Here is a 57485-nt window from a genome sequence, read left to right as displayed (position 1 = left end):
CTTGTTTATATATATGTGTGGGATCCCACGGGAGCCCACCACGCTGCGGGGTCTGACTACTATATGGGGACCAAAATACTGGACCCCCTAACATAAATTCTCACATTTTTAGGGTGTTGAGGGGTTTTAAGGTTAAGTTTGAAAAGGCTGGATACCTATGGCCAGAAGGTGACAGCCCAAAAGTACTAAAAAGTAGATGCCTGGGATCTGATAGATTTTTCTCTGCTTCATTTCAAGATCTAGATGTGTAAATGTCTTCTAGGCTGGTCACATCAAGGCTTGCTGTTTGCTGGCAGTAGTTGCAATTTTCCCTATGAGTTCTTTTGTGCTTCTGTTGCATTACCAAACCAGCAGGTGATGCAAAAGGTTAAAACGCTCTCAACAAAAGCACTGTAAAACAATATATAAAACTATATATGTATGACCATGGAGACGACAATGTTAGCATCCACACTGATGAATGATAACATTCTGTAAACACTGCCGCCGAGCACGCACTGCGCTCTCCAGCTGTGTCGACAGCTTAGGAAAATGGATATTAATGACCTGTTACTGCTGTGTGTTGTACAAAGAAAGAAACAGAAAACCAGAGGGATACGGTTTCAGGAAATTCCTCAGAGATAAGAGGAGTTAGGAGAATCCAACACTCAGACAGACAAGACAGTCCACATCATTTATCCTGGTGGTCCTCAAAGGGGACATCAATAAAGACAAAACAAACTTCACACACAGTATGTCTCAGGTATAATATACATAACCAAGACTGAGTTATTAAACTAGATCATCTAAGCGTTTCCTAAATTCCATCACTTAGCAAAAGAGGTCGGCTGCTTTTAGAAACCAATATTGCACTGCTGCAACATTATTTTGTCAAAAAATGTCCCCACATTCAATCTAACTGATGGCCCTGGAAATTAATGTCATTCTATGTAATGTCCCCAGAAGTGATAAAAACAAGTAGCGTATGTGTGGTGAAAGGTAAGATACCTTTCACCACACACACACACGGTACCTGAGTGCAGGTTGCCGTAGAAACATCAGATTGAGGCAGAGCTCATGGCCACGATGGAGATGATCAACCGGCCTCATTTATAGCAGCTCTCGGACTGTGCTTGCAGCATCAAGGTTGGTTTACACACAATCACATACACACACGACTACATTAAAGCGAGGTCAATTATCAGCAGCATTGATTACTGAGCGGGTGGTCAGTAAAACCTTGGTTTTGTCTTTGATTTTGGAGTTCGGTGCTTGCATGCTTCGTAACCTAATGACAGTGCTTACCTTACCTTGCGAAAAAAGCTTGAGATGATGACAGGTATCAGTTATTGATGTAGGTATGTGATGTTTGTATTAATATGGTGCTTTTTGAGACATCCACAAGACCTTTAACCACCTGGTTGAGAAACATTAAACTAAACAGTCAGTTAATGAACAGCCTTTCTCTAAACAACAATGAAAATTATGACAGTAATTTTGTTTGAACACTGCTCAAGTAAACCCAGCAGGAGGTGTGTGCCTTCTGCATAAATTCATACTGATTTGACAAATTGGAGTTGGTGCACTGTTTTCCACACAGGGAATTGAAACACAGGCTCGAGCACAGTGGCAACACAAAGCTGACAGAGAGATGACTGAGATGAGCTCTAGAGAATGGAGGGATCTTCAAGTTAAGCAACAGGATTTCAGTGGCACTCCAGGAAGCGTTGTCGCCTAGCAGTGCCCATAGGTCTCCTGATTGAACATCTGCCCTATCAATTCAGCAGTCAGAGCAGTAGCTATTTGTAGCTCAGAGGCACCTTTGGCAATAAATCTCCCGACGCGGATAAAAAGGGAGACACATGTACGTGTATCACACTGCACTCACTGCTTCAGTCCAACGTTCTTGTTGGCTGGACTGGAGCTTTACCTCGCACACATTTGTGGACACACGAATACATATTTTTGAAATAGAGAAACTCAGGTCCCAGAGCGACGAGAGCTTTTTTATTTATTTTGATGTGAGATGACAGCCGGAAGCCCCTTTAGGGTTGCAATACATGGACATCAATTTCAGGCATTGTGGATTTACATGGGCAGTATTTCCTGCAACATGGTCGTACAAAGATCTAAATTACTATCATTATTACAAGGTGCAACTATAACATGAAAAAATTATATTGGTTGCAGAATTATGCAAAAGGTTTTACACTGGCATTAAGATCATCATGCTATACACAATGTGGAGTTGCCAGCTCAGAATAAAATGAAGGCACTGTTCATTTTGGTAAACCAAGGATACGTTAAATCTGTACGTTTCATACGTATCATATCAAAGTTTCTACAATAAGTATCACATTCTCATTACAGGTATGTGAGGAGGAGGGGGTGGTGGTGGCATGAAACCATGGCAAATTTCATGACCACTTCGAGACTGAGACTGTTCTCTTCCTGTTTCATCTGACAATCCCAGGTGATTTAAGTGACAGTCGGGTCATTTTACAGACATGTTTGAGGCGACGATACTGCATGTTTTTAACAGAACGTTGGGACAATTTTCTGCCCTGTTTGTGGTGTCAAAACCAGGTATTTTTAACGAGATGCCAGGACATTTTCCAGCTGAGTTTATGGTGACAAAACTGAATATTTTTAACAGGATGTTAAACCTACCTGCCTTCCAATTTCAGACCACACTAGAAGACGCCGACCAATCAGTCCAGTCCAGTCAGTCTATTGATCAATCACTCAATCAATCTATAAACTGTTTATGTCATTTATCACTGCTCACATCTCTGACTTTGTGCAACCATTCAATGAATGACGTAAAACCAAAATGGAAATTAGATCTGATTATTATTACGGTAAGTTGCTGGTTTTCTGACAAATTACCATTAGTCTCTGCTTATCTCGTGTTTGAATGATAAAAGTAAAAGAAAAAGGGGTATTATTGTCTCTTTGGGTGCCATGAACATCAATTTCCACATAGTTGTCTGGTGCTTTTTATTTGTTCTAACCTCTGCCCCAAACCAGCCCACAGAGGACAACCAATTACAGGGCTTTTATTTTCACACCACACAAGTATGACCCAGACATGTCGATTTCCTCACAGCCCCTGGATATACGTAGATGCTGCTGCTGTGAGTCGATCAATACTCATCCTCACCTGTGTAATATCCATATCCCTTGAAGTGTGGTCTCAGTACATTCATATAACTGTTACCTAAAGGATTGATAAAACACCCCTCTCCATAGCACCTTATTGTTTTCTGTCTCTGCATCGCTCTCACCTCTCCTAATTGCTTTTCACGTTTTTATCACACCCTCAACTCCATCTATTAGCTCTCCTTCTCTCCCTCTCTTCTCCTCTCTCTCCCATTCTTCTTTGTCTCACGCCTGCACCGATTTTCCTTTTCCCTCCCTGCTTCTTCTCCCTTCCATTTTTCCGTCTATTCTCCCTACCAATGCCTTTTCTTTGTGCTTCCTTCTTCTCCTTTCCTTTCCCTTTCTGACATCCATCTTTTACTTCCCAATCTCTGACCACCCCTCCCCCTCCTTCGCACTGTTCTGACATTATGAGAAATACCAATAAGGACTGGTGCAGTGTGCAGGAGGAGTGTGTGCTCCCAAAACTCCATAAGTGTGTCAGCCAGTGCTACTTCATACGCTCCAGCAGCACCACTGAGCTGGACTGCACCGCACAGAGAATCAGTGACTTCATTGCCGACCCCAGCCTACTCATGCAATACACAAGTGTGGGTATGTGTAGGCGACATTTTGAAAAATGGAAATCCAGAATAAATCAAATTTTGGCATCAAAATGTCTGACAGTGGGAGCCAAAGACAAAGGCTTTTGTTAGTTGGAACAATAGTTTGCACTTGGATAGTGAGTAATATGTGGGTGATGTAGACATTTAGTGTTGGTAACACTTTATATAAAAGTCCTTGTGTAAGCACTAGTAAATAGGTAATAAGGTTCAAAGTGATTTATAATATTCAATTTGTCATTCTACAACAGTGTTGCATGACAAAATTAAAGTTTACAGTTATTTAGATATGCATACATACATAAACACAGTGCATTTTTAAAATTTGCTTCTGGGTCAACATAGATAGCAGCAATAGGATGGTGATTATAATATGGTTGCCATCTTCACATTAAAGTTTGACATCAGGTTAACACTGACCAACAACTTTGATTGTGTGCGAGCATCAACAAGTCAACACGTCTCCACCTCTCCTCGTCCTGCTGTAGTTATGTCATAAGTAATACTTTTTCAGCAATGAAACAAAAAAGAGATTCAAAAAATTGCGAAATTTGAACAGTTGCATGTACCGCAGTTGCTATAAATGCTTTTATGAACATATATAAGTAAGATACAAGGCTTTTGCTAAAACTCTTGAGCATTTATAAACCTGACAAGTCACTCATAAGTGCTTATAATTGTCTTAAAATCTAACCATAAACGTGTTTAAGATGCTATTAACATATACACAGTCTTATTAACATAATAATTCTAGAATCTTAAAAAGATTTCTAAGGCCGTTATTGCCTCTTATATAATGCTTGTTACAAGGACCTAAATATAAAGTTTTACCCTGATGGTTGAATATTTTAGGGTTAGGGTTAGGGTTTGTGTTCAGTTTTCTATTTCTCTCTTGTCACAACACTTTGTTGGTCTGGTTAGATTCAGGCACAAAAACACTTAGTTAGGGTTAGGTAGGTAAACATTATGGATTGACTTAAAATACTTGTTTTGTTGCCACAAACACGTCTGGAAATCGCCCCAAGGTGTCCTTAAAATATCCAGTGGTTTCAAATTTAAATATGCAGTTATGATTCAAACTGTGGTCAGCTTGACAGGTTTGTTGCCTGTAACTCCACCACTATCTCCTCCACATCCTGATATGAAAATAAACATGTAATGTGGATATGATATTACACTTTTTAAATTTTTTTTTTTTTTACAAATGTCAGTATGGCACGTAGCCTATGACATACACGTATGGACGTACTGTATCGTTTAACTGCTAACAAGTTATCATAGCCATGGATTTGTGACCCCTTTGTCTTAACTTTCATTGCATACATTTCAATAACAATTACAGCTGATTTAATTTAACTGTTCCTGAGAACAGATTTATCATTAACAACTGCTAGAGATTTCACAATCCATCCCATAACATTAGCCACTTCATGGAGTTTAAATACTTAACCACTCTTTCAGGGTTTTATATTAGGTAATTTCACAGCAGTGTGTTGATATCCTGCACTGACTAAACTGGTCGCATGCACCGTATGTGTGTGTCTATTGATAAGCGCTTGAGAGAGGGAGTGAATTCGTAGGTGTGCTGAAAATAGTTTTTCTCTCTCTCCTGTTTATACATTGAAGATGTTCTATAATCCAGTGCTGTGCAGTAATTTCCACTAACAATATGCAGGTCTCCTTTATGTCAGTCCACCCATTTCATCATTGCAGACAAAGTGTCAGACTGCCCCAGACTAGACGCCCATTAAGTAATAAAAGCTTCTGTCATGAAGAGCAGCCATTATTCTGTGGCTGCTTTCTTATGGTCTGTGTTAGTCTGGCATGCCTCCTGAAGACTGTTTGCTTTTATATGTAAGTCCTCATACACAACGCTGACAGCAGGCACCATTATGCACACACTGGACTTTCTCAGTTTTGTCTTTTAATGGCCTTTGTTGTAGTATCTTTTTGTGTGTCCTTTGTTTTCTTTGAAGCAAAGTTCCTTGTGACAAAGCACTTTGTGACAAGTGCCCTGTAAATAAATGTGACTTGATTTGACCACCCAGACATATAATATGATGGGGAGGGATAAAAATACTTCTTACAGCATGGCCACACCAGTGGTCAGGGAGACAGACAGGAGAAGAGAGGCTCTGAGACAGCACTATGCAGGTTGACTGAAATTTAATTGGAACACTCATGACTTAAATGAGATCTCGTGTCAAGAGGGTACACAGGAAATGTGGAGGCGGAGCACTTGTTTTTATTTTAACTGTTATCCGAGTAAAACGGATATGACTCTAATGAAGATGGCTTCATGTGTGAATTGTGTAACCGTGAATTCTTAAGCTCAACCAGTGTTTATTTAACATATTTTCAGATGCAGTATATACCATTTCCAGCTTTTTCTGCTCCTCCCTGTTACACAGTTTTGATGAGCTTCTACTGGGATTACAGCAGTACAAACATGCACTTGTATTTGTATGATTTTGATTTACAGATTCTGAAATAACTCAAATCAAACACCAGTCAAACTGCCAGTATCAGTGGAAAATAATCAGTCAGAAAAATCTGTAATCTGTATATATGTAAATTAATGCAAAATAAATTGTCCTTGTGTCTAAAGCATATGTGATGCTATATAGTGTGTGGGGGTTGCACAGAGCACCGAAAGAGTTAAGATAAGGTAGTGTGTGTCAAAGAGACAGAGAAGTGTTTAAGACATCAATGAATATTTTAAGAGCGAGCGGGAGCTGTGGGAGGGATGGGTGAACTGAAAGGGAGTTGGGCTGCCGAGAGACGGAGAGATAATTTAATAGACGAGCAGAGCAAATGTGTTGGAGGAGAGACAGAAAAGCTGGAGGGATGGGAGATGAATGAATGGTGGACTAATCTGGACTAAGGGATGAAGAGAGGAACCGACGTTAATTTAATAAGATGGATGAATGGACAAATAGATGCATTGTGTAATACTCAGAAATATCCCTAAACCTGGACAGGCTTGTGACAAACATTAAGTGTGTGTGTGTGTGTGTATGTGTAGTTCCCCAGATGAAACTCAATGGTTTAGAAAAAGCACTATAAAGCAGGACACTTGTAGAAAAACGTTTTTACACTGATGAGTTCTGGAGAGGTAAACCATGAAAGAAGATACAAGGATGGAAAACAAATAAGCTCATTAAATATTGCATGCACAGACAAGTTCAGCCTCCAGTCACTTATTTCTGTGAGGCAAACCCCTCCAGTCTGCAGATTAGGGGTTCATTTTTGCCCCAATGTCACATAAGAGCAACGCCTGAGCTGAGAAAGAGTGGAATTTGGACAAAGCAGAGGGGCACTCAAGGGCACAGATGACCAGAGAGGCCCTAGTGGGGTGACTGGAGGCCATCTGTAGGGCAACTGGGCTGACCCAAGAAGCATTTAGGAGCACTTGAGATCCCAAGGGGCGCTTGGTTCAGTTAGATTCCTCTCTGGTGTGGAATTGGAGAACAAAGTAAAATGGAAAGAAGCAGTTAGTGAGATATTCAATCAGCTCATTTAAACACAAATTCAAGGCAAGGCCTTCAAAAGGCAATAAGAACCCCAAAAATAGTTGAGCTGTTGGCTGCTCTGGTGGCAACTACAATCTTCTTCAGGTAGTATCAAGGTGGAACAGCCAAACAACATGAAGCACAGAAGTGTCCTGATAGAGCACAAATGTAGTGAAGACAGCTCCGTGCATGCCACTGGCTAAGATGACACTGTGGACAGATACTGGAATAATTTGCCTGTTGCATAGCAATTTACTCCTTTCAATGGTATGTACTTCATAAGCCGAAAGAGGTTTTTGTAATATATGGCCAGATTTTTTGTTAAAATTTTAGTTTGTTCATTTAAAAACGATCAAACACATGTAGAATGTGAAGAAACAACAATGTTGATGTCATGTGAAGGATGTCTATGTACTTCGTTGTTGACCTCACTCAGTCTTGGAGGCTGTGTTCAGTCCCAGTTCTGTGTCCAGCCATGTTCACTCAGTCTACCAAATCCAGCTAAGTTGTGCCGCATCACCTGTTGCAACTCTTTCTGTGATCTGAGGTCTGAGTCTAGATGCACTCTAGGGCCACTGGCTCCACAAGCAATGAACTAATTAGCTAATGGTAGCTAGCTAAAGCCAAGGATAGCTAACAAAGAGCAGCAGCTGTCAGTTACTCGGGTGATATGCTGCCCTTACAGTTTTGGAGCTACCTTAAAATTCTGGCTGTATTATACAAATTGAACCTTTTAGATATATGTTTTATAGCCTAAGGATTTAATTTTAGGTGCACCATTATTTGAAATGCTACCATTTGGTTTCCTCATCTGCCAGAACAGCGCTAAGGTTCATTGCTATGCCGATGATTATCCACTGTATCTGTTAAATGTAAATCATGCTTTATAAGGGTAATTAACGACGGACAGATGCCGGCAGTGATTTAAAACCAGACTGAGGCTTTTCAGAGATGAGTTCCACTTGTCTCCATCCACATTACTTTCTGCTATAGTTCAGCTTCACTTTAAATTACAGATAATACACACTTTAATTCCAGCTTTTTGAGGGCCTAATTATTGCCAATCTTCGCACACTAGGACACAGCTTTCACCTGCATATGTACTTAAAACCAGTAGGAAATACTTAACCAATTGTCCAACACAGTACCTAAGCAGTTTGGAATCTTGGTGAAGGGGCCATTACATGGAAAGTACAGTTCATTTTTATAAAGTAATGCTATTTCACATTTTGTGATGACAAAAATGAGAAATGAAATATAACTAATGCAGGTGCTTCCATATAGATGGACTGAATGATACAATTAAGCAATTAGCCTTCTATTATGCTCTCCGACATGTATAAAAATGTGAAGCAGGCCCAGTTGACAAAAGGAAAAGCTCTGAAAGACTTTGAAAGAGAGTTCATTATGGGACATGGATGGCAGGAGCTTCAGTCACAAAGAAAAGAATATAGAAAATATATCAGAAAATAGGTTTGGAAACTTTGGTTGAAAGCACAAATTCAATGACCCTGATGCTTGTGCATTAGTGCGGTATGTAAGGAAAAGGAGAAGATAAACTCTCATGTGACTATGAATGCCAATGAAGGACGTGATCAGTTTGTGTCAGCAACAACAGACTGACAACCACATAGAGAGACTGTCATAGTGGGGTTGCAGTGCATAAATCCCTCATTAAACAACAAATCCTCCAAATTACATTTAGATTTAGATTTATTGTCCCAGAGCGAGATTTGTTTTCACAGTCAGTACAACACAGAAACATACAGATGTAGAGAATATACAAAATCTTGCTCACAACAGTGTCAGCGAGGCAGATGGTTCAGAACTGTTACGACAGAGGGAACAAAACTCTTGCTGAAGTGAACTCTTCTCCATTTGATGGTCCTCTGACCAGATGATAGTAACAACATACTAAGTTGTTTGTCCATGCACTCCAGAATGGCACAGAATAATTTCTGTTCTGCCCCTGTGAGCAGGATGATATTTGTCTGTGCCTTCTAAAAACCAGATCTGTTTCATGATGTGACACCACTATGGATAAGTTCAGGGGAAGATCGTGGTTTGTGTTAAAATAACTACATTGTTAAAGTTAGAGAGATAAAGATAATGCTTTGAGTTGAAATGATTTGTCAAGATTTGGTAACTGTTGTCATCATGGTCACAAGATTTGGGGACCTTCGTCATCATGGTCACAAGATATGGGGACATTCATCATCATGGTTGCCAAATTTGGGGATCTTCGTCATCATGGTCGCAAGATTTGGGAATCTTCGTCATCATGGTCCAAAGATTTAGTAACCTTTGTCATCATGGTTGCAAGATTTGAGGACCGTCATCATCATGATCCCAAGATTTGGGGACCTACGTTATCATGGTTGCAAAAATGGGGGACCTTCGTCATCATGGTCGCAAAAGGAACAGAAGATTGTGGTTAGGAGATTGACTTTGGTCATGCTTAAAAAAACAAACATTGCAGATTGTCGTCGAAATGGGAAGCACACAGCAATCTCCAGTGCAGTCTGATGTTTTGTTAACCCATCTATCCACCCCAACCCCCGTGTGTACATGGATTTTCTTGCTTGATAATAACATCACTATTACTATTACTATTACTATTACTATTTTTTTATTTGCTGCCATAATAATGTGGCCACTAGAGGGATTTCTCACTTGAACATAAGCATAGGTCATTGAAGCGTTTTTTTCCCACCCAATTATTTCTCAAGACTCTTTGAACCTCTTTGCCCCTCCAAATAAACCTTAGAGGTCTATTTTGCTCCTTAAAATATAAATTTAATATAATATTTTATCCAAGCTCGACCTTTGGGCAACACTTCTCATCATGTTAACTTCAGCTGGGTAATACTTCCAACAAACTGACAAGATGTGATACATCTCCAGATGTGTGTAAGTTGCTACAGCCCTCACATTCACAGCGAGGCAGTTTTCGGATTTCATTGATAACTTCTTTGGGTTGTACGGGCCTAACCTCTAGCTACGATTCTAACCTTTTAATCCGATCTGAGCCCGAAGACAGCCTCAGATACTCACGCGGGGTGAATTTTTGGCAGTCTCACTTAAAAAGAACGAGTGGCAGGGCTTTTGCTGTGATAGGAGCCCTGTGGCTTTGTAAAGCTTAGACTATAAGTCAATGTCATCCTTCCAAATCACCCCTCAAACGCCATCAGCACAGACAAAGCCTTTCCACAAATTGACTTGCATGTTTTATTTTTGCCTTATTAAAAAAAGATACAAGCGGGGAAAGGAAAGAGGAGAGAGGTAGAGAGAGAGAGGGAGGGCAGACACAGGAGACGTGAGTAGAGGGCATCACAGAGGAATAAGCAAATGAGTGCACGGGCAGACGTGGAGGCAGACAGGCAGGGAGACAAAGAGATGGATGGGTGGATGGAAGATTGTTGAGGAGAGGAATAGAAAGTTCTGAATGCTGCTGCGGCAGGCTGTGCTGACGTGAGGAGTGTTCCCAAACACAGTTTAGTAGCGACTGCAGACCCACTGCATTACCATACTCGCACGAACACACACACACACGCACACAAAAGCGGTGCCTGAGGGAGAAAGCTGCTCGCAGGCAGAGCTGAATAGAATGGCAACAGAATCTCCTGTTCTGGTCCTGAAGAGGTCACTGTGTACTCCAGCACCATTCGTTAGACGTGTTAAGGTGTGTGTGTGTGTGTTTGCTACAGGTCTGTGTGAGCATGCATTGTGTGTTTTCCTGTGTGCATGTGTGTTTTGTTTTTTTACCCTCTACAGGTGTGTGTGTGTGTGTGCACCAGTGTGCTTTGTGTAATGGTGTGCACTTCTCTCTCTCTCTCTGTGTGTGTGTGTGTGTGTGTGTGTGTGTGTGTGTTTCCCTTGCACAGGTCGGTCCTCTCCTCTCCTCTCTTCCATTCTCCTCTCCTCCATTCTCCCCTGTTCTCTCCAGCCTCACGGAGCTAGGTGCGTATCATTGGATCAGTAGCGGCTGCCTGCCACACTGTCCAATCGCATCTAGGGAGAGAAAGAGAGACTCGGGGAGAGAGAAGAGAGAGAGAGAGAGAGAGAGAGAGAGAGAGAGAGCGAGCGATGGGGGAGGGAGGAGAAAGAAAGGAAGAGAGGGAGAGAGGGAGATTGATCATTTGAGCGTCCTGGGCCTCGCGTTGCTTGGAGAAATTTTTTTCCACTACTATCCAAAACGTCTCTTTCTTTTCCATTCCCACCTTTCTCGGACTGAAGGCTGTTTTTTTTCTCTCTCTCTATTTTTTGGGTTATTCTCACCCAGGAGACGTGCCATCGCCACCACCACCACTACCACCACCAGCAGCAGCAGCAGCAGCAGCAGAGGAATATCTCCCCATATCCCATCCCGGGCACGTCGGATAAGCTGCAGCAGCGAAAACACGAGGCGAATATTGCGGTGGACGGGAACGGGAACATGCTCCGTGGGATTTCACACCTCTCGTCCCGGCTGGGTACGGTACATCCTTACATTTTGTCATTTGATGATTTTTTTTTTTTTTTTTTACTGCAGCGAGGATGCAGGTTGAGGCTTTTTGCATATGTGTGTGTGTGTGTGTGTGTGTGTGTGTGTGTTTTGCCGTAGTCAGCTCTAGTGCCGATAGAGATTTAAACACCCCCCCATACACACACACACTTTCTTCTCCTTTTTGCTGTTTTTTATTTTTTATAATTAAGAATTCAGGCAGCGCTTCTTCTTCTTCTTCTTCTTCTTCTTCTTTTCTTCTTCTTCTTTCTTTCTTTCTTCTTTCTCTTCTTCTTCTCTCTGTATAAAAACACACAAGGGGAGGGTGGCAGGCGGGTTTGCCTTGATAAATGGAGCGTTATTCATCAGCGTGTGTGATCACCACTGGAATGTTAACTAGCACCTTGGACAGCCGACACCAATACAATCTAACATGGGAGGAGCGATAGTACTGATCGCTTCTGCACTCTAATATCTTTGTCGCTTTGGACGTGCGCCCTAGGATGTGCGGAAATTGATGTCGCTCCCCCTCGGTGCGCGCGCGGGTGCGTGCTCGCGCGTGCGCGTGTGTATGTATGTGTTAATATTCTGCCCTAAAGGCCCTCAGAGAGAGAGAGAGAGAGAGAGAGAGAGAGAGAGAGAGATAGCAGTGTCGGCTGGGGAGCAGCTGTGTGTGTATGTGTGTGAGCATCAAGAAAGTGTGTGTGTGTGCATTTATTTTTTTTTTTTTGTTTGGAAAACGTAAAGAAGGTGTGCATGCAACAAAGTGTGTGTGTGTGTGTGTGTGTGTGTGTCACAGGCTTCCTACCTTATGCTACATGCAGGTCAGGAGCCCCACGGTGCATTCAGGGTTTAATTAAGCGTGTGACGTGACTCTCTACCTCCCCCCTCCTCATCCTCCTCAACCGGGTCCTGTGATCTGTGAAGCAGTGTGTAGTGAGGATGTGACATATGTCTGCGGCTCATACCGGATACACACACTCTCTCGCTCACACACACACACACACACACACACACACACACACACACACACACAGACGCACACAAGCCATTCCTGTGTGACACAGCAGCCCTGACACCGAGTTAAGCTGAGCGGACAACATCTCGTTTGCCCTATCTATCCCTCGCATATCTATTTTTAACGTGAACAGCAGCGAGGTGGCACAGCCTATTCTTCTGATGTGATGTGTAAGCATGCTCTGAGTGTGTGTGTGTGACATTTTATTTATTTTACACTGATTATTCTAATGAAGACTAATTAAATCCCTCTGCGCTTCTCTTTCCATGTCTCTGCCTCTCTTTTCCCTTTTCCAGGAGGCACTTTGGGCTTGTTATGGGGGTGACCGGAAGGAGAGAGTGACAGAGGAACAGTGATGCTACTGTTTACATAACGAGAGACTCACACACACACACACACACACACACACACACACACATACACACACGGATACACATACACACACGTATACGCGCACACATGCTCCAATTGCCAGTCCAGGCCATACACACTGGCTTAAACACTTCCACACATACATACACACACAGACACGTATTCAAGGGACTCTCGGACTGAGTCACCACACACTCAGAGGCACAGAATCACTGACTCACACGCAGGACCAAACACACACAAGAGGAAAAGGTTGTTCGGACTGTGTGTTTGGTGTGCTATGGGCCAAGCTGAGCAGCAGCTGTGTGTGAGTGTTGGATACCTCTGAAGGGTCAACGCAACTGTAACCCTCGCCCTCCCCCAATCCTTTCCTCGTCCCCTCTCATCCCTCGTCTCCCAGCTACCCCTAAACACACCATCATGTCCGAGCAAAGGACCAGGAGAACTCCCTCTCCCTCGCCTCCTCTCCCATCCTTTTCTGCCATCCTCTCCCTCTGCCTCTCCCTCTCTCTCTGCCCGGCTTCGTCATCGGGGCAGCAGACTGTGCCTGTCATCTCCACTGCGCAGGGCCGTATCCGTGGTATCTTGACGCCGCTGCCCTCCGACCTCCTGGGGCCCGTCATCCAGTACCTGGGAGTACCATACGCGAGGCCTCCCACGGGGGACCGACGATTCCAGCCGCCCGAGCCTCCCCTACCCTGGCCGGGAATACGTAATGTGACACAGTTTGCTCCGGTGTGCCCGCAGTCGCTGGATGAGAGGAGCATGCTGGGAGATATGATGCCGTCTTGGCTCACAGCCAACCTGGATATAGCGGCGACGTACCTCACTCACCAGAGCGAGGATTGTCTCTATCTCAATATCTACGTCCCCACTGAGGAGGGTGAGTGAACCCAAATACTTCCTAGCTTCAAATAGTGTTATGGGGACCTTATTTACCTATGAAAACAACTTGTTTATTCACTTTAATATTTCTGAGTTTGTATTATTACCTCATTAATATTGTAAATATGAAAATTCTGAGTTTGAGTTTCTTCTCCAAAACTACATAGTGTCCCTTTATTGCTAAACAACACATCAGTTTTCTCATACTGTCCAGTGCTGCAGCTCTGTAATCTCTGCTTTAGCTCCTGTCTCTTTAAGCCCCCCCCCCCCCCCTTTAATACCCAGTCTGCTGTGATTGGTCAGCTCACACATGCCTGAGCCAGCACCGCTCACAACAACAGAGCAGTTGTGCTATCCCAATTCTTATGTGCCAGACGAGCTGCTTGCCATATATTATGCAAATATGTGACATGGTGATGTAGCGTGATGGCACAAAGTCATGGAATTAAAGGCGGGACTGACGAGGCGTTTCAGGAGCAGTGTTTTGTGTTGGCGAGAGGATTTTCGGTTGGTGCGGACTTTGAGCTTTTTAACTTTTTAAGATATTTTATATGCACAAGAACCTTTAAAACACTGAAATAAAATAAAAAACTAAAAAGCATAATAGGTCTCCTTTAAGGTTCATTTGGGCAGCAATAAAGTGGCACTTACTAACCAGAGATGACCACCAGAAGATTTTGAGAGCACTTTGTCTCCGGCTAATGATTAAAACATGCAAGTGTCCTGTCAGGGCACAGACATGCCCTTGTCAAATAGACAAAAAAAGTGTTTTTTTAAAAAGTTGACCCCCCTCCAACCAGCTCCATCCATCCCCTCCTTGTGCACGCCGCTGGTTGAAGCGACACTTAAAATGCAGACACCTGCGTCAGTGGCCGAGGGGTTGACGCCTTGACTTGTGGAGGAAAGTGGGAAGGACACAGACTCACTCATGCATACATATTGGTTCATACACATGCATGTCACCCCGCATACACACAAGCACACACACATACACTATTGCAAGCGTGAACACTTCGACAGCCTCATTTTATATCCACCCGCTAGGGAGATACGAAGCATAGAGAAGCAAGGCCGCCACAGACTTTCTCTGCTTTTGTATGTATTGAGCCAGCAAGTGATTAAAGGCTGAGATACATACAAATGGACAGGTGGACACACACACACACACACACACACGCACACACGCTTGCTCACACACAATGGAGGCAGAAGGACGGTGGGTGGATCTGTGCATACACACATGCACAAAAATGATTATTTGTAGCACACTGGCATCTATCTATCCATCCATCTATTCTGTATGCTTCTTTTCTTCTCTTTCCCAGACATCCATGAGGAGGGGGGTCAGCGGCCGGTGATGGTCTACGTCCACGGGGGCTCGTACACAGAAGGCACCGGTAACATGATGGATGGCAGTGTGCTGGCAAGCTATGGCAACGTCATCGTCATAACCCTCAACTACCGCCTAGGAGTACTGGGTAAAATAATCTGTCTTCTATATCTGTGTAATTTGCTCAACACTTGGTACTTCATGGTTTTATGAGTATATATAGTGTCCTCAAACCTCTGAATTTTATACTTTGATCATATTTCATCCTTTTCTGCAATGCAGATACATTCAGTGTATCTCGACAACCATAGAACATACTGATAGATGCCGGGCTTGGATGCCTGTTAGGTAGACTTTATTAGAAACCCCCAAACATGTGCACGCAGGAGGCGTTCTGTGAAACAATCCACAATTTAAAATGGCTCTTTTTAAGTGCTTCACCACCACGCTCCACCCTTTGAGCAAGAACAATAGCAGTGCAATTACTGCCAAGGTGCTCTGGGTATTCTGATAATATCGCTGCAGTATCACACACCTACTGTTTTTGTAATTTGCCTTACGTTGGGGGGCTAAGCTAAAGGGTGACGAATGGATAATAGTTGGAAATGTACACATCTGTATGAGTTGGGAATGCAGCAGGAATGCGAAAAAGAATAGTTTGATGAAAGCTGTTGCAGCAAAGATAAGGTGGTGCGGGATAATGTTTTCCTCAGTGCTGTTATTTTAATTCGGTTTAATTTTTCTTTTGCTTTGGCATTGTCAGATTTTTATCGGGTATTGTGTATTTATAAGTAAAGAGCGATAAAACGTTAGAGCATTGATGCAATCTACTCTTTTTTTTCTTCACGTTTACCATCTGGATTGTTTAATCCTTCACCGAGCTATAAAATGTGTAAACCATGAGCAAGTTGTTTTTAGACAGAGTGCTTCTTTTTTTGTTGTTGGTTTTTTTTTCTTTTTCGGAGTGGAAACATGTTCAGTATGGGTGTCCCTAGTGGAAATAAACCCCCTGAAGCCATTTTTTTCCACACTAGCATTGACTCAAATCTGATCCTTTTTTACCTCCATGACTCTCTGACTCACTGCGCTCTGAACGGGGAAAATCTGATTCCCTGTGGATTTTCTAATTTTAGACAGCTATGCAAAGCTCACAGGCTGAATAAATAGAATATCTTAGAATCCCGGCGTTTTGTAGCTGTAATTATAAATATTGCAAGGCCTGTGCGGGGCAACAGGAGGGTTAAAACGTACATTAAAGGCAGCATTTATTGTGCAACACTGAGGGCACGAGGATTGAGAGGTTTGCTCGAGCACAGTATGGCTTCATATTAAATTAAGTCAGATGCACGAGCTGCGTATCATACCATTGGCTGGGTTAAATCATGCCCTCGCTCTCATTAGGAGTTGCCCACAATTTAATAATTCATATGAAGGAATTAATTAAATCTGCCAGCAGGTTAATAAAACATACACTATGCTTCTTTATAATTAGTTGTGTGATTTGGTCTATTCAGCAAAATGATTTAACCCACATACCATTTTCACTTTAATCTTCTTAGTTATGTGGATTTATGTTACAGAAAGTGAATGATGTCTGTGACTAAGGCTTTTGATAAAATGTATATGAAATTAATAACTATGATGGGACAATTCTGAAGGAGTGATTCTTGGTTGCTCTCTCTTTAAATTATTCAATACAGCAATTGTGTTTGCTATCTTTTTGTGCCGTTTTAGCACATTTTGCAGATCATGTGTGCACACTCAAAGCGTGTTAATAGTGCATGAGACATGTTTCTGCTCCAGAGGGAAGGTTTCTTCTGTTTTCTGCTTTAATTAGAGAGAAGATTGGACTCCACTCCTCTCCATTTTAAAAAGACCGTTTTTGAAAATCAAATAAAAAGGTTAAAACATTCAACCAAAAAAAAAAAAAAAAGATTATTGATCGGAGTTTGAGATTTGTGTCGTTTTTTTTCCTCCTGTTTTTTAAAAGCTTTGGAGGCTTTCATTAGATATTGATTTTAAAGGAAGGCATAAATCTGCATTTGCTTAGTGGGCGAAACAACTGTTTAATTCTGACCTTGGGGACAAGATGCTACGGCTGTAATCACCATATCGAGCTAAACAAAGCCAATCCTGCTTGCTTCTTTTTTGTCCTCATCTCCATCTTCTGTGTTTACACCACCTCCAATACGATCACCACCACCACCACCACCATCATCCATCATCCACCATCTCGAGTCGCAGTGTCATCTTCCACTTCTTCCTCCTTCTCACCATTGTCATCATAAGTTGGATGCATGAGGTGAGCCAATATATGCAAAGTGTCCAATCATGCACGGAATAATTTTTTAGAAATCTTACTGAAATCATCTGGAACTGGGGTGTGCTTTTACGAACTTGTTTGAATTGAAACATCGATCAAAATCTTACTGTGAAAGGAGATTATGAAGTCATTCTGAAGCTAATATAATTTCCTTTCCATGTCCATTTTACATGAGAGAAATTTCTGAGAAATTGCAAAAAAAGAAATAATGAAATGTATTATGTCTTAACGTCGCCCTTCCTGCTAATTATACTCTTATATGTTGAGGTTCACAGAAATGAGCCTCTGCAGTAATGAGATATACTGTAGTGGAGTGAGTCCATTAGGATCCTTTGTGTTTACTTAACAACGTCAGCAGTAAAGGGACTGAGGGATGCGTTTGTAACTGCATGCGTGTGTAGGTTTATGTCCAATGAATATGGATGTACCTTGCTGATTTGATCGCATTTTCAAGGAGTTGTGGGGGAGGGACATCAGTTTTCATTAGTTTTCTCTTTAAATCATCCAACATGAACGTACATCCAATCACCTTCCTGTGTGTTTGTACATTGTGAGCATTGTGAGATGAGGAGGTTCTTCAAAAAGCCCTCTTCAAAAAAAACAACTCTTTTGATCGACTCATTTTTACAGCTCAATTCTCCACAGAGCATTTTATTAGGTTGTCTACCGCTCGTAATAACATCCCTCTTTCTGTCCGCCTGCAGGATTTCTCAGCACAGGTGACCAGGCGGCGAAAGGGAACTACGGCCTGCTGGATCAGATCCAGGCGCTGCGCTGGGTGAAGGAGAACATCGCAGCCTTCGGAGGAGACCCGGGCAGGGTCACCGTGTTTGGATCTGGGGCCGGAGCCTCCTGTGTCAGCCTGCTCACCTTGTCTCACTACTCCGAGGGTGAGGATGAACAGAAAGGCTGCTTTTTGTTTCATGTGGGAAGTTTTTAAAGATACACATAGAGAGCAGGCAGAGCGGCAGTTTGGCACCCATGATGGTTGGTAAGTAGGTGGGTGGTGTGAAAGCCATGACATTTAAGGTTATGAAACTTTTCAAAGTCTCCAGTGGACCGATAAAGCTTTCACTTACTGCTATAAACGCCTGAATAAGCCTTCTGAATAATACAGCCTGTGACTCATATAGCTAAGAGCTGTATTATTTAAAATTTTTAACCCTTACCTACGTGAACCTGCTGCTCTAAACATGACCTGTCATCCTCGTGAATAATGTATGTCTGCGAGATCAGTTGGAAATTCATGTTCTGCATCTGTTTATGTGTGCAAATGCATTGTGTAAGAGTCCAAGTGTGCAGCCATATGGTTGTGCGTTCATGCATGCGTGTGTGGGTGCATGTGCATCCATAAATGTATACATGTGTGCGCCTCAGTACGCACGCTTTATTCACACATACTTATATTCATGTGTGTCTCAGACCTGTTCCACAGAGCCATCATCCAGAGCGGCAGCGCCTTAGCCAGTTGGGCCGTCAACTACCAGCCCAGCAAGTACGCCCGGCAGCTCGGTGAGAGGGTGGGCTGCGGCATCGATGACAGCACCCAACTGGTCGCCTGCCTCCAGGGCCGGAGTTACCGCGAACTTGTGGAGCAGAACATAACGCCGGCCAAGTATCACACGGCTTTTGCCCCGGTGATTGATGGTGATGTTATACCAGATGACCCCCAGATTCTGATGGAGCAGGGAGAGTTTCTGAACTACGACGTGATGCTTGGGGTTAACCAGGGCGAGGGCGTGAAGTTTGTGGAGGGCATTGTGGACTCAGAGGACGGTGTCACGGCTGAGGACTTTGACTTTGCTGTGTCAGACTTTGTGGATAGCTTATACGGATACCCAGAAGGCCGAGATACGCTGAGAGAGAGCATAAGGTGAGCAAGTCTGTAAATATCTTAATTTCTCTAAGGTGTTTGACATTTTGGGAAATTTACTTATTCACTTTTTTGCCAGGAGTACTCTTATCTTAGCTTAGCTTAAAGCCTGGAAGCAGGGGGAAACATCTCGCGTGGCTCTGTCCAAAGGTAACAAAATCCACCTGACATCCTCAAATCAAAGACAACAAGCAGAGGCTTGGCAAGAAGTAGTCAGAAAACGTCCTGCAAAACCACAAAATTCCATTTTTATATTCGTTTTTTTTGATTAATCAATTAGTGAGCTAAAATGTTGGTGGTGAATGGATTTTCTAACTTTGGCTAGTTTTCCCCCCATGTTTTCTGTATTTACGCTATTAAACAAACCCTCTGCTGTCGGTGGTTTCGGTTACAAGCACATAATCTGAAAAACATTAGATTTTTTTTCTAGGATGGCAAAGGAATGACCCACCCTACTCTGCCTCTGATTGGCCAATGCTCCTTGCTTTGTTGGTTGGGTTAGAGGTGAGGAGAGATTTAGGGCGAGTCACACCTTTGCCATCCTAGGAAAATAAATCTTGCATGCAAAAAGAAAAGTGGCATGTAGCTATTGGCAAGAAGCGATTAAGCGTATTTCTTAATATGTCAAACTGTTCCCTCAAATTATGTTTAAATATACACATGAATACTTTTGACTTTGAGTTGTGTTTGTAAGTACACTGTAAAATCTGACAGAGTGACTTTACTAAAAATAATTGAGGAAACCGATTACCTCAAAATTACCAAGAATAATGTACTAATAATTCTGAGTTGTTAAAAGTTTTTAGCTCGTACAACTTAAATGTAATAGTTTTCTTTACTTGGTGATTCTGAGGTAAAAGAAAAGTCAACTTTAAAATATACAGTGTATGCATACACAGTATAAAGTGTAATACCTTTATGAAAAGAAGTTTCTTAAAGATTTGTCAATAAATAACTGACAATCCTAGTTGATTAACTGATTGAGTAACTTTTAAATGTCTACGCCGAAGGTTCATGTACACGGACTGGGCCGACCGCGACAACGCAGAAACCCGGCGGAAGACTCTGGTCGCGCTGTTCACAGACCACCAATGGGTGGCGCCAGCGATCGCCACAGCCGACCTCCACGCTCAGTATGGATCCCCAACCTATTTCTACTCTTTCTACCACCACTGCCAGAGTGACGCCACGCCGCCCTGGGCTGACTCCGCACATGGTGACGAGGTAAGATGACGGGCCGGCTTGGGTACTTAACTCGGGGAAAACGTAGGTGACTTTAGAAATATTTACACAATGAATCAGGAGCTCCTCAAACTGCTGCTCCATATTGACTTAATAAGTCAGATCAAGCAATCCTCTACAGCATGAGATATATGAAATGTTAGTGGTATTTATTTTAAGGCAGATTTTATTTTGCAGCTGTCGTGTCTGTATATGTACTGCGATGATTACTCTAGTTAATCACAGTAATCATTTTTTTGGTATTTACTCCTTTGATTTCCGTTTAATTTTTAATAGCTACACCAGTTACGTTCATTGCTCTGCATATTTGTGTGTGTGCATGTATTTGTACATGTGGGGGTGGATTTCAGTCCAGAAGATGAATTTACTGACCTGAGTTTAGGTTCACTGTTGTTACGCATGAATCAGTTTCTGTCTTCACCAGGAGTGATTCAGTTATGGTTCCGGTTACTGTCAAGAAAATGAATGTAATCTGTTGGCAGAACAGTAAGCTTTCATAAAGTGTGTGTGTGTGTGTAGGTGCCCTACGTGTTCGGGGTGCCCATGGTGGGACCCACTGATCTGTTCAACTGTAACTTCTCCAAGAACGACGTGATGCTGAGTGCTGTAGTCATGACTTACTGGACCAACTTTGCCAAGACCGGGTAAGCTATTAAACTGTACACTGATGTGAGACGCTGATTTCAGCTGGAAAATCCCACAGAGAACGTTTTTTTTTCCTTTTTTGTCTGAATATACTTTATAAAGAAAACAAATAAAGCAGAGCTTCAGCATGATTCACTTCTCTTTATTTCTGCTTCCTTAGACGCAGAAATGTGTTTCTAATGTCTGCTATTAATACCTAATCCTCACCCACATAGAGAATGCGTCATGATAGTGAATGAAAACAAGTCACATAATCATGTTTTAAAATGTAAAGAATATGCACAGCGGTAGTCATTCTTCATCCTTTTGTGTTTGAGTCTCTGCAGAGACGTGGTTTTGGCAGCACAGCGTGCTTTTGCTCTAGCTGTGGGCAGCTTGCTCAAGATTTTACAGGAACAAACCTCCTCCAAGCTCCAAATAAGACAGCCAAGACTCAAGTCTTTGGTGCCGTCCAGATAAACAGCAAGTACTTGATGAGTTTTCTTTATGTTTAATTTGTTGGACTGATTGATAGTAAACATGGGCGTGCATGGACTGTAATTATCTGGCACGGTTCACACAGAGAGAGGAGGACAATCAAACAAACAGAATTACAAGGATAAGATAATTATTAGTAAATAGCATTAAAGTGGAAGAAGACAGCTTTTCAACCCCAGCCCCCAGCTGTATTACAGTTGTTGAAAAGACAGCGTTCGCAACATGGCTACCGCTAGCAGCCTGGCTACTGTGTGAAGCAAATAAACCCCCTGAAGACTCACGATTTGACCTAGAAACCCTGATCTCAGTGCTGTTGAAAGGCAGAGTTAAACACCTGGTTGTGTTAATAAGTAGGCAGGCTTTGTTTCTTACTGACCCCGTAGGAAGAATGTTTTGAACCGTGTCGTGTCCCAGATGGTAAGAGGAAACACATATCAGTGTGGGAGCGGACTTTGACACAACACCAGAGTGATGAGAGATCGAGTGAATGCCTGTCCGTTCACTCTGGTTTTATCTTGATTTTTATCCCTCTTCGTCTTCTTTGTCTCCTCCATCAGCGGGGTTCTTTGTCTTTTGCAGAGTAGAGTTTCCAGTTATTCCAGTTGTTCCACTGTTACCTGTGGATAGTGACCGGGGAAAAAAATGCCTCTTCTTGTTTTTGTTGTGCTAGACATGCTACCTTTGTGCTGTAATATGACCTTAATTTTTCTGGGGAAAATCCAGCATGCTAGCAGACCATAGTGCAAATGAGGCTTCTAGGGAACCAACCTAGATGCATTTGCTGGACAGGATCTAGGTTTAGGTTGTGTCTCAAATCACCCCCTTGTTCACTTGTCCCTACTCACTGCCTAGAGTCTTCTATAGAGGACTACATATAACACTGTCAGAAATAGGGGCATTTCTCTTCCCCAAGGTACAATCTGCACTAATGTACCCCCAGGGCTAAATATTAGACCTAAAGGTAACTATGTGTACCTTTTGAGGGCCAAAAAGGTGATGCACCAGCGTGATGCATGATGGTATATAATGGTTGGTCAGTGACTATCAGGTCTTGCAAATAACTGACGAAAATATTTAAAAAATGATATATTGATATTTTGTTAATAAGAAATGAGTGGCAGTAGTGCGCCATAATGCTGGTAAATAGCACACTGTGTAGCTGCTACTCATGCTACCACGACTGAATCATGTCATAAGCAAAACCAGCACCCGGAAAGAGTTAACTCAATAGAGTTTTTTGGATACCGTTAAAAAAAAACAGGTTGGTTAAAGAAACTCCCTCCACCTCCCTACTCTCATGTTATGAGTGTTATTCATTAAATGAAGAAGAAGAGACAGAACACACAAAAAACAAAGTTAAAGATGAATTTGACTAACAGCATTTAATAATAATATCATTATCCTGATTTCTTTTGGACATGAAAATCACCCAGTGAAAATCTGATATTGTGACAGCCCTATTTTAAACCCTTCATAACTGCTTAACTATGATTTAAGCTTTCCAGATCTGAGCTCTGCATCAAATTGTGCTCAGATACCAGCCACATAACTACGCCTGTTTTTTTTCATCCAGATCCATCAATTATTCCCTGAGAAATTAACGAAAATGTCTGAAAACACCCAATCTCAAAATGTTAAAGAAAGAGAGAAAAAATTCCTGAGTCCGTCCTTTTAATGAGGTCCACTCCGGGCAGTGACCAGAGTTTTTTAGGTAATCCGTTCAGTAGTTTTTGTGTGATCCTGCTCACAAACAAACAAATGGACACAGGCGAAATCATAACCTCCTTGGTAGAAAAAAGTGTTTTTGTAGAGGAAGTTGAAACTGAGTGAAGCTGAGATTTTATGATGCATCGGAGGAAAAACACTGGAGTGTTAGCGCAACAAAAATAATGAGCTCACAGACGAAGAATCTGGTATTATAATGTCTTTTCCCTCAAAAGGTCTCTGATGTCTGTCGAGAAGACAGTACTTTAGATACAACCATAAAAGCAGCACTGCAGACTAATTTAGGCAGAGGGTGCACACGGGTTCTCCGTCATGTCAAAATCTTGACAGGGCTTTTCTTCTTCTTTGGACCTTGGCTGGGAAAGTTAAAGAACCTCCTGCTCTTGGAAAAGTCCTTGAGGGCAGCCAAGGTAATGTCCTGAAAGAAGAATGAGAGATCGGCCACTGTTTGATAAATCTTCTCTCCTGCTGCATCCACATTCAGTCATTTCTGGTGCCATGACATGAAAAGCTTATTCGATATGTTCAGTCGAAATTAAAATGATCTGCCAGGATCTTCAAACGCTTCCATAGATGCATTTTATTTAATTGAAAGTGAAATGAAAACTACAGTGGTTGTAGTCACACATTAAAACTTAAAAAACCTGACAATCCACACTGATAAGAGTACCTTTTATCTGCCCACTCTGACATGATATACAAGATAAAAGTAATTGTTGAGGATGGACCCTCTTTCGGCTGTGCTCGAAGTGAGTAATTACCAGTAATTAATCCAATCGAGGCTCACTCCACTGAGACCTCCTCAGATTTACACAGACATCTGCAGTCTAGACCTTGATCTAAATCACCACAGAGCCTCGCTATCTCACAACATGCAGAATTAGGACGCTGTTCTCACGTAATTTGACTGCGGCTTTAAAGGAAACCTGTCCGAAACGCATCAAGTTAGCCGTTTCAAGCTCTCTGTTGTCATTAGCTGCGGAGCAAAATAACCAAAAGAGGCTTGAGAAGATTTCAGCGTGCACTTCAATTATCAGCGGGGAAGTTTCTCTGAAGGAACGTTTCACCCGATTGAGAGCGTCTCCGATGGTGATGGAACTCTGCGACAGCTCAATTTAACAGGGCGGGTATGATGCTCCCTGATGTATATTTTGTAAGCCTCTGCGTGGGTGTATAAATCTTCAGCCCGTCTGTGTGTTTGTGCGCCTGTAGGTCTTTTTTTTTCTTTTTTTTTATGCTAGCTGCCTTTGTGTGCTGTTCATAAGGTGTAGATTGACAAGTGAGCACATAGCGTGTCACCGGCAAGTCTGTGAAGATGTGCTGCTGTTTCATTTGCGTCACATTCACTGCCGACACGAATAAGTCGGTAAATCAACAAATCAACGCCTGTCTGTCTGCATGTGTCAAACGGGTGATTTTCACTATGCCGCATGCACATTTTCATCTCTGGTGAAAAAAAACCTGCCATTTTTGTGTTCGTTACAGGGTTTGAAATGTGCATTGACTGAAAGGGTTCATAAGAGGACTATGATTTACAACTAAACCACCTTTGAGCTTTTGCACACAGGAAAATAAACTTGTTTTTCTTTGTACAAATATTTTTCGCCACTGGTTTGCCTTGTGTTACTGTTATATTGATTAGGAAGATGTGTGCCAGCGCTGGTGAAACTGTTGGCCAGCACTCACACTACAGGAGGACGGTAGCCAGCTGAGAAAAAGTCTTCAGCAGCTCTGTCAGGAGTCTCTGACATTTGAAATAACTGAAAAGCGTGAAATACTGGTATTTATACTTAAAGTACCATTATGTAACTTGTTCACCCAACAATAACAGCTTCAAAATCATGTTGATGGTACAGTGTCTTGTGATAGGGTGAATGGTGTCACTTGTTTCTGCACTATGTAACTTCAGTGAGAGGGTAGGATCACAGCGTTACATAAATGTTTACTTCAACACACACGTGACGGGTTCGACAAATTGTTACACACCTGAGACTCTAATTCTGTGACTTTGTATCGCGCTACATCACCATATCATACATTTGTATATTTTTTGGAATAGAAGAATTGATTTAGCACAGCTGCTCTGTTGTTGTTAGCAGTGCTGGGTCGGGCGTGTGTGAGCTGACCAATCAGAGGAGACTGGGTGTTCAGGAGGGGGGGCCTTAAAGAGACAGGAGCTAAAACAGAGTGTCTCAGAATATGTATTCGGGGGAATACAGCGCTGCAGTTCTAGATAGTATAAGAAAACCAATGTGTTTTTTAACCCAAAATAAAATTATGAACCTGAAAATGAGCATATGTCTCCTCTAACCTGGTTTCTATCTGTCAAGATTCTTATATTTTATAGATAGTTCTCCTTCCTTACATGTATCTCTTGGCATATGATTACAGCTATTTGTAGAACAAAGAGCTCAGAGGAGATGAAGACAAATGGCTTGCCTGACACAAATGATTGATGCCTCCTTTTTGTTGTCAATGAATTATAAAACAATTCCAAATAACTTACATAACAACCACACACAACCCATCTAGATGCAAATAAATAACTCATTGTGTTTCACTCTTTCCAGTGACCCAAACCAGCCGGTCCCTCAAGACACCAAGTTCATCCACACTAAACCAAACCGCTTTGAAGAAGTGGCCTGGTCCAAGTACACCCCGAAAGAGCAGCTGTACCTCCACATTGGCCTGAAGCCTCGTGTCAGAGACCACTACCGTGCCACCAAAATCTCCTTCTGGCTCCAGCTGGTCCCTCACTTGCATCATGTCAACGAGCTCCTCCAATCGGTGTCCTCCTTCACCCACAGTCCCTCTCCACAGGACGACACTCCTTACTCATACACTAAGCGTCTGGCCAAAGGTTGGCCGCCCAGCAGCACGCGTCATCCAGGTTCCCAAGGAGGTACTCCACAGCCGCCAGAGTCCGCTCTGGGCCAAGGTGGAGAGGAAAACGGGGTTCGCGTCCCTAATGAGGACTACTCCACTGAGCTCTCGGTGACGATCGCAGTGGGAGCGTCACTGTTGTTTCTTAACATCCTGGCATTCGCTGCTCTACTGTACAAGAAAGATAAGAGGCGTCTGGAGCATCGCCGGCCACGTCCGCTTCCACCCCCGAGACGAGACATCACACCTGCGGATGTAGCTGCCCACCTGCAGGGGGAGGGACTGATGTCATTACAGGTGAGTCATGTTGCTTCTAAAGCCATACATTGAAAATGATTACGCATATTGTTAATAATGCCAGTTGAGGTTGTGTGTGTGTGTGTGACTGTCTGAATGAGTGCCTTCTCTTGCCAGCGGAGAAGCTGCCAGCAGAGCACTTCTGCAGAACACAGCCTGTCATCAGCAGACATTATCAGTGGGAGAGTGTGTGTACTTGCGTGTGTGTGTGCGTATCCGTGAGTGTTTTTTTTTTATGCATGTGCATGTGTGAGCTGTGTCCAATTGCGTGAATTGCTTCCAATTGCCTCCAATTCATCCTCTGACTGTTTGGCCTCTCTCGCGCTCCGTTAGTTGTGCTGAAATCTCTCACACTGAGTGCTAAATGTCAGGTCTTTTTTTTATAGCTGACAAATCCTGTTAATTGGCAATTGAACCACAGCACTGTAGCTGCACATAGCATCTGCTTTTGTTAATTGTGTTTTATTCATTTGAAATGTAATTTCTTTTCATGCGGTGTCTTGTGCTGTTTTGCACCCCAGTGGTAGATCTGATGTGACAGGCGAAAATCATGCATAGCGTTTTTGTTTCAGCATAATGATTGTCACAGACTGTATCCTTGTGTTATGCAGAATTCTCACCAGGAAAAGCACATAATAGCCAAGCAGTGGATGAGATTAAAATCAGTCTAATCCAGACGGAAGTTTCTGATGATGAGTAATAGCAGGGATGTGGTTTGAACTTGAGCTGAACTCTGTATTTGGTTTGTGCTCTAGCTGTTGTCAGGCTGGCTCGGAAACGAATCTGATCGGTAATAACACTCAATTTACTCCCAAAATTAAGACTCTAACATCATTTCACTAACTTTAATATGGGTGGTGATTTTAAAATGGTTGTTCATCAGGCTAACACTCAGATAGGGTGGTTGTCCCTTAAAGGAGACATAATTTTTCTCCTTATGTATATTTATTATATTATTTTCAGGCTCATAATTTTATTTTGGGTTACTACTAGAATAGGTTAACATGCTTAAGTGCTCAAAAGTTTCCTTGTCCAGTGCTGAAGTGCTGTATCCCCCCTCTGTCTGAAATACTCTGTTTTAGCGCCTGTCTCTTTAAGGCCCCCCCTCCTGAATACCCAGTCTGCTCTGATTGGTCAGCTCACACACACCTGAGCCAGCCCCGCTAACAACAACAGAGCAGCTGTGCTAAACCAATTCTTACGTGCCAAACTAGCCACTAGGCATAACTCATGACAATTTTTGACGTGGTGATGTGGTGTGATGTCACAAAGTCAAGGCGAGACTACTGACGAGGCGTTTCAGGGGCAGTGTTTTCTGTGGGAGAGAGGAGCTTATGTTGATGTCGACTTTCAAGATCTGACAAATGATTTTCAGACACAGTGTGAATTGAAATAGTCGCCACTACATGTTGGACTGGATGATAATTATTTAGTCTAATTATGTATCGATTTTCAGTGGATTTCATATCGTGAATAAATGATAACTCCCCCTAAATTATCTAGAATTGATTTATCTAGAAAGTCTGATTAAATGCATAACAGTTACACAGTTTATATTACTGAACCTCAGTTTGACTATTTTTATACATGATGATGCATACATTTGAAAGGATCTTAACAATATTATTATTGATTTTGTCCATATGGCCCAGGCATTATTAGACCTGAAATGATTAGTTGATTGATTGGATTGGATTACAAAATACAAATAATTAGCCACACCTAACTTCTCCTGGATACAGCTTGTTTTCCAGCAGCATTATGCTATGATGTGAAATGCCCCACCCCGCAAGTTGACAGGAGTGGTCCCTTTGGTTTGTGATGTATAAAATCCTGGTTGTCTGAATCTGTCATTAGTATGCTGCAGCTCTGAAGTAGAAATGCTTAGCCATGGCGTTAAATGCTTCATTTGCTCATGATATGTCTTATATTATATAAAAATACAGTTTGAAGAGGTTAACAAGGTTAAAAAGTTGATTTTCATTGGAGGGGATCTTTAATAAAGGATACAGTTGGTAGATTAATGAATAATGAAAACACTCCCTATGGGGCAGCTCTAGATTTGACAATTTGGTGATGAGCCTGATTTTCAGTTTCTTTCCTCTCCTGTCTTTGTGTCCCCGCTGCTTTAACTTCTCTCATCTACTTTCCCCCTCATCCACTCATCCAACCTTCTCAGGTGAAGCAGCTGGAGTGTGATGCCGCATCAGCAGACGAGAGGAACAACGCTCACCACCATCACACTCTGGACACGCTGGACGCCCTGGACGGCTTGGACACGCAGGACATCTACAGCACGCTGGACACCGTGCGCCTCACCTGCCCGCCTGACTACACCCTCACCTTGCGCCGCTCGCCTGATGACGTCCCCCTCATGACCTCTCTGACCCCGGGGTCGCTGCCTGTGACCCCCGGGTCGCACCCTGTTACCCCAGCGACGCCGATGACCCCCATGACGCCTGGATCGGTGGTGGGGATGAGGATGGGGCATCCGCACCAGGGATACACACACCACAGCCCATATAGTAATACACACTTGCCACACACACACATCTCCACGCACACACACTCCACCACGCGTGTATAACCGCTGCAAGATACTTGCGCATACTGGGACATAATTACAACATACACACATACACACACACACACACACACACACACACACACACACACACACACACACACACACACACAGACACATAAAACAAAAGACTTAAATACCTCTACTAATTACCCTGCAGGATTGTTACAGATGGAGTGACAGAGAGACATTTTCAGTAACAGGAAGAAGAGGCAGACAGCTGTGTGTTGCATGTCGGGGACCTGAAGACAAACCGGATCCCAGAAGATGCAGTTCTATGCATCAATCGCTCGTAACCTGGAACAAGACGAGCCAAGACATCCATCAAACGTCTCAAAAACCTGCTTTGGATATTAAATCTTCTGCTTTTTCTACACCTGAGGAGGAAGAGGAGGAGTGCTGTGGCGAAAGGGTCAGTTATGGATCGCTTTACATCTCCTACTGTACCTGTGCTGCACGGGGAACTGAGCAGAGCCGATGTAGATGCAGAACTGAGCTAAGAAGTACCACACACAGACAGACTGCTGATGTCAACTTGAACAACCTGTGAAATGTGAATGTAGCATTTTTTTTTCCATTAAAAGATCAAAGGCCCTATCTGCCAAGGATCAACCTAAGCTGAGGAGAAAATAACAAAATTTCAGCGAGAGATGGATGTAAAAACAGACAGAGAGGAAGGAGGGATTAAACAAAAAAACATAAGCTGAAGGAAAAGTTTGTCAGATGGTGGGATGGAGATTAAGATTTTATTGTGAGGGATTTAACAGCTGTGAGTGCGAGAGAGACAAAGTGAGATGGAGTGATACGGAAGACAAAGTGTGCCAAGAGACAGAAATTAGCTTCAGAAGAAGAGAGGGGCCTCCGAAGTGTTGTCAGACCGACTGAAGAATCACTCTAACCAGCTATGTGTTCAACTCTTGTAAATAGAATGGAAAGATACAGATGATATATTATGATTTATAGCATTTACCTGCTCTTGCATTAAAACATGACTTATTTAACCACATTATTGCTTTCATTTCAGATATTACTATATTATTGTATAGATGTCCTGAAGCAAAGGCTGGTTGTCTTTCTATCTCACCCACTGTAGTATGTACACAGTACCTTTATTTAAAAGGCTATATTTGCTATGCACAGTCATTTCAATAATTCTTAGCGATGTAAACATCTAGATACTTGTTTAGTAGTTGAAGTATAGGACATTCTTCACACCATCCTGTCTATTTGTTTGACCATCAGATGACGAGCTAGTACTGTGTAGATAATGCATTATCGGTTTGATGATTGAGCACCAGCCAAAAACCATGACCCCTTGAGCCTAATCCCTTCCCCGCTCTCCTTCCCTCCTTGCTCCTAAAATTCTTTTTAAAGGCCTTACACTTAATTTCCCAATAAACTTAATTAACATCTAGGCAGGCAGACAGGTGGTGATGATTCAGGGGGGTCACAGTGTGTCCCGGAAAGTCAAGAATGCTTTTTTGTATTCGTTTGACCTTTAAGTTTCACACCTTACCAGGGGCGCCAGTATTTAAGAGCCCCTGCTTGAACTACCTAACGCTGACTGAAACCTTGTCCCCCTTAAAGGCACCGATCAGAAGAATTAGGCCATTGCATTTAATAAATAATGCCATTTCCCTTTCTCAGAAATTAAGATTTTTTGAAGCTTTAGATAGCTCCAAAGTCTCTATGAAAACATGGATCTGTCACTTACATTTTCAAGCCTGGAGTTCGGTTTATCACCTGCCACCACGACCCAGTAGTCAGAATAAAAGTTGGCAACGTATGTTTCTCTTTCTATTTTGAAACTTAACATTTCTTTATGTTGCAAATTTATGTTTCTTTAGGCAAAATTTTCAAATTTATCTTGCGACAATGCTTATGATCAGTTTAGGTTTAGGCACAAAAACGTCTACCTGTTTTGGTCTCCCCAAACACTACTGGAGATGTTGAAATATCGAGTTTTTGTCGCTACAAACAAGTTCGGAAATTGTCCTGAGGTCTAAAAAATGTCCAGTGGTGTCATCAAACCAATGTTGAAAAAAACAAAAAACAACCTGTGGTTTCATACTTACAGATGTTGAAACACAACTGAACTGTGGTCACTGGCTTGCCAGCCTTCTTGCCTGTAACTCCAGTACCATCTCCTCCACCTCCTGATATGAAGGTCAAGCCATAAACATGTAATGTGAACATGCTACGACATGTTTTGTAGTTATGTCAGTATTGCACGTAGCCTATTACACGTTCAAATGTGAATAAATGCCAACATCCTATCCTGGCGACTGGGCTGGCCACCATGTTTTCAGTTGTTTGGAGTCAAATTTGGTTAATTAGGTGGCGCTAATGAGGGATGATCACATCGTTTGTGTGCTACTTTGACTTGGCATCGATGGCAATCGCACCTCAAAACATACCGCCTTTTAAACCTTAATATTCTCTTAATGGACCATTCTTCTTTCCAAATTGACACCAAGTAATGCTTTGGAAGATTCGAAATCAATGATTAAAAACCTCGACCAATACTTGTGGAAATGCTGATTGACTTTATTTCAGAGGGAAGTTGGAGGGTTTTCCGCTGACTTCACAGTAAGCGCTCGAGGGCGGTGGTGGTTGCTGCCATGTGTCATCGTAATAAGATTCGCAGCATTCATAAAATCAATTTCGACCAATTCATACTGACAATTCATGTGGCAGAGATGTGGCACTGTCATGGCAGCCAGTAAAAAATGACAAATGGTCAACTGTGTCCAGCCATAAAGATAGCCCATTATATAAGCCAACGAGACAACCAACCCCAAACTCCCATAACTTGAGCCTAACCAGTAACTCATCCTCGATATTGTAACTTTCCTTTTTTATCCTCTCTCCTCCACCCCCGTCCTGTCTCCCCCCCTCCCCCCCAGCCTCGTCTGTGCGACTACATGCAGCTTTGTCACAGTGAGGCCTATTTAACCTCCTCTCATCCTAAGTAACTTCTTCATGAGAGATTTTAGTTAATTGTCAACAGAATACATGAAAAATGAAAGCTGAAGACATTTGTGGATGGCAAGCAAAGAAACTTTTACAAAAATGATATAAAAAACATTTAACGGATGTGTTTGATTGACTGAATATTTTCTTTTCATCTGGGTTTATTGACTCAGCGGATGGCTGGATTGTGTCAAGCATAAAACATTTCTGCTGCATTTTTGAAAAATAAAAATATCAGTATTTTACAATTTATGAGCATTTTAAATGTCTTGTATGTCTTAATTCAGAATATTTACGGTGGTGTTCACAGAAATTTAGAGGGCATGTAGGAGGCTTTGCTATGTTTTGAACTCAGCAGTGGTTCCTTGCCACAGAGTTTACCAAACGACACACAGTACACATGTTCTTTGATTTGTTTTTTGCTTGGTCATGGGGCTGTTTTTCTTGAAAAGCATAAACGTCCAACCAAGTATTATGGATAGTTTGACATTTTTGACATTTATTTTCTTTCTTTCCGAGAGGCGGACGAGAAGAAACCTCTCTCACATCTGTACGCTGAATTTCAAGCTATAGTCAGGAGATTGTGGGCTTACTTTGTGATAAAACGCAGGAAAAGGCTAAAGTATGAAGACAACGACAGCAGACAGGACTTGCTGAGGACCGAAGGGATAGTTCAGCATTTTGGGAAATACCCTTAAAGATGTTCTTGCTCAGAATTAGATGAGAAGATTGACACCACTCTCATGTCTGCTCAGTAAATATGACATTGGAGATGGCAGGTAGCTAGTTAGCCCCCCCTTAGCTTCCACTTTAAGGTAAGCTAATCAGCAGCTGGCTCCATCTTTGTATTTAGCTTACGAACATGAGAGGAGTACCGATCTACTCAGCGAGAAAGTGAATAGGCCACAACATGTAAAATTCCTTTTCAATTTCACAAAAGCAATGCACAAATACTTCTATAAACTATGGATTATCTTTAGCTTTGCTCTATAGTGCATATGTTGTCCAATTACCGAAGCCACTACTGCAGCAAAATAGGGAGATATCTCTATAAATCATCATGGAGCCAGCAGCCCCTGCCAGCTGGCCAAGGAGACCCTGTGAGATGTGAAAGAAGCAAATTCATGGCTGACTTCCAGACCAGATTGATGTCTCCTACACTGTGTCCCCGCTCTAATCCCATTAACTCGATATAAGTGCAGTTAATTTGATTTATGGCAGGCAACACATTAGAAAGCAGGAGTTCAAGTCATGACCAGGTGTTTTTTTGTTTGCCGTCAACATGTGCAGGAAGCGACCTGAGTAGCCAGTTGCTCAGAACTGAAAAATCACTGCAACTTCGCCATTTCAATTTGAGAACCACTACTTTTTGTATTATCAAAAATCACTGGCTTGGCTTTTTCTTGAACAGGTTGATTGAGGTTATCTCAGAAGGATATTTTTTGACTTTTAAACATCAGAGGTGGAGAAATCTTTCTGCTAAGTGCAGCCCAGAAAAGATGTGTACCAAGATGTGTCCAGATGGTGCAGACTGGAACATTTTCACAGATACCTGACTAATATTTAAAACCTGAATGTGAAGCATCTGGAGACTATTTCAAGGTATTTGGCTGTGTTTGATAACTGCTAAATCTCGCTAATTTAATTCCTGTCAGGTATAAATACCACACATGGAAGTGTTTTAATACAGTTTTTATCCAAATGCAGATCTTCAGTGGAGAGTTGAGTGTCCTACCTGTGATATCCTGTTAACAGTCGGTGAGCGTGTGCTAATTATTGGATACAAAGAGCGTTGTGACAACTTGTTTGTCTTGTTCTGTCGGCTACATGTCGCTAAGTGGAGGTAAAATTAGCTTGATGGACAAACACAGCGGGAAGTCGTGACACATTCTGAGAGGGATGTGTTACTCACTTGCTTTAACAAAACTGAAAATATGTAGCTTATTGTTCAAGTGCTATTTTGCTCATTCTACTAGATTAAGCTGTGTTAAGCTAAATAAACTAAATTAAGTGAAATAAGCTATTTGTAGGAAGTCTGCTTAGAAACAAGGGAAAGGTTCACATCATATTTAGTTTCCAAGACAGTGGTTAGCGCTAACAAGTCTATTAAGCCATGCTAGCATCTCTGTATGACTGTATTTAAGCACAGTGAGTTAAATGCTAACATCACTCACACATCAACATGTTGACAGGCTTACAGCGACAACGCTAGCATGCTAATGTTTTAAAGGTGCAGGGTCTACCATGTTCATGGCTTAGTTTAGCGTGTTAGCATACTAACGCCTAATGAAACACAAAGTACAGTAAGCTAGTAAATCATATTTTGTTCATCTTTTGTTTTATTAGTTTTAGAAAAAAAACGTTTATACCTGTACAAATATACAGATTTTAAAATAAAAAAAATACACAATGTAACTATGTTATACACAACATTACCCACAATAGGCTACAGGTAGCGCTTGCATATTCATATTCACATACCTTGGCATAACTTGGCATGTACGCACTGCGAAAAAGAAACAAACACCTGCACATACAAGCACTTGAATCATGCGCACACACAGAGCGCGGGGGAGCGCACGTGCCCACACATGCACAGTCAAACTCCACTTTCTCTGGCAAGAGAGTCAACAGCTAGAAGAGCTAAGACTCTGACACAACGTTGGTACTAGGTTAGAATAATAAGGGGGCTCTAGAGTTATTACCTTTCATCCCGCGCAGACCATGAATGTCTGTGCAAAATTTCATCCAAATCCCTCCACAGTGAAGAACCGACAGACCAGCGCATTGCCACGCTACTAGTGTCGCTAAAATTAACATTAACAAGATACTTCTTGCTTCTGATTCGAGCGAATTATCCCTGCTTAGTGTTGCATCTCCCAGTCTGAAAGACCGTGACAACAATGTCAACTGCTTTCTTCTTTCCAGGGGGAATCGAGGGAACGAGCGGGGAGGGCGGGAGGGAGATAAAGCTAACGAAAAAAAGAGGGGTTGAGCGAGGAAATATTGAAAGAGGAGTGGAAGTGCAGGATGCCTGATGAATGATAATGGGACATGGAGAGGAGGAGTGAACGAGATAATGTAAAGGAGAATACATAAAGGATGCATGGAAGGAGGAGAGGAGAGGATGGGGGACAGATAAGGGGAGCTCATTAGGGAATGGGACACAGCCTGCCTGGGTTGTTTACTGGCTGGCAGGTTCCTTGTATTTAATCACTCCTTCCAAGACGCACACACACACAAACACACACACACCGTTGCATCTTTGCATGTCTGCTGGTACTGACACACACTGTGCACATGTTCATGCATGCTCGCTTCTCTCGATACTTGTATCCGCACACACCAACACACGCACACACACTACTGCATGCCTCTCAGCAACTTGAGTCACTGAATCATTTTCTCTGTGGCCTTCATCACTCTCTTTCCCTCTCACTATTACACTACCGTCCTCTTATCTCTTCACGCTTCCTTTCGCCTCCCTCTCATCCTCCTCTCCTTTTGCTGTTTTTTTTTTTTGCTTTATTTATTTATCTTTCTTTCTTTCTCTTCTCACTATCACAATTTTGCGGCCCATTCCTTCGTCACCCTCCCTCCCTCTCCACTGTCTGCATAGGTTCCCTCTTATCTAACAACCTTGAGATGATCTTCACAGCGTCATTGCAGCCGAGCATGTGAGGTCACAGCGTCTCCGGTCCCCCTTCTCCTCGTTTCTCATCTGCCTGCGCCTCGCTTGTTCCCGTCCTCTCCACTGCACTTTACTACTCTTATTTTTTGGCTCCCCTCCTTCCTTTTCGAATCTGCCCTCTTCCTCCTCCTTGACTCTCTCTCGCTCCCTCTCTTTCATCTCACACTCCATTTCTCTGCTCCTCTCCTCACATCTATCTCTCCTCTCTCCTCTCCTACTTCCTCCCTTGCTCTTTCCATCCCTGTTTTCTTCGCTCTCTCCTCGTCTAAAAAGCCGTGAAAAGAGGTGATACGATGTTCCCTTGTCGTGTGTGTGTGTGTGTGTGCACGCCTGTTTTCGCACGTGTCTGGGTATTTCAGTGTGGGTGTGTTGTTGTGGGGATGTTACACGCCTAACTGTCTTTCAGGCAGCCGAGAGCCCCGCAGTGTTTTTGCTCTCTAATTAATTAAGCGTGGGATGCTTTAGTCTGTTTATTGCTTGCCTGTCTCACTTGCTTCTTCGTCTGTTGACCATCTGTCTCTCTCTCCCTCACCTCTACCTGTTTATCCGTCTGCTGCATCTATCTGTTCCTCTTTCTCGCCTGTCTAACCCCATTTTATCTTTATGTCTGCCAGTCTCTCTCTCTCTCTCTCTCTCTCTCTCTCCCTCTGATTGTATGCCCCGTCAGGCTCAGCTCTGTGGGAGAATTTCTACATAATTCAGCCTCCTCGGATGCCCGCTGCTTTTCCATAAAGGAGCGTAAACAACAGCAGTAGCGCAGTCGGTCCAGCTGAGGTCAGCATTGTTCCTGATTATAAGAGCAGGAAAAGCATGCCTTGAGGGGAGAGTTTAGGGCAAAGTTCCACTTTTTAAAAGCTCTAATCTGCTGTTTTCGTTTATTTTAGTGCATGATTATTATGGGATTACAGAGGCGCTGCTCCGCGGAGGATGGGGGAGTTATTTTTCGATCTATGTGGGCTGTTTCTTTACAAATCAGCTTGTTCACCCTTACAGGGGAATCATACAACACATTTTAGTGAGCCTTGACTTCCTCTGCTTTGTGTGTAATACGCCTCCAGTGGTGCACAAAGGATCAGATCCATTTTTGGAATAGCAAAAATACATGTTTTGTGAAGCATCTGCTGGGAGAAGTAAGAGAGAGAGAATTATAGGAACGATTACAACTACTACTACTAATAATTTTTATTCAAAATCTGGAGAAAGAAGATGCATATGAACACAGTGGTGATTAAAAGTCTGTTGGGGCCCTGGGTAAACAATACCAAGGGGGCCCCACCAACCAGCATTCATCACCGTTATATTAAAGATGCAATATCTAAGAATTCTGGTTAGAAACATTCAAGACTTAACTAAAATTAACACTTCCCTGTAGCTCTGAGCTCCCAGCCCAGACAGCTAGCTTCAAGGCTAACCAAGCTAACTAAGCTAAACAGCTAACGGCAGCAGTTAGCAGTTACTCTGGCGATATGCTGTTTGTTGTGAGTATGAATTCAAGAAGTGGCCAATTCTTGCATGTTGCGCCTTTAATCTCACACCAACAAAACATTTACATATCCAAACATTTTTAATTTCAAATGTTCAGATTTTAGATTTTTTGAATATAAATAACATTAAAAACTAGAACAACAAAAACCAAGGTCAATAACTGAATCACTTTAAGGATGCAATGCAGGTTCAATGGGACTGACATGGTGGGGCCCCCTTGGGGAGGTTTCCTACTGAGATGGCATTGCAAATTGTCTATTGATTTTTCAAGGGGGAAGGGTTTTCGATCACTACAGGTGCCACTTTTTGAGACATTTCTCCAAGGTAAAGTTTCTTTTCCCCCCTGATTTTCCCATTCTTCTAGAAGGGGGTTTTGAGATGCACTGTTTAGTGCCTTTATGGGACGTTTAAAGGGATTTATTATTGCAAAATGTGCCAATATGAATGGCCACCTGGGGTCCCTTTTCCCTAAATTTTTTTTTGTGTCTGTTTTGCCTCTCCTACAGGTGCACCTTTGTATAAATATTTTTATATTTATAACCATAAAATGCTTACTGCAAATTAGTGTTGCTAAAAATGTTACCACACTGTTCTTTGAGATATAAAATACTTCTACTTCTACTTCTACCTCGCTATTCTGTCCTTTCTTAAGGGATGGAGGAGAATGTGTGCACCATTCCCAGGCTTTCCTGCTGTGTGTACCATTCACATGGACCATCCCTGTCTGCTGTGTGTGTGTGCACTGCCCTCAAGTAGAGAGAGAGAGTGCTATAGACTGATGAAAACAGAGAGAGAGAGAGAGTGTGTGTTTTTGTTGGCCTGTGATATCGCTCAGACAGGAAGGAAGTTTGGCTTTTTAGCATCGTCTTTCCTCACTGCAAAAACTCTCTTACCAAACACACGCACACACTCAGCGTAGGTCCACTACGAGGGTGTGAACTGTCTGTGATTCTGTGAGGATAAATCAGATCACCTCACACCCTGCGGCCTTGCTGGTTCTGCTTTTGCAAGCAGAAAACTAAACTTATTTCTGTTTACTCTCAGTCAGTTGAATTCCTCACAAGATGTTGCCCCTAAATAGCCTAGAAACCAGCCCTAATTGGTGACCTCCTGTGTCACATTCAAGCCCACTGCGCTGTGAGTTTGTCTGGCTGCTTGTGTTTGTTTAAGATCGCTGTGCATCCCCACCGGGCCTCATTTATTAATTTTTCAGTATGTTTGCTACATTAGAAGGAGCTGAGTTACTGGGTGTAGTGAATTAATGCAGAAAATATCTCATTGTTATCGTTCATTTTATTGCTTATTTCATTTTTTTCCTGCCAGGTTTTGCTGCCTCAGCTATGGGATGTGTGAGTATCTCTGCACAAGTGTGTGTTCTTCCTCATCCTCTCAGCCACACTGGTGGTGTTTGGCCAAGTTGTTGCAACATTTCTAACAAGACATATTTTGTGTCTTGTTTGCTCTGCATTTTAAGGGATCAAGGTAGTTCAATCTAGGCACATTCTTTGTGAGAATAGCTTTGTGATAAGCGCAATCGTGGATAAGCTTCACTCGACTCTACTCACCTTGGCATTTTGTAAATCGTAGTCAGCTGTTGCCAGATCACCTCCTGCATTTAACACATTCAGAGCTCAGAATTAACCTGCACTGTAGGTTGTCTATTATTTTACAGCCAGTTGTTTACCAGTGTTTTCTATGTGATTCTTTACCAGAATAGAGCTTAAACCATCGAATCAATGACGAGTTTGCCCTCCTGTTTTTATATTCTGTGGTGTCATGTTCGGGCATGTGTCTCAAGTCATTTGGTCCAAGTCACAAGTTCTTCTCTTCATGGGCAAAAGTCACAGGTCGTGTCAAGTCAAATTAAGTCAAGTGCTAAGTTAAGGCAAGTCAAGTCTCAAGGCCAAATTTTCCCAGACTTGAGCCAGTTCTGCTTTATTCGGTTGGCTCTTGGCTGACATGTGGCGATGTTATGGCCTGCTTGTGGCTCAGATCTGGCAAACAGGAGTGGACCGCCAAAGTGGCATCATTTCACTCGGTATGTGGGCCGGATGAACATGTCATCAAAAAAGTTACTTGACTCAAGTCTGCCTCACAATGACTCGAATCCACATCTCTGGTCTCATTCGACATCACAAACATGCAGCAAAACAGGGAACAGTAGAAAGTAGCACGGAGGCAAGAGGAGGAAAATGTTACGGCGATTACTTTTTATATCTTTTACTACAGTTTGTCTTTCAAACTCAACACTGACCGCTTGAACCGAGACATATGGAAAAGCATTTGCACACATCATAGAATAATGCCATAAAGAGGCAAAAATGATCATGTCCACCCGGAATATTTCCTGCATTGCTGATCAGAGTGGTGCAGAGTCATTTGACCTGATTGTACCATTTCCCACTGAAGAAAACCAGATTTTAGTGTGTGTTAGTGGGGTTTCTGTCCAGAGTGAAATGGGTATTTTTGATACAGCTCTTGATACAAATACTCAATGGCTTGCTCCTGTCTGACTGGACAATCAGAGTCAGTCCCTACCTACCTCCGAGACTGTAAATAAGAAATTTAAAAAGCTGTCTTGATGCATTGCTTTGTAATATTTTAATTTTGGTGTCCTGCAAAAAATGTTCGACTACCTGCCTCTAAACCACTTTCTCACTCTTGCAGTGCTGTTACTCACCTCTTGCTCACCGGAGCTGTTTTTGTCACCTACTCAGCAGCAGCATTCACTCATTATCCATCCGGGATGTGGAGCTGCTCTGGCCTCAGAGCTTTCACTGACACCACTCTTTTAGACAAATGGCTCTGCTTATTCAGTCTGGTCATGTAGAGACAGATGAGACAAACAGAATCACTTAGCCAGCCGGCCAGGTACTTTACCGTGTGTGTGCTGATTCACTCGACAGATGCACAGCCACAGTCCGCTGAGACTCATGTATTCCTAATTTTATCCGTCCTGCTCCAGACCTGCGCACAGGCGTCTACATCGTCGTGCTCGTAGCTGTGTGCGCGTAACCCTTCAGCTTTTCTTTTTTTGGTTGCCCATGCGTGCTCGTGTGTGTTTCTCTGTTCGTGTTGTGTGTGTGTTAGTGTTATGTAAAGTACACCCAGGTGTCTCTTCGAGCTGTGATGTAACTGTAAGGTTAAAGGCTCACAGCTGGGAGGGGTAGATAGCTACCTGGATGTGTATGTGTGCGACAGGGAGTGTGTGCAAATTCTCTCAACATTCTCTACATTCTGGATGTGCTCCTAGATAAGCTGATAATAACTGAACAGGATTCCCCTTTGACCTTGAGACGGTGCAAAGTTTTCTCAGTAAGACCAAAAAAACCCCTGAACTGCTTGAACTGGAGGCCTTAAGTATTCCTGACAGTGTTCACACCACGCTGTCTGATCACAGGCACATCTGCAAAAAGACCCCAAAACCAAAAGAGGGTTCGGACTCCCTGCATTAGGTAAACACGTTTATTTAAATAGCTTTTCAAGAGCAGAATATTGCAAATGTGCCTTACAGAGTGGATTAACCTAAGACGTTTCTATGTTGCAGTCAAGATAAGAACTGATTAAATTCTCTTCTAATTAACCTCTTTAATCCACTCCCACTGGTCCGTACAAACTCATGTTGCACAACCAATAATCTTTCAAACCCCCATAACTTTATTTTATTTACATTTTTAAAATGTCTAAATATCCCATCCCCGCCACCAGAATATAACCTTAGCAGTAAACGTTTCTGTAAACCACAGATACATTTGTACCAGACGTGGCATATCACACATATGCCAATTAGCAGTTTGAGACTCACTACTGGATATTTTTAAGGACACCTGGGCACATTTCCATATGTTTTTGTGCTTTTGTTGGACCATCTTCATCCGTGATCGTGGTGACCAAACCAGATATTTTAAGTCAAACCATGATGTTTTCAAAACCCTAACCAAGTGTTTTTTAAAACCTTAACAGAGCACAAGCACAGAGTTGTGACAAGCAGGAAATAGAAAATGCATGCGATTCGTTTTTGGATTATAATTTCTGCAAAACAAAACGTGGCATTTTTCAGTTTTCACGTGCGACCTAGAATTTTTGACAAGTTTCAAAAATGTGAAAAGAAAACATGTGAACTGCACATATTTAGAAGCTATTTTCACCTGTTCACCAAGTTACATTTTCACATGTGAATTACATGCATTCATGCTCAAGCGCCTTTTTTTGTAAACAGAATAGGCACATTAAATTTGCTTCTTCACATGTGAATTCCACATATTCACGTGCAAGATTTTCAAATGTATTCAAGCCAAGTGATTGGCTTTCATCACATCGGAATGAAATTTACGTTTTCCACATGTGAATGACATACACTTGCACTTGAGTCACGTCGGTGGTGCAGCCTCAAAAACATGGAGTTTAGTATTTGAACATGTGCAAACATCCTACCGCTCCAATGACCAACGGGAAGTAGCTAATAAACATGAAAGGAAACTGGATATTATGGGCTTAAATGTGTGCCATTGCTTCCTTTCTCATCGTCTTTAGCTGAGGTTTTGCACAACCTCGTGATGTTTTCAATTAAGGTCAACGGTGGGTGGAAAATGAAAAGAGCACATAATTTGTTTTCGGCTAATGAAATAAAGCCAGGGTTTTCTGAGGCAATTTAGCCTTTTTGGCAGCTCCAAAAAGCAGCAAAAGTCTGATTCTGGTGAACTTCATTAACCAGAAATTGAAACACCATGTCAGTAAACTTTAATATCTTCTTCTTGCTGGCTGCAGGAAATGAGAAAAATGTTCTCCCAACAGCTTCAGCCGCTGCCGGTGAGTGCAGCTTTGTTGACGCTCTTAGGAGCAATTTTGCATTCTGCTCTTCAGTTGTGATGGTTATGCTGATATGACTTCCTACCGGTGCACATAGTCAGCACCAGAATACTAATAATGTGAGCAAACAGGGTGAAGCCGCAGTTTCTCAATTAGAGAGAAGGTGACACTTGTCTCTAGTGCAGCTACACGTTGTGATTTCGGCAAATGAGACAAGTGCATTACTCTGTAGTGGAGTCACTCTAAGCCTCTGCAATATCTAAATCTCATTCATTACGCACCCACTCATGCTTATCTGTGACTTTGTGTTTACGTGTTTCAGAGTGAAAAAGACAAAGTCAACCGGATTTTATTTTATTTACTGTATAAGCTGAGTGGATAGATGTGTCTGGATCAGACAGAGGTACTAAGCAAGCCATGCAGAACGGAGAGAAAATGGCAGTTAACGACTTTTTTTTGTTCCACTCTGTCTTGAGGGTTTGTGTGTGTTTATTAAATGTTTGTTGGTAACTGTATCTTTACAGATGTCAGGGGTCGAACCCTGTTGTCCTCTCCTGCAGAGGTCAAACTCATATTCCCCTCCGTCTTTGATGTTCCCCTGCTGCCCCTCCTCCACCTCCTCCTGTTACCTCGGCCACCGTGCACCAGGAGAATAGCAATTTTTCATCTCCCATCCTGCCGCCTTCCTCGCTCCCTGCCACTGTCCTTTCTTCTCAATGCTTTCTGTCTGGCTCGCCTGCTTTATTGCCTGGTTGCTCCCGCTCCCCTTTGCCTCACCCTTCCTCCCCCTTTAAACAGAGGCTTTCACAGAAACAGTATTTTCAGCTTTGAATGTGCATCTGTCCCAGTCCAGGATTGCTCAGCAGGAATGTCAGTTTGCTCCTCATGTCTCTCTGCCTTTTCTATCTGCCTCCCAGTATTGGAACAAGGTAATAGCTGCCTTAGTAGAACTTGCTGAAAGCTCAGATCTGTGTTGTATAAACAGTCTGCTGGAGTTCGATATCTGCTGTCAGCCCAACAACGAATCCACTTGTCTGTTTCTCTCAGAAGAAGAGGATTCTTTCTCCATCGCAGAGCAGAGGTCATCTCCCCACGGCCGACTGTGTTATAAATTCACAAACTCAAATTCACTTCAAACAAATTCTCTCTTTGAATGTTTTTGCTCTCTGTCTGCCAAACCTGATGGATTCCTACTTAAAGTTCCTTCTGAGCAGACAGAGCGGAGGGCAGGTGTGTCGAGGCCAGCACGGACAAGGCCATGGGCGTCAAACAGGTGTGTGTTAGCAGGAAAGTGTGTTCCTGAGAGTGTAACTCTGTGCTCTTTGTGTCACAGGCGGTCAGGGGGCGTTGTTTTTTCCAACCAGTGGCTGTGTTTTCAGTTTTACCTCTGACATTAGTGACTCTCAAAGTGCCCCTCAAAGTACAAACTACTACCTCTGTTCCCAATAAATCCCTCACTATGGTTCTGTGAGTGCAGCATGTGTGCGCCTGCATGCATGTGGCTTCGTGCAACAGCACATGTGTGCGTGTTTGCATGAAAGTCAGCTTGTTTTCAGTTAAAATGTTTACCAGTGACTGGATATAAACTAATAAAAAAAAGATGTTTTACCTAATCTTTTGTTTTTTAAGTTAAAGCGGCTACACATAACTTTCTCTTTTGTTGGTTCTGGTGACCCCTGTGGACAAAAGAGGTAAAGATCTATGTTTTAAAAAGTCAAATGGTATTAAAAATGTGTTGCTTTGAAGATGAAGATCTTAACCTTAATAACTGTTATATGACTATGATGAAACAAAGCAACACCAGTGTTTGTTCTGTTTTGTTTTGTTTTGTTTTGTTTTTGTTTTGCCACCAAATGTTTTCGCTTGACAGTAGCGGGTAGTTTGAAGACGCCTTCAGGACAGTGCTACTTCTTCATCCTCTCATGTTGGAGACATGACGCTAGACACTAGATGCTACAGTGACTCACTATCTCCTCTTGAGACAGGACTGGCAGAGGCTAGGTGTTTAGCATGCTAACTTCAGCAGACATCTCTGCAACACAATACATAGATGTCTTTGACATAACATCTAAACTGCTATCTCTTCATATAATGTTGATAATCCTTGTTCAGTTTTAGACTAAAATGTTTTACATGTAGCTCCTTGAACTCTTCTACAAGGAAGTTCAATTTTTTATTGCCTCTGTGTACAAAAGACAATAAAGAAATCCTTGTTTTAGTGCTGTACTTTACCACCAGACTACAGAGCAGCTTCTGTCCTCAGGCTGTGAGACCCATCAATTCAACTTATCCAACCCGGATAAGTCAGAATCTGACCTGGTGACGGGCATCAAGAACATACCTGCCGGCACTCTTTACTGGAGGTCTCTCTATTTACAGCCTTTCTCCCGATTGGTAATTTCTCCCGTTATTCTCCTTATTTCATAGTGTTACAAATCAAATGGGTTTTCACTCTTTCTGTGTGTGATATTTGCAGTGGTACCTTGCAATCCAACCCAGAGGCAGAGGTGAGCGCGCTGCATGCAAACGCACAACCCTGCCTGATGTACTACTCGTCACAGCACTTGCTCGAGCCGTTTTCTCTGCTCAGTTTGCTGCTGAAAACGAATGAAACAGGTACCTAGAAAAAAAATACACTGGGGAGCATCGAATTAGAAGTTTCACTCATTAGGTGCAAGATCTTTCCCTTTGTTGACATTTGCCTGCTGCCTCTCCTGCTCGTCCTCTTGCCTCCACTCTGTGGACTGTAGTTCTGCATCATTTTATCCTTCCTCTCTCTCTTTCTCTCTCTCTTTCTCTCTCTCTCTCTCTCTCACACACACACACACACACACACACACACACACTCACAATGTTTGTACTTATTTATTGTGATGTAATGATGTAGGGTTATATGGGGCTGGGGGTTGAGGATAGGCCATTTGCTGATACCCCAGAAAATCTCCCTCTTTTCACAGCCTGGTATATAAGAATAACTACATTAACTATTTAGTAATGGTCTTGTTTCTGTCATATTTAGGCATGTCATCACTGTTTCATAACCAATTAAAAGTTCCTTGTAGTACGTTAAGTGTGCATGTGTGCGTGCAATAACTGCAGCGATGGAATAGCCATGAGTCTGGGAATGCAGCTCTTCTTTCAGCCAGAGAGCATCATGAAACTCTGGTATTTTACTTCTCAGACATAGAAACAGTTGTCTCTTTTTGTACGTAACTCTGCTTTGAGACTCATGGGTGGTTTGATATCCGCTTGCTGGAGAAACACTTAGACAAACAACACTCTCTGCGGGGAAGGTTTGTCTCTTACAGGAATCAATGGCCTGCTTAGAATAACCATCTTTCATCTGAGTTTCATCTTCGGCGTTGCAGAATTTAAACCCAAAGTTGCAATCTGCTCCGTCAGGAAAAATGTAAATGCAATATTTTAGCTCAAGAGACAAAACATTGCTTTTGGAGACAAACACACACACACACATACACACACACACACACACACGTTAATATAGATCAAGCTGATAACCCTCAGTGTCATAGTTTGCATTTCAGCAGATAAGCATTTTCCTCCCTCTATAAACTCTCAGTGCCACAGGAATGAATTATAAAGGGATCAATAACTTATAGTAATATCAGAAATTAAGCAGTGTGAAATTATGCTTGTAAACATTATTGGCATCAGTTTGGAGTGATTACAATTACATAAGATGCCTCGTCATAACCCAGAATCCTCATGTTTCACTGCTTCTCCACAGGACCAGTTTTTATTTTCATTCTTATGGCAACTCTTTGACACATGATTTATGGAATCACTCTGACTGCGACCTTGGCCTGGTTTACAGTACATCAACTTTTCTCCAGATGGTTTCCTCCAACATGCACTCCTTCAGGAACAGAGAAAACCTGTAACAGAGGAGAAAAGGTCCGTTATTTAATACGCAAGTTAGGAATAAGAACAGCAGTGTGCGAGTAGTGAGTAGTAAAGGTCAAAGACCAACAAGAGGGGTAGCTGATCTATCGGTGGTATGTTTACTGTCGGATGACAAGTATTGATTATTACAGTTCAATTAATATACTACACTGACTGTACGTGTGTAGCCCTCCTCTAAGCGCCACTTCTTGAAGCACCGCTGCAGTAGTGTGATGAGCAAGAAAGTATGAGTCAGGAGATGGATGGGTTTTTAGTAAGACTTTCCCTCCAGAGACCGGAGTTTGCATCCCATTTGTGACAAAGAGTTGAGTGATTTGTAAGCGAATGAACGTAAATGATGTGAGTTACAACTTACGTTAGTTATTTTAACCCAACGAATGATCTTTTTCGAGCCAAGTATTTTTTCAATGACTTTTTTGCATAAACCTACCAGACCGCAACTGTTTGACAATGTTAATAACACTCCAAATATTCATGGTTTGAGTTTTTGTTTCTGTTATTTCCTGTTTTATTTTGAAGTTCTGTCCTCATTTGTCATGTTTTGCTTTTCATTTCCTCCCTTTGTCTGTTTTCCTGCCCTTTTCCCTCCTCACCTGTGCTCCATTAGTTAATCACCCCTTGTGTATTCAAGTCCCTGTCTTCCCCTCTCTTTTTTTCAGTTTGTTTGTTTACCAAAATCAAAATGTGCATATACATGTAGGGTACCCCTGAAAAAATACTGTCAGCCTAAAGTAATCCGTCCATTTAATCTGGCCCTGATGGTATTATCTACTTTTTGCATTAAGGTTTGGCTTTTCAAAAGCACTAAACAAAGTTTACTTTTACAATATTTAGGAGCACTGAATAAAAAGAATAAAAACATCCACTATAAAAAAAACATTAAGAATGTTATGTTTGTTTACCAATAATATTCAGCTGGTACCAATTCATAAATTACTCACAACGTCTCCTGTGGCTTTTACTTGCTGTCCACTCTGCTGGTGAAATATGAACAATCTTTGTCGGCGTCATTTCCTGAGGTGTAATGGATCTCCTTCATGCTGTTTCAGGGCAAAGTTCGGGTGTCAGTAGTGAAAAGCTGACAGTGGAAGTGGACTCTTCCTGTCCGTCTGTCTGACTTCTTGACCTTCTGTCAATCAATCTGACTACTGTCCCCCTGATTCAACCTTGGTCTTTCTCTGCTTGTGATTCAATTTTCCGTTATCAGGGTGGTATCATAATTCACTCAAATTTGCTGAGAGCGTTACTGCTCATTCAAAATAAACGGGCCAGTTTGGTCTGGCCCAGAATTCAGTATATATCGGATCAGATTTTGGCTTTGGACAGTCGTCCTCCATGAGATGTTTCTTTTATTAATTATTTTCACACAAATCAGACTGTGTGAAACCTTTAACCTCTTTCATAAATTAAAGAAGCAGCCATCAGAGAGCAACAAGAGAAAAAATAATTAAATTCCAATTTGGCATCAGTCAGTGGGCGCACTTGCGCATGTTTGTGTGTTGGAGGGTGCCGAGATGGTGAAGTGAACCGGATACTTGGCTCTGACTCTCCCTGCAGCTCAGGCATCCAACATACACACAAGATTTTATTCACAAACACATGGCACAGGGTGTGTCCAATGAAATTTTTATCTATTTTTCTGTATTGTACTGTATATATCCAAGAGGAAACTGTAATTTAGAATATGCCCAGTCTGCTCGTAACATTTAATTAATAGCTAAAACAAATGGCTGCCAATGTTGGCAGTGCTAACAGGAGTTTAGTTTGTAGGCATCCACCACTATGAATAATTAATCATTATTCATGGTACTTAATTCAAGAAATCATATTGTCTCTGGACTGTGTGCGCTTGTTGTTTGTAGACAAAAAACACAACCAAACCGAAACAAACCAGACCGGGCCACACCAGGGGAAAGAAAACAGACTGCTGTAAGCAGTATGGTTGTTTGTATGTGTGTGCGTGTGTGTGTGTACGTGTACGTGTGTGTTGGTATGTGCATATTTTGTATGCAGAAAATGCAGAAAGATTAACATGTGTGACGTGAGTCTGTGCACAAAAGTGGTTGCATATGTGCATTTGTATGTGTTTAGCCTGTTTATATACATGTGTGTGTGTGTGCAAGAGTGTGTGTGTGTGTGTGTGTCAGTGTGTGTGTGTCTGTGTGTGTAGTACCTGGCTCTGTCTCAAAGCGTTTCCGTGTGTCAGTAATTATTATTCTGTAGGTGGTCACAGAGGCCAGAGGGGATGTTTATAGTAATACCTGAACCTCTCTCTTGCAGTGTGTGTGTGTGTGTGTGTGTGTGTGTGTGTGTGTGTGTGTGTGTGTGCGCCTGTATTGGTTGGGGGGGTGGGGTCAGTTGGTCAAGGTTTTGTGTGTATGTATGTAATTTTGTGTTTGTCTTGTTTTTCTGGGTGTGTTCTTTAATATTAGTTACCTCTGTCTGAGCTTATAAAATGTGTGTGTGTGTGTGTGTGTGTGTGTGTGTGTGTGTGTGTGTGTGTGTGTGTGTGTGTGTGTGTGTGTGTGTGTGTTTCCAGCCAGGGCAATGCTCTATTGGTACCTGGGGATCGGTGATCAGCGTTATTGCTCCCAGCAGCTCTGGACAAACAGCCGAACACTGGACTCATTCATTCTGAACAAGAGCTGTGTACGTCAGTGAGGTGTGAGTTCACATACTAACACTTGCAGTATTCCTGCTTATACTGATGGAGACACATTCAATAAAGCACTTTATTTAAAGGCGCTACATGTAAGAATCTTAGTTTAAAACTTAAAAAAAAAATTTCAACAGAATGTGAAGAAATAACAGTTTTGATGTTATGTCAAAGGTATCTATGTATTGAAGTTGGCATGCTAATCAGCTATGTCCTTTCTTGTAATACCACTTTGTGCCTCCAGAGTTGATAGTGAGTCACTGTAGGTTTTTGTCTACCCTTGGTGTCCATAGGATACATTGCTTCTATGCTTCCCATTCATTGCGTATCTGAGCCGTCCAATGTATTCTGGTAGCATAGCGTCGCGTTTTCGAGAGACAGGGTGTTGCATAGCCTTCGTCTCATTTGCATTAAGTAGTAGCCACTTTATGCAAAACCAAGGGCGTCCAACATGACTCGCAGCCCCTGGAAGCTCTTGAAAAACTATAAAAACTAACTGTTGAATGAAGACAGATTCAGCAACTGCATGTTTAGTACTAACATATTTTTGTAATATAAGAGAAAGTTTCCAAAAAAGCCGCCATGTTGGTCTGGTTTGAATTCCTTGAGCAGACCGGCCACGAGTGCTGTTCGTCCAGTCAAGTGCAACCAGTAAGTACACTAAACAGGCACTAAACAGGCACAAAGTGGTGTCTTTCAGTTTAAGAAGCTGAAAGATTATCAGATCTGTGTCTCATCTTCACTCTGCGGGAGGGCAGATTTTAACAGCTGATCCCTTCATGGTGGCAAATGAATACTGGTCGGACTCTCCACAAGTTGAGCGACTGCTGCTGGTTACATAACCACAAAGTCGAGGGTTTTACACATCCTCCAGCAACATGGATTTAGATAGACAGGCGCCCTTACATTTTCAATGATTTTACCATCCTGGGACCTCGGTGTGAGTGTGTATGTGAGTGTGTGTCAGTAGGATTGATGATCCCCTGGCTTTCTTATAGACAACAGGAGGAAAGCAGCTCAAACTCACTCTGCAGCTGGAAATCTCCACCACTCACTTGTTGATGAATGTTTCATGTGTGTTTAATGTTTATTTAATCAGCGAGAAGCTGTTAATGTTTATTTATGTTTACCGTTTTTTCTCTCCTTTCTCTATTTCAGTCCTTCTCTCTGCTCAGTCTCCAAAAATCTACATCAATCACATATACTCCGGGTGTTCATTGTTCCTTGGAGGTTTCACATTTTTGTGAAACCAACTGTTTGCTGGCTGCCAACCAAAGAAATGCAGGATTTCAGGAATGTATTAGAAAAACTCCAATTTCAAAAATGAAATATTAGTGCAAATGCTTTTTAAGGAACCCTACCTAAGTCTGCAACATCAAAGTAATCGCAAGGCTTTTGATGGTCGGCTGCTTGTTTGTCAGAGTGGACGTTCGTATCAGAGGCATTAGGAAGATCTAAACATGCTCTCGCTGCGGGGAGTTTTCCGCTGCTTTCTCAAAGGTCAGTCTTTGAGAACAGATTGGAGGGAAGTGTGCTCTTTATCAGAGGGGCAGGAGGCTGTGAGTCAGTGGTCGCAGAGCTTTGATGAGCTCATAAAACCAAGAGCAAAATCTGTTGAAGATTACTCACATGTATTTGGTTTAATTACTCTCTTTGGGTCACGTCTTAGATTTGGCACAAACACACTGCTCAGGCAAAGGGTCCAAAATCCACCGGCCACCCATAGTGTCTCATCAGAGATCAGAAATAACATGTTTTTGTATCTTACTTACATCTAGTCATTTGTTGAGCAGGTGCAGGCTTTGGACAGCCTTTCTAAAGGTTTCAAGAGCCTGTGGTCTTATCCAAACATTTAAGCCTGAGCGTGTTCTTACACGATCAGAATAATACAAATATTGGGTGAAGGCTCCTTTTTCCTGTAACCTCTTAGCAATATGCTCTCTCAATATTCATATCTTTAATCTTCTTATCCGTGAACAAAACACAGAATTTATCTTTATATTGCCATTGGCTCTCGTGCTGAGAGTTGGATGAGAGAATTGATAATACCACAGTCAGTGAACTTAGCTTAGCACAAAGACTAGAAGCAGGAGTAAACAGCTAAGCAAACTGGCTGCTGTGTCCAGCCTTATGTTTACTGTACAAACATGAATGTGCTTCCCATCTTTTCATCTAATTCTTGGCAAGAAAGCCAATAATTGTATTTCCCAAAATGTTGATCTTCATTAAGTCTTTTCTGCTGTAATTCTCTTGATGGTTTATCACCAAACTTGCTCCCCAAGCTCTTGATATCAAGCGAATCAGCTTAGGTATTTCATGTTGCATAGAGGTATCCAGGTGTATCTGGCCGTGTTGGAGTTGTTCCTGGAACGTCAGAGTCAATGTTGCTCCAGGTCCATCTTTTACTGATGAAAAAACAACAACATTTCTGCATCTCTAACGTTGTTGCTGAATAGGTACAGCGCACATACTGGACCTTTTTCGTAGGGGTGTGAATCTTTGGGTGTCTCACGATTCGATTTGATTCCGATTCTAAGGGTCACGATTCGATTCAGAATCGATTCTCGATTCAACCGATTCTCGATTCAAACGATTCTCGATTCAAAAATTGATAACGTGCATAGTGTGTTAAGGCAAATTATGGCATCAAAACAATACAGTTTGTATAAGATAATGTGATTTTTAAACAAACTGATTCCAATGATGTAATCACACAAAGGCAAACACTAAAAAAAGGAAACATTTATTCATGCTAAACAAATAAAAACTTACTTACTGTACAAGAAATAACTTGCATAAATAAAATTGCCTGAATAACTGTAACTTCCAATGCTAACATACCTACGTTACCTAAGTGATTTAAGTTATGTTATATAAGTGACATAACTTCACTTCCTTAGTATGCTGAAAAAAGTCACTCTTGACTTCTGGTTTCACATGGGAGACAATGAAAGTCCTGTGCATATATAACCTATATAACAGTCCATTCCTGACCTCCCTAGACAGACTCTTCACTTTTTATATTACTTCTGCTCACTTCCTCCTTTGCAGCTGTAATAGTTATAATGGCCACTAGAGGTCGCCACCTAACAACAAACGTAAATATGTGTCTATTAAGCTGCTTGCATTGTTGACCTATATATTGTTTTTTTCTGATAAGGACAGGCTCTTTTTCCACAAAGTAAATTTATTTTCTGTTCATTTTAGTATTTCTGTCACTATTTGGTTAGGTTAGGAAACAAAAATACTTACGTTTACGAAAACATGGTTTGGTTTAAAATAGACCCTTTCCCAACGTTAAACACTCGTTTAGGATAACTCTAATATGCATATTTTTATGGTCTTTCTGCCTGAGTCGCAAAAATCTTGACAGTCCTAATACACAATTGGTCAGTTTCAATGATGGACCTGGAGCAACATAAATAATGATTTTTCAAGAACAACACCAACGCTGCCGTATCGGATTTGCATGCTTCATAGCATGAACAGTAAAGAGTCCAGCTTTTGTCTTGTCGCCAGGGGCTGAGATAGAACAGAGAGAACATGGAGTGGTTTACAGTTTTCTCAAACATGGAGGGATTGCATTTGTATATGAGAGCTCAAACTAGACTTCCTTGTCAATATTTTTGTCAATAAAACTTTATTTATTGCATCTTGACAGAGCTTAACTCTTGTAACTATATATATGAGACATTTCAGAGCCTTACCAGTTTTCAGTGGCTCTGTAATATTATTTTCACATACGACATATGGCTCTGAAGTGGGGTTTGCCTAAACATTTTATGAGGAAACGTGATTATTGTGACTGTAATTACATGTTTTGTTTTTGTGCTTATTCCGATGGCTCTTTTATTGGTGACGAGTCCGCAGATTTATAACAACATTATGATTCAACAAGTGATTTATTACACTTATCATCAGCACAAGTCTGATCAAGATCCTGTGTTCCTCCAACAAAACAGCTTCTCTCTGTCTATTTACATGTTTGCGGCGGAGCCCGAGCTACCAGTTCCACCACATGAAGAGAGCCGGGATCTGTGGGAAATCCTGGAGAATTTCCTGTTTGTGGCATTCCCTCTGCACTTCCAACACATCAGGAGTGTGGGCGTCTGTCTTGTGAAGGCCTCTGTATATGTTCAGCGGGTGCTGGATGCAGTATGTGTGTGTCTGTGTGTTATGTGTGTATACTGTCATTATCTATACATGTGTATCTGTGTCTGCGTGCTTGTGGATATATGAGCACTCGCGTGTGTGTGTATTTTATGGAAGTTTCTGGGTTTACTCTGCCTTTCATTTAGTGTTTGGCTGTTTCTCTCCCATTGTAAAACATACACAGTAACTGGATACACATGTTATCGCAACTTTCTATAGGGAAAGAGGGAGAGAGCGGGAGAGAGAGTTGTACGTAGCCTCAGCTAAGCATTTACACGGCCTGGACCAAAACAAGTACACCATTGGACATCTACTATTAAAACTTGAATGGTATTTAAAAACTTTTTGGCAAATGGCAGATATTTGGGCACCATTAACAGTTTTGGCATTGATTGGTAGACAATGACAAACCTGGCAACGCAGAGAAAACAGATTGGGTCAGTTCTGCCAACAGCAAGAGACAGAGACGGAGCAAAACTACTCAGAATTATTTAAACAGCCATACAAAAGTTATTTGTCAAATTAATACTGTATACAAGACATTTAAAACACTCAAATATCAATATTATGTTATTATATATACTATATCACTATAATATCAATAGGCCTTTATATTTTGAGAAAATTAGCTTGTCGCAGTCAGAGAGAAAACCACCAGAACAACCGACCTGGCCCCATTAATCTGAGTGCAGGTGATACACCGATCCTTCCCATTAACTTCTGTGGAGAGCAGATCTATAGTCAGGTGACCTTCGTCATTATGGTAACAAGATAAATACATAGGCCATGTTTTGAAATGGTTGTAGTCTGGTTAAATGTAGGCAACAAAACTACTTGGTTAGGTTTAGGAAAATAAGTCTGATAAGTTATCTTATGTGATGTAATGCATTTGGAGCAACCAATTCTCACTCCCAATTTGTCAGTACTACAAGCAGTGGTCAGTTTGACGCTGTTACCCCTCTAGCATCTCTTCTTGTAGTGCCTCTCTAATGCAGTATAAAGAGTTATGGATTACATACTGGACAGGGCTTTATGTCCCGTTTGTGACCAAAAGCCATGAGCGATTTGTTTTTAAATTATGTTACGAAAATAATGTAACTTGCAACTACTTGTGAGTTACATCACTTACATAGGTTACAAGACTGAATGTAGTTATCTAACCCAAAGTATGATCTTTTCCTAAACCTAACCAAATTGCAACTTGTGGTATACACCTGTGTGCCTGCATAAATATAACATGCCAGTAGGTGGCAGTGTCACTCCATGTAATCCATGTATCGTGAATATACGAGGCACTTGTATCTGACTTCTGAGTAGTAAACACCGTTCCTCTGAAGTAGCTTGCCTGCTAGCTTCTTTTCATTCTTACAACACAACACAACTGTTTTAACAATATTAATAACAGTCTAGAAGTCATAGTATGGGAACTGTTTGTCTGCCAGGTTTATTTTATTTATTATGTATCATAGCTAACTTGACTACGGGGCCCTCCATGCACAAAACTGATGCTCGAGGTTTAGGTAGAGTCACAGTTTGAAACTTAATGCCACTCACCAAGCTGCCGTATTTGATGAGTTGGAAGAATGTGTTGATTTGGACACATTGTTTTTTTAATGGGAAGATCTTAATGGGAAGGATTGGTGTATCAACAGGAAGAAATAATTGGACCTTGGTGTATGTACATGTACTGCACGCAATTTGAAAGTCTAAAGTCGTGTTATTTGTATGCACATTAAGGCAAAAGGGCTGGATCAACACATGAAACTGGATTCAGCTCTTTCAATGTTTTAAAATCTATTTTCTGCTGATGTTTTTTTTCTCTTAACATTAACACTCAACTGTTAAACAATATCTCATCTTCAAGTGAAATCAATAATACCAAACAAGACCACATATGGAGAAGGTTTGGGTGGCAGAGGAAGCTGTGGAGCGGAAAGAGGCACTGGCATGACCGTATGAGCGGAGTCATAAGGTGTCAGGTTCATACCTGCATGCATATGATTGAATGTTACAAGCCACATCTGCTGTGTGAGTCAGTGACGGTGAAGCATGAATGAAACAGCTGATGCTAATGCAAGCAGAGCTCTGCCTGAACTAATGACATGCTCCTACTATTTTCTGTCTTTTTAAATATCTGTTTGTCACAATTTGCCTCACTGATAGACCAGTATCAAGTTGTATAGTGCAATAAGGTGCAAGAAGTTTGATTTTTATTTAGTTGTAAACGTGATGATACAAATGGACAAATGGACGAAAAAATGAAATGAAGACAGAAGAAAATGAGAGACAGGATATAACCTGGAAGTGACATTTTTTCCTCGCTAAATCTCCTCTCCCTTCGTTCTTAATCTCTTCATCTCTGCTACCCTTTATCCCTTCATTTTTTCTACGTTTCCTCCTCCCCCTCCCCAGTCTGACTAGATTGACCAGCATTTCATTGTCCTTTACTGTTGCAAAAAAGAGACAGGAGGGAGGATGAAAGAGAGAAGATGTTCCATTCCTTTAGGATTAGACTGCTTTATCTCAACGGCAGACACATGTGCACTGCCCTGCACACACACACACACACACACACACACACACACACACACACACACACACACACAGAGTCAGCCAGTATGTATGTCGCCAGAAGTCATGAACAGAGCATCAGATGTGATGTGATTATTACTGGATAAGGATAATCCTGCGTGTGTGCGTGCATGCTCATCGGTCTGCATGCATTTAAGAGTGTGTGTGTGTGTGTGTGTGTGTGTGTGTGTGTGTGTGTGTGTGTGCTGAACCATGTGTAAATGTCCAAAACCCCGTGGAAGATAGCACTAATCCGTCTAAAGAATGACATCGACCTTACTTCTTCAAGCACCTCATCCTTTCAACTCTCCATCATACTCTCTTTCTCCACTAAGCCTGTCTCCGTGTCCTTCTTCCAGTTCCTGGTTGTTCTCCTGCACGTCGTCCAAATCCACTTCCCTCTCAATGGTTTGATTGCTGTGGGCTCTGGCTGCAAAATCCCCTGTCACATTTGATGATTTCAAACAGCATATCACCCTATTCAGAATACCACAGAGCAACAGAAGCCCTTCAAAAATGGTTTGAGACACTCATCTGAACTCTGATTACAGACAAATCTGTTTCAATCAGTGTTGTAAAAGTACCCAAAAGTCGCACTTGAGTAAAAGTAAAGATATCCTGTTAAAACGTTTAAGACTCAGCAAAAAACAATCCAAAAAATGTAAAGAACCAACAGTGTTGACGTTGTATTAAAGATGTCTATATATCGTGTTTTCAGACATTTCTCCTGAAGTTGCTAACCAGCTAGCCCTACCCCGTCCTTTCTCAAAATGCCATTTTGCACATCAAGAGGCAAAAGTCTGACAGTAAAGCTCACGACAGCTAATAGGACTGCTAGCTACATGGCCAACTGAGCTAACTAGCTGACGGCAGCTACAGTTAGCAGCAGTTAGCGGTCACTCTGGTTTTCTTACACATTGCACCTTTAAGTTTTAAAAGTTATCGTCTGGCAATAAATGTACTTAATTATCATAAATACAAGTAAAAGTAAATTAAACATCTAGTGTATTTACATGTATGTATAAACTGTATACTTGGTGTTTTTTTTTTTTTTTTGCATACAGTCTCCAAAGTAACCTGTAACTATAGTTGTTAAATACATGTAGTGACGTTAAAAGTACAATATTTGCCTCCAAATGTGGTGGAGTAGAAGTATAAAGTAGCAGAAAATTGAAATACTCAAGTCAGGTAGTAAGTAAGTACCTCAAAGTTGTACTAAAGTACAGCACTTGAGTAAATGTACTTAGTTACATTCCATCATTGGTATCAGTGGACCTATGCTGTGTGTTTCATCCATCTCTCTTCTTCTGTCTCTGCTTGGTTGTCTGATCGTTGTCTGGAGCACCCTGCCTGGATGCTGGTTATTATCTTTCGCCCAAAGGAGTATAATAATGTTGAACTGAACTCAAATTGAATTTAAGTGCGCTCTCTACATCAGCGATTCACTGTTCGCCTGCCAGATGTGCATGCTCAGTTGTCCCTTGTGAATTTTGGTAAAATAAATATCCATCGAACTGTTTGCACTCGCTTGAACAGGACTAAATGGCAACATTTCCAGTGTTTTTCTCCCAGTGTCATAGGCTTTAGGCCAAGTACACTGAATTTGCTGGTCCTTGTTCAAGAGAACATTTATTTGCGCCTTCAGCTGTGGAATTTCCTTGTTTTGCCAAAATGTGCCGCAGCACCAAAAATACTGAGGTTTTCGGTTTGGATGGTTTGTATCACCACTTCTACACCTCATCAACCTCTATATTTACTTTGTGGGTCTTCTTGTTTTGGAGGATAGGTCATACAGAGCCCGTGCAGCGCGACCGATCACTTCACACCACAGT

At 41.9% G+C, this 57485-nt stretch overlaps 1 protein-coding gene across 2 annotated transcripts; it reads left to right on the top strand.

The window, feature by feature from the left end:
- Window positions 1-10849: 10849 nt before the first annotated feature.
- Window positions 10850-32615, top strand: LOC311262196 (neuroligin-4, X-linked-like). 2 transcript variants are annotated; one of them, XM_084361434.1, is made up of 10 exons: window positions 10850-10937; window positions 11538-11727; window positions 13053-14011; window positions 15339-15491; window positions 18371-18556; window positions 19089-19539; window positions 20550-20763; window positions 21301-21425; window positions 26199-26808; window positions 28988-32615. In XM_084361434.1, the coding sequence occupies exons 3-10, from the start codon at window positions 13549-13551 to the stop codon at window positions 29393-29395; spliced, it is 2610 nt and encodes an 869-aa protein (XP_084217560.1). In that variant the 5' UTR covers window positions 10850-10937; window positions 11538-11727; window positions 13053-13548; the 3' UTR covers window positions 29396-32615. The 2 variants fall into 2 exon arrangements, with proteins under 2 accessions (XP_084217560.1, XP_084217559.1); XM_084361433.1 differs by lacking the exon at window positions 10850-10937 and having other exon boundaries at window positions 11215-11727.
- The last annotated feature ends 24870 nt before the right edge of the window (window positions 32616-57485 follow it).

This window comes from Pagrus pagrus (assembly GCF_965226575.1).
Source record: "Pagrus pagrus genome assembly, chromosome: 9".
NCBI classification, from domain to species: domain Eukaryota; kingdom Metazoa; phylum Chordata; class Actinopteri; order Spariformes; family Sparidae; genus Pagrus; species Pagrus pagrus.
The sequence above is the reverse complement of the archived record's forward strand: the minus strand, read 5'-3'. Positions and strand labels throughout refer to the sequence as shown.

What these genes read in the sequence shown, in the direction of transcription:
- LOC311262196 (XM_084361434.1), top strand. Translation starts at nt 13,549, where the DNA reads ATGTCCGAGCAAAGGACCAGGAGAACTCCCTCTCCCTCGCCTCCTCTC. An exon ending in CTACCGCCTAGGAGTACTGG is followed by an intron (nt 15,492 to 18,370) that starts GTAAAATAATCT and finishes GTCCGCCTGCAG; the next exon opens with GATTTCTCAGCACAGGTGAC. An exon ending in ACGCTGAGAGAGAGCATAAG is followed by an intron (nt 19,540 to 20,549) that starts GTGAGCAAGTCT and finishes TCTACGCCGAAG; the next exon opens with GTTCATGTACACGGACTGGG.